This window comes from Haliotis rufescens, unplaced genomic scaffold (genome assembly GCF_023055435.1).
Source record: "Haliotis rufescens isolate VD_foot unplaced genomic scaffold, xgHalRufe1.0.p SCAF_131, whole genome shotgun sequence".
NCBI lineage: Eukaryota > Metazoa > Mollusca > Gastropoda > Lepetellida > Haliotidae > Haliotis > Haliotis rufescens.
The window spans coordinates 216,934-285,093 of NW_025963815.1; the positions used below are offsets into that span (position 1 = coordinate 216,934).

At 40.8% G+C, this 68,160-nt stretch overlaps 5 protein-coding genes across 10 annotated transcripts in view; 4 read left to right on the top strand and 1 right to left on the bottom strand.

The window, feature by feature from the left end:
* LOC124143204 (fibrillin-1-like) overlaps positions 1-11,870 on the top strand; it is an 18,344-nt gene extending 6,474 nt beyond the window's left edge. Inside the window, exons 14-30 of the mRNA XM_048394910.1 lie at positions 9-134; positions 509-634; positions 1,009-1,134; positions 1,509-1,634; positions 2,009-2,134; positions 2,505-2,630; positions 3,005-3,130; positions 3,506-3,631; positions 4,006-4,131; positions 4,502-4,627; positions 5,002-5,127; positions 5,503-5,628; positions 6,003-6,128; positions 6,499-6,624; positions 6,995-7,120; positions 7,491-7,616; positions 11,759-11,870. Coding sequence (XP_048250867.1) covers positions 9-134; positions 509-634; positions 1,009-1,134; positions 1,509-1,634; positions 2,009-2,134; positions 2,505-2,630; positions 3,005-3,130; positions 3,506-3,631; positions 4,006-4,131; positions 4,502-4,627; positions 5,002-5,127; positions 5,503-5,628; positions 6,003-6,128; positions 6,499-6,624; positions 6,995-7,120; positions 7,491-7,616; positions 11,759-11,772 — 2,030 coding nt within the window. The 3' untranslated portion in view covers positions 11,773-11,870. The remainder of the gene's footprint in view (positions 1-8; positions 135-508; positions 635-1,008; positions 1,135-1,508; positions 1,635-2,008; positions 2,135-2,504; positions 2,631-3,004; positions 3,131-3,505; positions 3,632-4,005; positions 4,132-4,501; positions 4,628-5,001; positions 5,128-5,502; positions 5,629-6,002; positions 6,129-6,498; positions 6,625-6,994; positions 7,121-7,490; positions 7,617-11,758) is intronic.
* Positions 11,871-27,262: 15,392 nt separating this feature from the next.
* On the bottom strand, positions 27,263-39,526 carry LOC124143145. 3 transcript variants are annotated; one of them, XM_048394892.1, is made up of 5 exons: positions 39,255-39,526; positions 33,623-33,901; positions 32,555-32,739; positions 31,440-31,607; positions 27,263-28,046 (listed from the first exon to the last, which is right to left on the bottom strand). In XM_048394892.1, the coding sequence occupies exons 1-5, from the start codon at positions 39,259-39,261 to the stop codon at positions 27,885-27,887; spliced, it is 801 nt and encodes a 266-aa protein (XP_048250849.1). In that variant the 5' UTR covers positions 39,262-39,526; the 3' UTR covers positions 27,263-27,884. The 3 variants fall into 3 exon arrangements, with proteins under 3 accessions (XP_048250849.1, XP_046367931.1, XP_046367930.1); XM_046511975.1 differs by lacking the exon at positions 27,263-28,046 and adding an exon at positions 30,632-31,106 and having other exon boundaries at positions 31,262-31,607; XM_046511974.1 differs by lacking the exon at positions 27,263-28,046 and having other exon boundaries at positions 30,632-31,607.
* A 2,251-nt stretch (positions 39,527-41,777) lies between these two features.
* On the top strand, positions 41,778-48,210 carry LOC124143146 (ankyrin-3-like). Of its 4 annotated transcripts, none has more exons than XM_046511977.2 (3): positions 41,795-41,843; positions 45,190-45,313; positions 46,400-48,210. In XM_046511977.2, exon 3 carries the CDS (start codon positions 46,568-46,570, stop codon positions 47,738-47,740), a length of 1,173 nt encoding a protein of 390 aa, XP_046367933.2. In that variant the 5' UTR covers positions 41,795-41,843; positions 45,190-45,313; positions 46,400-46,567; the 3' UTR covers positions 47,741-48,210. The 4 variants fall into 4 exon arrangements, with proteins under 4 accessions (XP_046367932.2, XP_048250850.1, XP_046367933.2 ...); XM_048394894.1 differs by having other exon boundaries at positions 45,190-45,270; XM_046511976.2 differs by lacking the exon at positions 45,190-45,313 and having other exon boundaries at positions 41,778-41,843.
* LOC125378943 (extensin-like) lies at positions 43,778-44,959 on the top strand. Its single transcript, XM_048394911.1, has one exon. It carries the CDS (start codon positions 43,778-43,780, stop codon positions 44,957-44,959), a length of 1,182 nt encoding a protein of 393 aa, XP_048250868.1.
* A 16,294-nt stretch (positions 48,211-64,504) lies between the features above and the next one.
* LOC124143205 (proline-rich extensin-like protein EPR1) lies at positions 64,505-66,703 on the top strand. Its single transcript, XM_046512088.2, has one exon. It carries the CDS (start codon positions 64,505-64,507, stop codon positions 66,701-66,703), a length of 2,199 nt encoding a protein of 732 aa, XP_046368044.2.
* The last annotated feature ends 1,457 nt before the right edge of the window (positions 66,704-68,160 follow it).

A 68,160-nucleotide genomic window follows, 5' to 3' on the forward strand; every position in this document is an offset into this window, starting at 1 on the left:
CATTTCAGATATTGATGAATGCACCGCAATGTCTGATAACTGTGATCCAAATGCCACATGTACGAACACACCAGCCGGGTCTTTTACTTGCTCGTGTAATTCTGGATTTGAAGGAGATGGCACCAGCTGCACGGGTAAGTGGAACCAATGAAATCATCCTTTGAAAGGCTCTTCTTTTATTATCAATGACGACATTTGAAATTACTTTCAGGGAATAAATTATTCACTTGATAAAGTATATTTTATCAACAGCAAAATCGCCAAACATACAGATACTATTCCAAAGTAATAGTTCATGCATGACCAGCCTACAGCATTGTAAAATTGTTAACACATTTCTGCATAGTTTGAATGCTCCTTTCAATTTTGGTTGCTTAACTATTGTCTTTTCTATAAGGTGAAGGTTTTCATTAAGTGTTAAGAGCTTTTGAATACCTTGCACAATGGAATATTAATTAAGGGATCATTTATTTGCAATGTAAGCAAATACCGATGGATGTCATTTCAGATATTGATGAATGCACCGTAATGTCTGATAACTGTGATCCAAATGCCACATGTACGAACTCACCAGCCGGGTCTTTTACTTGCACGTGTAATTCTGGATTTGAAGGAGATGGCACCAGCTGCACGGGTAAGTGGAACCAATGAAATCATCCTTTGAAAGGCTCTTCTTTTATTATCAATGACGACATTTGAAATTACTTTCAGGGAATAAATAATTCACTTGATAAAGTATATTTTATCAACAGCAAAATCGCCAAACATACAGATACTATTCCAAAGTAATAGTTCATGCATGACCAGCCTACAGCATTGTAAAATTGTTAACACATTTCTGCATAGTTTGAATGCTCCTTTCAATTTTGGTTGCTTAACTATTGTCTTTTCTATAAGGTGAAGGTTTTCATTAAGTGTTAAGAGCTTTTGAATACCTTGCACAATGGAATATTAATTAAGGGATCATTTATTTGCAATGTAAGCAAATACCGATGGATGTCATTTCAGATATTGATGAATGCACCGTAATGTCTGATAACTGTGATCCAAATGCCACATGTACGAACTCACCAGCCGGGTCTTTTACTTGCACGTGTAATTCTGGATTTGAAGGAGATGGCACCAGCTGCACGGGTAAGTGGAACCAATGAAATCATCCTTTGAAAGGCTCTTCTTTTATTATCAATGAGTACATTTGAAATTACTTTCAGGGAATAAATAATTCACTTGATAAAGTATATTTTATCAACAGCAAAATCGCCAAACATACAGATACTATTCCAAAGTAATAGTTCATGCATAACCAGTTTGCAGCCTTGTAAAATTGTTAACACATTTCTGCATAGTTTGAATGCTCCTTTCAATTTTGGTTGCATAACTATTGTCTTTTCTATAAGGTAAAGGTTTTCATTAAGTGTTAAGAGCTTTTGAATACCTTGCACAATGGAATATTAATTATGGGATCATTTATTTGCAATGTAAGCCAATACCGATGGATGTCATTTCAGATATTGATGAATGCACCGTAATGTCTGATAACTGTGATCCAAATGCCACATGTACGAACACACCAGCCGGGTCTTTTACTTGCTCGTGTAATTCTGGATTCGAAGGAGATGGCACCAGCTGCACGGGTAAGTGGAACCAATGAAATAATTCTTTGAAAGTCTCTTCTTTTATTATCAATGACGACATTTGAAATTACTTTCAGGGAATAAATAATTCACTTGATAAAGTATATTTTATCAACAGCAAAATCGCCAAACATACAGATACTATTCTAAAGTAATAGTTCATGCATGACCAGCCTACAGCATTGTAAAATTGTTAACACATTTCTGCATAGTTTGAATGCTCCTTTCAATTTTGGTTGCTTAACAATTGTCTTTTCTATAAGGTAAAGGTTTTCATTAAGTGTTAAGAGCTTTTGAATACCTTGCACAATGGAATATTAATTATGGGATCACTTATTTGCAATGTAAGCCAATACCGATGGATGTCATTTCAGATATTGATGAATGCACCGTAATGTCTGATAACTGTGATCCAAATGCCACATGTACGAACACACCAGCCGGGTCTTTTACTTGCACGTGTAATTCTGGATTTGAAGGAGATGGCACCAGCTGCACGGGTAAGTGGAACCAATGAAATCATCCTTTGAAAGGCTCTTCTTTTATTATCAATGACGACATTTGAAATTACATTCAGGGAATATATAATTCACTTGATAAAGTATATTTCATCAACAGCAAAATCGCCAAACATACAGATACTATTCATAATAGTTCATGCATGACCAGTTTGCAGCAGTGTAAAATTGTTAACACATTTCTGCATAGTTTGAATGCTCCTTTCAATTTTGGTTGCATAACTATTGTCTTTTCTATAAGGTAAAGGTTTTCATTAAGTGTTAAGAGCTTTTGAATACCTTGCACAATGGAATATTAATTATGGGATCATTTATTTGCGATGTAAGCCAATACCGATGGATGTCATTTCAGATATTGATGAATGCACCGTAATGTCTGATAACTGTGATCCAAATGCCACATGTACGAACACACCAGCCGGGTCTTTTACTTGCACGTGTAATTCTGGATTCGAAGGAGATGGCACCAGCTGCACGGGTAAGTGGAACCAATGAAATAATTCTTTGAAAGTCTCTTCTTTTATTATCAATGACGACATTTGAAATTACTTTCAGGGAATAAATAATTCACTTGATAAAGTATATTTTATCAACAGCAAAATCGCCAAACATACAGATACTATTCTAAAGTAATAGTTCATGCATGACCAGCCTACAGCATTGTAAAATTGTTAACACATTTCTGCATAGTTTGAATGCTCCTTTCAATTTTGGCTGCTTAACTGTTGTCTTTTCTATAAGGTGAAGGTTTTCATTAAGTGTTAAGAGCTTTTGAATACCTTGCACAATGGAATATTAATTATGGGATCATTTATTTGCAATGTAAGCCAATACCGATGGATGTCATTTCAGATATTGATGAATGCACCGTAATGTCTGATAACTGTGATCCAAGTGCCACATGTACGAACACACCAGCCGGGTCTTTTACTTGCACATGTAATTCTGGATTTGAAGGAGATGGCACCAGCTGCACGGGTAAGTGGAACCAATGAAATCATCCTTTGAAAGGCTCTTCTTTTATTATCAATGTCGACATTTGAAATTACTTTCAGGGAATAAATAATTCACTTGATAAAGTATATTTTATCAACAGCAAAATCGCCAAACATACAGATACTATTCCAAAGTAATAGATCATGCATGACCAGTTTGCAGCATTGTAAAATTGTTTCACACATTTCTGCATAGTTTGAATGCTCCTTTCAATTTTGGTTGCATAACTATTGTCTTTTCTATAAGGTAAAGGTTTTCATTAAGTGTTAAGAGCTTTTGAATACCTTGCACAATGGAATATTAATTATGGGATCATTTATTTGCAATGTAAGCCAATACCGATGGATGTCATTTCAGATATTGATGAATGCACCGTAATGTCTGATAACTGTGATCCAAATGCCACATGTACGAACACACCAGCCGGGTCTTTTACTTGCACGTGTAATTCTGGATTCGAAGGAGATGGCACCAGCTGCACGGGTAAGTGGAACCAATGAAATCATCCTTTGAAAGGGTCTTCTTTTATTATCAATGACGACATTTGAAATTACTTTCAGGGAATAAATAATTCACTTGATAAAGTATATTTTATCAACAGCAAAATCGCCAAACATACAGATACTATTCTAAAGTAATAGTTCATGCATGACCAGCCTACAGCATTGTAAAATTGTTAACACATTTCTGCATAGTTTGAATGCTCCTTTCAATTTTGGTTGCTTAACTATTGTCTTTTCTATAAGGTAAAGGTTTTCATTAAGTGTTAAGAGCTTTTGAATACCTTGCACAATGGAATATTAATTATGGGATCATTTATTTGCAATGTAAGCCAATACTGATGGATGTCATTTCAGATATTGATGAATGCACCGTAATGTCTGATAACTGTGATCCAAATGCCACATGTACGAACACACCAGCCGGGTCTTTTACTTGCACGTGTAATTCTGGATTCGAAGGAGATGGCACCAGCTGCACGGGTAAGTGGAACCAATGAAATCATCCTTTGAAAGGCTCTTCTTTTATTATCAATGACGACATTTGAAATTACATTCAGGGAATATATAATTCACTTGATAAAGTATATTTCATCAACAGCAAAATCGCCAAACATACAGATACTATTCATAATAGTTCATGCATGACCAGTTTGCAGCATTGTAAAATTGTTAACACATTTCCTCATATTTTGAATGCTCCTTTCAATTTTGGTTGCATAACTATTGTCTTTTCTATAAGGTAAAGGTTTTCATTAAGTGTTAAGAGCTTTTGAATACCTTGCACAATGGAATATTAATTATGGGATCATTTATTTGCGATGTAAGCCAATACCGATGGATGTCATTTCAGATATTGATGAATGCACCGTAATGTCTGATAACTGTGATCCAAATGCCACATGTACGAACACACCAGCCGGGTCTTTTACTTGCACGTGTAATTCTGGATTTGAAGGAGATGGCACCAGCTGCACGGGTAAGTGGAACCAATGAAATCATCCTTTGAAAGGCTCTTCTTTTATTATCAATGACGACATTTGAAATTACTTTCAGGGAATAAATAATTCACTTGATAAAGTATATTTTATCAACAGCAAAATCGCCAAACATACAGATACTATTGTAAAGTAATAGTTCATGCATGACCAGCCTACAGCATTGTAAAATTGTTAACACATTTCTGCATAGTTTGAATGCTCCTTTCAATTTTGGCTGCTTAACTGTTGTCTTTTCTATAAGGTGAAGGTTTTCATTAAGTGTTAAGAGCTTTTGAATACCTTGCACAATGGAATATTAATTATGGGATCATTTATTTGCAATGTAAGCCAATACCGATGGATGTCATTTCAGATATTGATGAATGCACCGTAATGTCTGATAACTGTGATCCAAGTGCCACATGTACGAACACACCAGCCGGGTCTTTTACTTGCACATGTAATTCTGGATTTGAAGGAGATGGCACCAGCTGCACGGGTAAGTGGAACCAATGAAATCATCCTTTGAAAGGCTCTTCTTTTATTATCAATGACGACATTTGAAATTACTTTCAGGGAATAAATAATTCACTTGATAAAGTATATTTTATCAACAGCAAAATCGCCAAACATACAGATACTATTCCAAAGTAATAGATCATGCATGACCAGTTTGCAGCATTGTAAAATTGTTTCACACATTTCTGCATAGTTTGAATGCTCCTTTCAATTTTGGTTGCATAACTATTGTCTTTTCTATAAGGTAAAGGTTTTCATTAAGTGTTAAGAGCTTTTGAATACCTTGCACAATGGAATATTAATTATGGGATCATTTATTTGCAATGTAAGCCAATACCGATGGATGTCATTTCAGATATTGATGAATGCACCGTAATGTCTGATAACTGTGATCCAAATGCCACATGTACGAACACACCAGCCGGGTCTTTTACTTGCACGTGTAATTCTGGATTCGAAGGAGATGGCACCAGCTGCACGGGTAAGTGGAACCAATGAAATCATCCTTTGAAAGGCTCTTCTTTTATTATCAATGACGACATTTGAAATTACTTTCAGGGAATAAATAATTCACTTGATAAAGTATATTTTATCAACAGCAAAATCGCCAAACATACAGATACTATTCTAAAGTAATAGTTCATGCATGACCAGCCTACAGCATTGTAAAATTGTTAACACATTTCTGCATAGTTTGAATGCTCCTTTCAATTTTGGTTGCTTAACTATTGTCTTTTCTATAAGGTAAAGGTTTTCATTAAGTGTTAAGAGCTTTTGAATACCTTGCACAATGGAATATTAATTATGGGATCATTTATTTGCAATGTAAGCCAATACCGATGGATGTCATTTCAGATATTGATGAATGCACCGTAATGTCTGATAACTGTGATCCAAATGCCACATGTACGAACACACCAGCCGGGTCTTTTACTTGCACGTGTAATTCTGGATTCGAAGGAGATGGCACCAGCTGCACGGGTAAGTGGAACCAATGAAATCATCCTTTGAAAGTCTCTTCTTTTATTATCAATGACGACATTTGAAATTACATTCAGGGAATATATAATTCACTTGATAAAGTATATTTCATCAACAGCAAAATCGCCAAACATACAGATACTATTCATAATAGTTCATGCATGACCAGTTTGCAGCATTGTAAAATTGTTAACACATTTCCTCATATTTTGAATGCTCCTTTCAATTTTGGTTGCATAACTATTGTCTTTTCTATAAGGTAAAGGTTTTCATTAAGTGTTAAGAGCTTTTGAATACCTTGCACAATGGAATATTAATTATGGGATCATTTATTTGCAATGTAAGCCAATACCGATGGATGTCATTTCAGATATTGATGAATGCACCGTAATGTCTGATAACTGTGATCCAAATGCCACATGTACGAACACACCAGCCGGGTCTTTTACTTGCACGTGTAATTCTGGATTCGAAGGAGATGGCACCAGCTGCACGGGTAAGTGGAACCAATGAAATCATCCTTTGAAAGGCTCTTCTTTTATTATCAATGACGACATTTGAAATTACATTCAGGGAATATATAATTCACTTGATAAAGTATATTTCATCAACAGCAAAATCGCCAAACATACAGATACTATTCATAATAGTTCATGCATGACCAGTTTGCAGCATTGTAAAATTGTTAACACATTTCCTCATATTTTGAATGCTCCTTTCAATTTTGGTTGCATAACTATTGTCTTTTCTATAAGGTAAAGGTTTTCATTAAGTGTTAAGAGCTTTTGAATACCTTGCACAATGGAATATTAATTATGGGATCATTTATTTGCAATGTAAGCCAATACCGATGGATGTCATTTCAGATATTGATGAATGCACCGTAATGTCTGATAACTGTGATCCAAATGCCACATGTACGAACACACCAGCCGGGTCTTTTACTTGCACGTGTAATTCTGGATTCGAAGGAGATGGCACCAGCTGCACGGGTAAGTGGAACCAATGAAATCATCCTTTGAAAGGCTCTTCTTTTATTATCAATGACGACATTTGAAATTACATTCAGGGAATATATAATTCACTTGATAAAGTATATTTCATCAACAGCAAAATCGCCAAACATACAGATACTATTCATAATAGTTCATGCATGACCAGTTTGCAGCATTGTAAAATTGTTAACACATTTCCTCATATTTTGAATGCTCCTTTCAATTTTGGTTGCTTAACTATTGTCTTTTCTATAAGGTAAAGGTTTTCATTAAGTGTTAAGAGCTTTTGAATACCTTGCACAATGGAATATTAATTATGGGATCATTTATTTGCAATGTAAGCCAATACTGATGGATGTCATTTCAGATATTGATGAATGCACCGTAATGTCTGATAACTGTGATCCAAATGCCACATGTACGAACACACCAGCCGGGTCTTTTACTTGCACGTGTAATTCTGGATTCGAAGGAGATGGCACCAGCTGCACGGGTAAGTGGAACCAATGAAATCATCCTTTGAAAGGCTCTTCTTTTATTATCAATGACGACATTTGAAATTACTTTCAGGGAATAAATAATTCACTTGATAAAGTATATTTTATCAACAGCAAAATCGCCAAACATACAGATACTATTCTAAAGTAATAGTTCATGCATGACCAGCCTACAGCATTGTAAAATTGTTAACACATTTCTGCATAGTTTGAATGCTCCTTTCAATTTTGGTTGCATAACTATTGTCTTTTCTATAAGGTAAAGGTTTTCATTAAGTGTTAAGAGCTTTTGAATACCTTGCACAATGAAATATTAATTATGGGATCATTTATTTGCAATGTAAGCCAATACCGATAGATGTCATTTCAGATATTGATGAATGCACCGTAATGACTGATAACTGTGATCCAAATGCCACATGTACGAACACACCAGCCGGGTCTTTTACTTGCACGTGTAATTCTGGATTTGAAGGAGATGGCACCAGCTGTACGGGTAAGTGGAACCAATGAAATCATCCTTTGAAAGGCTCCTCTTTTATTATGAATGACGGCATTTGATTACGATGAAATTACTTTTAGGGAATATATAATTCACTTGATAATGTATATGTTATCGACAGCAAAATCGCCAAACAAACAGATACTATTCCAAAGTGATATTTCATACAAGACCTAATATCATCATTGTAAAATTGTTAACACATTTCTTCATATTTTGAATGCTCCTTTCAATTTTGGTTGCATGACTATTGTCTTGTCTATAAGGTAAAGGTTTTCATTAAGAGCTTTTGAATACCTTGCACAATGGAATATTAATTATGGGATCAATATTTTGCAATGTAAGGCAGTACCGATGGATGTCATTTCAGATATTGATGAATGCACCTTAATGACTGATAACTGTTATCCAAATGCTGCATGTGCATTTCTGCATATTTTGCCACAAGTCAAACTAGTGAAGGGCATCGGACAGATTTCGAAATGTCATCGTCATGTCAACTATAAAACTTTTTGAAAACTTTACTGAGGCCTTGCATGTTGTAAGCATCATCATATTCTGTAACTATTGATGAATTTTCATCTTTGGAGTCCACTGGCTCAGATATCGTATTTACACAATGCCCGTATGTCCAATTGTTAGCATTAATTTATACTGATAATTAAACACATGTGTTGTGTTATCGGAAACGTACCATCGACTACCCTTTTGGTAGAGATTTAGCAGAAGTTATAGAAAGGGTTTTGTCTATATTGTTTACAAATGACAATTCGATTTGAAACCACCCTACATTTCTGCATGTGTGTGTATTGTGCAGTGAACGGCGTAAGCAGTAGAATACTAGAAAACAGTTTAAAATCACCAACTGTTTATCATGAAGGTGTACATGTTAAATAATTTATTCTATGTTGCACATCATTTTGATCACTCGATTGACTTGATTATTTACACGCCCCCGTCATATTGCTGAGTGTCGTTTTAATCAATAATAAAATATACTCTCCAAAAACGTAGGTGACATTCAAAATAACAGACGATCACATAAATAAACTGACCATCATAAGATCTTATGATCGTCAGTTTACAAAGATATACTGAAAGATGCTATGGTTAGATAAAGAAATGGAAGGGCGAAGTGCCAAATGGCGTTCAACAGTTTTATTGTGAGGGTGCAAACAATCAAGAAAGACGACAGCGTGTAGTAAAAAGATTAACGGTTGAAATGTCCTGATCATTAACGGATCATGAACCCAGATACGCTTATATTGCGTGTCCGAATCAATGTCCCAATGATAATTTGAGGGAGTTGTGTCCACTCCTCTCCTACCACCAGGCCCAGTCAGGCTGACGTAGCGGGTGGCCCTTGACTTCGGCGTACACGTCTCCCGATTATGTCCTAGACGTGTTCTATGGGGGAAAGGTCAGGATTCGCGGCTTGCCATTGCCTTCTGGTGATGTTTTGCTGCTGGGTGTAGCCAGTTACAATATATTCACGGTGGGTACTATCGTTATCATCTTGAAAGACAAAACGTGGGCCAGCAAAGTGCGCAAACGACACAACTATTGTCGTCTTCGTCGTACTGTCCAGTGTCCAATATGCAGTGACGTTTTGCCAGTTATAGTGATCCCGACACGTATCATTACAGACCCACCCCGACATCTGTCATGTTGCCTTACGTTGTCGTTTGCATGACGTTCGTCAGGACGCCTCAAGACACGTCCACTCCTATACAGAAAGTCCAGAGTGAATCTGAAGTCATCTGAATGTATTAAACGCACCTTCAGTGACTCCCCCAGTGTCTACGCTCTGAACGCAATTGTCCGGCTAAAATGTGTCGCTTCGATAACGGTTGTTAAGAAAGCCACAAAACCTTTTCCATATTCATAAGAAATCTCTGCTAAACAATTCCGACTATATCATGAGCATGTGCTTTTTCGCGAACACCTGGTGTCATCGCTGTTGATGGGTGGCCACACCTGATACAGTCGGAATCGTGCAGTTCCTTTTGGCGGAGATTCCTTGTAGCTGTGGGAAGGGGTTTGTCGCTTTAATTATTATAAAGAACTATCAAATAGTGGTAAAACCTGGAAGCGTTTCCTTGTCGCCCATCATGTAGATCAGCGGCATTCAGGCAACTTCTAATAGTCTCCTCAGCACCTTGAACACCAGGGGCCTGGCACAGCGATTTGATTGGCTGTTTGAGGTCGACTTTCTGGTTTCTGATTAATTGATTCTGGGCCAACTTGCATTTAAACGATCTTAGCGCTGAGATGATCGTAACTACCATACCTTAACATATGCTTACGATAGACGCAGCTCTAAGTTGATCGTAACTGCCATACCTTTACATATGCTTACGATAGTCGTAGCTCTAAGTTGATCGTAACTACCATACCTTAACCTATGCTTACGATAGTCGTAGCTGTAAGATGGTCGTAACTACCATACCTTAACATATGCTTACGATAGTCGTAGCTCTAAGTTGATCGTAACTACCATACCTTAACATATGCTTACGATAGTCGTAGCTGTAAGATGGTCGTAACTACCATACCTTAACATATGCTAACGATAGTCGTAGCTCTAAGTTGATCGCAACTACCATACCTTAACCTATGCTTACGATTGTCGTAGCTCTAAGTTGATCGTAACTACCATACCTTAACATAAGCTTACGATAGTCGTAGCTCTAAGTTGATCGTAACTACCATACCTTAACATATGCTTACGATAGTCGTAGCTCTAAGTTGATCGTAACTACCATACCTTAACATATGCTTACGATAGTCGCAGCTCTAAGTTGATCGTAACTACCATACCTTAACATATGCTTACGATAGACGCAGCTCTAAGTTGATCGTAACTACCATACGTTAACAAAGGCCTATGATAGTCGTAGCACTGAGATCGCTTTGTGAAGAGGGCCCTGGACTGAGTTGTTGACCAAAGGCGCCCTGAGCTGTTCCGATCATTTGATGTCTGCATGAACCTGTTCCAAAGTCAAATATTCGCTACCACCAGTTTGAAGCATGCCCTCAGGCGTTCATCACGTTCTGGGGGACGCATTACCAATATGACCACAAATACTGCTTTTATCAAGAATAGAAAGGTTACGTATTACTGTGGATAATGAAACTCAACAATACAAATGGCTCACTGAAGTCTCAAAATCACTGATTACCCCCTATCCACGTATGTTGGGGCGTTGGTATTTGGTACCGAAACCATTCTCCTTCAGTCATTTTTCTAAACTGATCTTCCTTCTGACGACCGATCATAGTATTTCTAGTTCCAGATCCCCTACATTATGGAGAGTATAACCTTTATTCTGGCCTTTAATAATAAGTCTACAACTTTGCCTTCCTGAAACTAATCCTAACGGACGTACCATTTGACATTCTGGGGGGAAAGGGGGTTGGGTTTTTGTATGAAGACGAGGACTAGATCATTTTTCAGTTACAGACATCATTAATATAATTTATGAACCTAAATATTATTTTATAAACAAAACATATTGCATCAATGTATTATCTGTTGCTGTCCAGTTTCGGCGGGACCCAAACCTGGAGTAGATGAAGCGGTAAACAGACCTTTGGAATAAATCGCACTAATTGTGACATTTTCTTCCTTTTCAGTAAAGTGTCAGTAAACGTAGAGCCTGGACAGCACACTTTGCAACTTTTCTCATTACTGTCATATTCCTTATCCTTATCCTGGCACGAAATAAAACCGCTAATTCGTTCAAATAAACAAATTTTCTTTCATTTTGTTAGTGTTTATGTTATGCAGTGAGTGTTTAGTGAGCGAATGAGTTAGGGGTAAGCCTGACTACAAGAAGTAATTAGTACACAGTGCCAGATTCTATATACTCAGCCTAGCTGCAAGACGTATTTAGTACTCAGTGTCAGATTCTATATACCCAGCCTGACTACAAGACGTATTCAGTACACAATGCCGTATTCTGTATACCCAGCCTAACTACAAGAAGTTTTTAGTACACAGTGTCAGATTCTATATACCCAGCCTGACTATATATAAGAAGGTTTTTAGTACATAGTGGCAGATTCTATATACCCGGCCTAACTACAAGAAGTATTTAGTACACAATGCAGTATTCTATATACCCAGTCTACCTACAAGAAGTATTTAGTACAAAATGCAGTATTCTATATACCCAGGCTAACTACAAGTAGTATTTAGTACACAGCGCAGTATGCTATATACCCAGCCTAACTACAAGAAGTATTTAGTACACAATGCAGTATTTTATATACCAAGCCTACCTACAAGAAGTATTTAGTACAAAATGCAGTATTCTATATACCCAGGCTAACTACAAGAAGTATTTAGTACATAGTGGCAGATTCTATATACCCAGCCTAACCACAAAAAGTATTTAGTACACAATGCAGTTTTCTATATACCCAGCTTAAGCACAAGAAGTATTTAGTACACAGTGCAGTATTTTTTATACCCAGCCTAACTACAAGAAGTATTTAGTACGAAGTGCAGTATTCTATATACCCAGCCTAACTACAAGAAGTATGTAGTACACAATGCAGTATTCTGTATACCCAGCCTGACCACAAGAAGTATTTAGTACACAATGCAGTATTCTATTTGCCCAGCCTAACTACAAGAAGTATTTAGTACACAATCCTTTGTTCTATATACCCAGCCTAACCACAAGAAGTATTTGGAAGACAATGCAGTATTCTATATACCCAGCTTAACCAGAAGAAGTATTTAGTACACAATGCAGTATTCTATATACCCAGCTTAAGCACAAGAAGTATTTAGTACACAATGCAGTATTCTATATACCCAGCCTAATCACAAGAAGTATTTAGTACACATAGTAGTATTCTATATACCCAGCTTAAGCACAAGAAGTATTTAGTACACAATGCAGTATTCTATATACCCAGCCTAATCACAAGAAGTATTTAGTACACAGAGCAGTATTCTATATACCGAGCTTAACCACAAGAAGTATTTAGTACACAATGCAGTATTCTATATACCCAGCTTAACTACAAGACGTATTTAGTACACAATGCAGTATTCTATATACCCAGCCTAACCAAAAGAAGTATTTAGTACATAGTGGCATATTGTATATACCCAGGCTAACCACAAAAAGTATTTAGTACACAGTGCAGTATTCTTTATACCCAGCATAACTACAAGAAGTATTTAGTACACAATGCAGTATTCTATATACCCAGCCTAACTACGAGAAGTATTTAGTACACAATGCAGTATTCTATATACCCAGCCTAACCACAAGAAGTATTTAGTACATAGTGGCAGATTGTACATACCCAGGCTAACCAAATGAAGTATTTAGTACACAGTGTAGTATTCTATATACCCAGCCTAACTACAAGAAGTATTTGGAACACAATGCAGTATTCTATATACCCAGCCTAACTACAAGAAGTATTTGGAACACAATGCCGTATTCTATATACCAAGGCTAACTACAAGAAGTATTTAGTACACAGTGCCAGATTCTATATAACCAGTCTGACTACAAAAAGTATTTAGTACACAGTGTCAGATTCTATATACCCAGCCTAACTACAGGGGTATTTAGTACACAATGCGGTATTCTATATAACCAGCTTAACCACAAGAAGTATTTAGTACACAATGCAGTATTCTATATAACCAGTCTGACTATAAAAAGTATGTAGTACACAGTGTCAGATTCTATATACCCAGCCTAACTATAAGGCTAGAACAATCTTTCTCTTGCATTCAACAAACTATGTAATTACTTAGCATCATCAAACAATCTATTTAATTTAACTATTTGACGTTTGGGTCGTTTGGACAAAAACAAACTGATTTAGAGGGTGAACAAATGAAATATTGCAATATACGATTGAGCAAAAGATATAACTTGAGGAATGAATTTGAAAATTGAAGGAACTGTTGTTGAAGGAACATATGTCTCCTTGGTTACATATTGACGGCCCATAGCATCTATCTACGCAGCTGGGATACGATGACATGCATCAAACAAGTCAGCGAGCCTGATCACCCGATCCTGTTAATCGCCTCTTACAAGCATGGGTATCTGAAGACCAATTCTCTGCCGGACCTTCACGGGTCTCTCGACTTCTGTTTAAAGTTACCTAATCATCTTCATATACTGAACGTTGCTGAATGTTATCATCGCTTATATTGTTGATCAATTACTGCTATAAATATTGTGTGAATTACTGAAGTTATTGATCCATAGAGGGATTCAGACATATGACGGCGGGTTTATCAGTGATAGTGTTTGCGCATTGTGCCCATGTAAATTGAACTCAGAGGGACCCCTCGAGCAGCATGAATATCCAGTCAGTTCATTTACATGGTTCGGCAGCGCTTATTGATAACGTTAGTCATGGGGATGATGCGCATTTCTTTTCAATCCCAGCATCCGTTTTAATTCCCTCGACCCTTGAATTATTTTCAGATCGCCGTCAAATAGCTGTAATATTGTGTGCGGCGTTAAACACCAAACAAACATTAAAACAACATATGCCTAACATTTACTGCAAGCCTCAGTCAGTACTTCCCCAATTACATGTACTGGATAAACTTCCGGATTGCTCGTGAAATAATCTGAAATTCCAAACAAAATTGTAAGGTTTACAATTGTGGTTCTTGGTCATGCTGACATTCTACATTTAGCTCAGACAGTCCACAACAAAGAAAGAGCTGTCCAAGTTTGGAAAAGATCATGAAAGAAATGACTGATTTGGATTTCGGTTATATCCCGGTGTGTATGGTGCTGACAAACCAAGAGTCATAATAAGAACTTATGGGATTCGAACCCACTATCATAGCTTTATGGCACGCCTAACGGGGTGCAACTCTACACAGCCTTAGACGACTGGGTCACCAGTGGCCACATCTCTTGAAATGAAGCCACTCAAATCTCGAACAATTTTAGTCGGACAGTATTCCTGAGATATTAACGCCAAGAATGAGAGTTTTTGTTTTGTTTTGTTTGTTGTTCAACGCCCTACTCAGCAATATACAAGCTATATGATGGCGGCCTGTAAATAATCGAGTCTGGAAGAGACAATCCAGTGATTGACATCATTAGAATCGATCCACATAATTGCGATACGATGACATGCATCAACCAAGTCAGCGAGCCTGACCACCCGACCCCATTAGTTGCTTCTTACGACAAACAAAGTCGCCATTTAAAGCAAGCATGAAGACCTATGCTACCCCGGATCTTTACGGGTTGAGGTTATATCCCAGGCCACTCCATGCTCTTCCCATTCTTGAAAGTAAGCTTCCTACTATCTATGTATCCACGTCTGTGCAGCTTACCAACACTGTACGTCATTCAGTCGGCTGTGTTGATTGCAGTGATTGTGTAGCCTACTACCGGTAGTAAGGATCTGCCGTGGTTGTGTAGCCTACTACCGGTAGTAAGGATCTGCCGTGATTGTGAAGCCTACTACCGGTAGTAAGGATCTGCCGTGATTGTGTAGCCTACTTCCGGAAGTAAGGATCTGCCGTGGTTGTGTAGCCTACTACCGGTAGTAAGGATCTGCCGTGATTGTGTAGCCTACTACCGGTAGTAAGGATCTGCCGTGATTGTGTAGCCTACTACCGGAAGTAAGGATCTGCCGTGGTTGTGTAGCCTACTACCGGTAGTAAGGATCTGCCGTGATTGTGTAGCCTACTACCGGTAGTAAGGATCTGCCGTGATTGTGTAGCCTACTACCGGTAGTTAGGATCTGCCGTGATTGTGTAGCCTACTACCGGTAGTAAGGATCTGCCGTGATTGTGTAGCCTACTACCGGTAGTAAGGATCTGCCGTGATTGTGTAGCCTACTACCGGTAGTAAGGATCTGCCGCGATTGTGTAGCCTACTACCGGTAGTAAGGATCAGATCCGGGGGATGCATGCCGTAAAAGGCGACAATGATTGTCGTAAGAGACGGGATCAGGTGGTCAGACCCGCTGACTTGGTTGATGCATGTCATCGTATCCCAATTGATGTTTGTTTGTTGTTTAACGCCGCACTCCCTAATATTCCAGCCATATAACGGCGGTTTGTAAATAATCGAGCCTGGACTAGACAATGTAGAGTGCAGCGTCAAACAAAAAACAAACGAACGAAGCAAACACTCCTTACACAGATCATATGATTATTTGTTACGAGTGCCTAGACCTGCGTGTATCTGTTCCTTCGTGCGTTCTCATTGAGACACTGCCGTGCATTATTATTATATTAAACTTATTGTTAAAAATTATCGATTCAAAGTCGGATTTAGTTCAAGGTCGGCTTACAGGTTGAAACATAATTGAATTAAAACATGTCCCTATACAATGTGGTGTGTTATTTTGTTCTGTAAGGCTTCAAGAAGGTGAACTGACGCCCCTGTGTCTGAGGTTCAGTGCATGGAATGTGCAATTCAATGAAGATGATTGGAAAAGGGTTAGTACCTTCCCGCGGGTATCTCTGGCGGTACTCCCGCTATCCCGAGTACCCCATTCATCACATGCATCAAAGTCGAACACGGACACTGCAATAGCAAAAAAATCACAAAATGAGTCATTCACCTTGACAACATGACAGAGTGATACAACATTGCCTCATAACATGGCAACAAATCACCATGACCCATTTGGGTAACATGGAACAGTTACAGTGCATTATAGAAGCATATCATGGCAACATTAAGTGACAGTGCAATATGGTAACACAACAGTGTCATATGGTAACACAGCATGACAATGCAAAATGGTAACGTATTGTGACAGAGCAATATGGTAACATGACGTGACAGAGCAATATGGTAATATTACTTGACAGTGCAATATGGTAACATTGTGTGACAGTGCAATATAGTAACATGACGTGAAAGTGCAATGTGGTGACATGGCGCGAAAGTGCAAAATGGTAACATTACATGACAGTGCAATATGGTAACATTAAGTGATAGTGCAATATGGTGACACAGCAGTGTCATTTGGTAACATGACATTACAGTGCAATATTGTAAAATTGTGTGACAGTGCATTATAGTAACATGACGTGAAAGTGAAATATGGCAACATGACATGCAATATGGTAACAATACAGTGCGATTTGGTTAGACAGCATGACAATGCAATATGGTAACATCTTGTGACAATGCAATATGGTAACATGACGTGACAGTGCAATATGGTAACATAGTGTGACAGTGCAATATGGTAACATGACGTGACAATGCAATATATTAACATGACGTGACAGTGCAATATGCATGGTAACATGGCATGATAGTGCAATATGGTAACATGACAGTGCAATATGGTAATATGACGTCACAGTGCAAGATGTGAACATGACGTTACAGTGCAATATGGTAGCATGACGTGACAGAGCAATATGGTAGCATGACGTGACAGTGCAATATGGTAAGGTGACAGGGAAATGCAATATGGTAACATGGCGTCAGTGTAAGATGGTAATGTGACGTGACAGTGCAATATGGTAATATGACGTGACAATGCAATATGGTAATATGACATGGTAGTGCAATATGGTAACATGAAAGTGCAATATGGTAATATGACGTCACAGTGCAAGATGTTAACATGACGTTACAGTGCAATATGGTAGCATGACATGACAGTACAATATGGCAACGTGACAAGTCAAGATGGTAACATGACGTGACAGTGCAATATGGTAACATGACAGTGCAATATGGTAATATGACGTCACTGTGCAAGATGTTAACATGACGTCACAGTGCAATATGGTAGCATGACGTAACAGAGCAATATGGTAGCATGACGTAACAGAGCAATATGGTAGCATGACGTGACAGTGCAATATGGTAAGGTGACAGGGAAATGCAATATGGTAACATGGCGTCAGTGTAAGATGGTAATGTGACGTGACAGTGCAATATGGTAATATGACGTGACAATGCAATATGGTAATATGACATGATAGTGCAATATGGTAACATAGCGTGACAGTGCAATATATTAACATGACGTGACAGTACAATATGGCACCGTGACAAGTTAAGATGGTAACATGAAGTGACAGTGCAATATGGTAACATGACAGTGCAATATTGTAATATTACGTCACAGTGCAAGATGTTAACATGGCGTTACAGTGTAATATGGTAGCATGACGTGACAGTGCAATATGGTATCATAGCGAGACAGTGCAATATGGCAATATGACGTCACAGTGCAATATATTAACATGACGTGACAGTGCAATATGGTAAGGTGACAGGGAAATGCAATATGGTAACAAGGCGTCAGTGTAAGATGGTTATGTGACGTTACAATGCAATATGGTAACATGACATGACAGTGCAATATGGTAACACAACAGTGTAAGATGGTAACACAGCATGACAATGCAAAATGGTAACATATTGTGACAGTGCAATATGGTAACATGACAGTGTAAGATGGGAACATGATAGTGCAATATGGTAACATGACGTGATAGTGCAAAATGGTAACATGACGTGACAGTGCAATATCGTAAAATAACAGTGCAAGATGGTAATATGACGTGACAGTGCAATATGGTGACATAACAGTGCAATATGGTAATATGACGTGACAATGCAATATGGTAACACAACAGTGTAAGATGGTAACACAGCATGACAATGCAAAATGGTAACATATTGTGACAGTGCAATATGGTAACACAACAGTGTAAGATGGTAACACAGCATGACAATGCAAAATGGTTACATATTGTGACAGTGCAATATGGTAACATGACAGTGTAAGATGGGAACATGATAGTGCAATATGGTAACATGACGTGACAGTGCAAAATGGTAACATGACGTGACAGTGCAATATGGTGACATAACAGTGCAATATGGTAACACAACAGTGTAAGATGGTAACACAGCATGACAATGCAAAATGGAAACATATTGTGACAGTGCAATATGGTAACATGACAGTGTAAGATGGGAATATGATAGTGCAATATGGTAACATGACGTGACAGTGCAAAATGGTAACATGACATGATACTGCAATATGGTAACCTGACGTGACAGTGCAAAATGGTAACATGACGTGACAGTGCAATATCGTAAAATAACAGTGCAATATGGTAATATGACGTGACAGTGCAATATGGTGACATAACAGTGCAATATGGTAATATGACGTGACAATGCAATATGGTAACATAACGTGACAGTGCAAGATGGTAACATGACAGTGAAAGATGGTAACATTATAGTGCAATATGGTAACATGACATGATAGTGCAAGATGGGAACATGATCTGACAGTGCAATATGGCAACATGACAGTGCGATATGGTAACATGACGTGACAGTGTAATATGGTAACACAACAGTACAAGATGGTAATCTGATGTGACAGTGCAGTATGGTAACATGACGTGACAGAGCAATATGGTAACATCACATGAAAGAGCAATATGGTAACATGACGTGACAAAGAAATATGGTAACATGACATGACAGTGCAATATGGTAACATAACAGTGCAATCTGGTCACTTAACCAAATAGTTCACACACAAATTACACCTTGTTTGAAGAAATGATGGTATCCATGTATTGTTATTGTGACTGCTATTATCAGACACGAATCAGAACTACACCCCTTCATTCATCAACCTCCCTGGCAACCAACTGAACATTTGGATAGCGGACGTACGATGGGTTTGTTTGATATCTAATAAAAGCCAGGGAAACCTATTGTGGTAAGGAAGAGGTTTCAAGTTTCAGGACCGCCTCCGTGGTCTAGTGGATACGAAAAGTCGATGGTTCGATCCCTGGCCGCGACATAAGAAGGCGGTACTTGTTGTTACCCTGCCTGATGTTCGACATTAAGGGGATAAAACAAAGACTGGCCGGCTCGGAGTCAGTATACTGTGTCTGAGTAGGGTATACATGTTAAACTGCGGCATGGTATCTCAGTTGGGTAGCACTAAAATTCCGGACTATTACCTGCAGAGACATTCTCGCACGCGCGCACACACACACACACGAACGCACGCACGAGCATTCTCTTCGCTATACAAGTTTAATAATCGTGAACGCGACGGTAAACCTTAAATCACCACCATCATCATCATTTTTCTGAAGCGCAATAGTACAGTTACATTGGTTTGAACCGTTGCAACAGGGATGCCAATGTATCATATATACCTTAACTAAATATATAGATTTTCAAAGAATTCATCAACGTTTTGTTTTGTTGCAATAGTAGTGCAATAGGAATGATGGCACCAATAGTCACAAAACATTGCAGGACCTACTTGGTGCTATGACGAGGATAAACAACCCCCTCATCCTTTTTGAGAATGATTAGTTTGTTTCTGGACGGAGCTCTCTATCCAGTTTTATATATAGGCTGGGTTAACGAGTTGCCTTTAGCTTCATCCCTGACATTCACATTCACAAATATTGGCCGTTGTCATGGAGATGAGAATTATTTTACGGGTGGCAGTTCCCTGTCGGTGTTTTAACGCTGTTATTGACAATGACATGCTGGCAATCGATGCTTCAAGTAACATTCAAGTGGACAAGGACGGAGTGATATTAGCAAGAGAAGGATGAAATAGACACTGTCCCATGCATAATGTCCGTCATTACATCAGAACAATCTGTATTCCATATTTGCATGTCGAGCAGTGTTCCAGCAGCTCGGGCCTTCGATGTCTACATTTCACAACCTTTGAGGTACAATCGAGCATGCTCTTTCCACGACAATTTCAAAGAGCGTCATACGACTCTTGTTCAAAACTTGTTTGATCAAGGTTACAAGAGTCAAGGCCTCAGTAAAGCTTTCGAAGTGTTGGGGTAGACATCTGGAGGCCATTTCAAAATGTGACAAAATAAAAGTCCGATGCAATTACCTATTTTGATTTGTAACAACTGGTATCAGCACTATTTGACTCATAAACACATGCTCGTGATATAACTGGTATCAGCACTATTGGACTCATAAACACATGCTCGTGATATAACTGGTATCATCACTATTGGACTCATAAACACATGCTCGTGATATAACTGGTATCAGCACTATTGGACTCATAAACACATGCTCGTGATATAACTGGTATCAGCACTATTGGACTCATAAACACATGCTCGTGATATAACTGGTATCAGCACTATTGGACTCATAAACACATGCTCGTGATATAACTGGTATCAGCACTATTTGATTCAAAAACACATGCTCGTGATATAGTCGGCGGGAACTATATGTGATTATGGAAATAGTTTTGTCGCTTTTATTCAAATTTCACAGAAAAAAATAGTTTTAAGCTTTTTAATCAAAGGCCTGTCACTCAGAGGAACTTACTAGCTATGACACCGCTTTTTAACATGCGACGATCTGATGCTATGACCTTTGAAGGGAGTTTAATACCTCCTTTCACACCAGGGTATACACTCATTGCCCAGGGACCTTTACTTTCGAAAAAAACAACTTTATCGAATCATAAAATACGAAATCATGTTGATTTAATAGTTTGACGGGAACCGTTCTTAATGGCGACGACATTTAGTTTCGAGTTCATATTGAAGTAGTTTGTTTTGTATGTTCATGTTGTAATGGTCACATAACGGCTGTCAAGTGGTGGCGAAATCACAGCGATAACATGTCCCATTAGCACTTCAAGGTGCGTAGTTCTCATCTGTTGTGAACGTGTTACCATGGAAACGCGGCATGTGTAAATACACGAATCCAGGGAAACTTTAATGTGTAATGTGATCCACGCGTGCGGGTGAATATATTAGTTAAAAATCGCGATTTGTCTTCTTATTATTACCATGGTTGTGTTTCCAAATATTATGGTTAATAATTAGGGACTTGATAATTGATTTATTAACACAGTTTATGATCTATAACGATTTCTTATGATAATGGGAATGTTTTGGCGCTTTTATTGATTGGAGTTTGTACCGGTTTAGCAATCTTTGAACATATTTGGCGTATGGTTGTTGAAAGAATATCTTATTACTCCCACGTCTTTGAACGTCTTGATTTATTAAATATTATACGTGCTTTGCAAATGATTTTATTTCAACTTTCCGACAGCAATGGTAAACATACTTCTCTTCCAGGGAAAAAACCTTATATGAAATGTGAACGAGTTTTGTATTTTGTTTTTTACAATGATGACTCTCGATAAAACATCAATAAACCTTGAGGGGTGCCAATGGCCCAGTGGTCTGAGGCGCCGCAAGTCGCGTCCCTAACGTGCGGCAGAAGCCTATGATTGCGGGTTTATGTATCAGATTCGCCCTAATGATGTTTCTAGGATTGTAAGAAAAAGTGACAACACCTACATCATCCCGGACTTTCCTCTAAAATCAAGCATACATGCCGTGATATAACTGAATACTGTTGAAATCGGCGTTAAACCCAACTCTGCCAATAGCATCGCGACGTTACTATGTGTTCAAATGTGGTCGAGGGAACAGTTGGCCCAGTCGTCTAAGGCACCGCAATTCGCAGTGCAGTGTAACATCCCTTGGGCACGCCAGAAACCTATGATAGTGGGTTCGAATCCTGATTCGCCCCGATTATGTTTCTAGGTTTGTCAGCACCATACCTTTGCTCGTGGGTTTCACAAGTGGTAAACGTTTGAGACCTGCATCAATTTTGGCTTCATCCCACATTAGTGAGTGAGTGAGTGAGTTGGGTTTAACGCCGCTTTTAACAGTATTCCAGTTACGATATCACAGCGTGTCAGCTTAAAGTGGGAGGAAAGCCCCAAGTGATGCAGGTCTCTGACGTTAACCACTTCGGTGAAACCCACGAGCACGGGTATGGTGCTGACAAACCTAGAAACATAACCGGGATTCGAACCGACAATCATAGGTTTCTGGCTTGCCCAAGGGACGCAACTCTGCACAGCGAATCGCGGCGCCTTAGACGACTGGGCCACCCGTGCCCCACTCATCCCACATTAGGCTGACACGCCGCGACACAACTGGAATACTGTTCAAAGCGGGGTTAAACCCAACTCACTCACTTTCTTACTTACTCATTTAATCAAATGTGGTCCTCGTCACTGTGCGCAGTTGTGCTGACGTCACTATTGTGTGTTCAGTTCGCACGCCTGTTTGAACATGTCTTAACAACCAGGTGAGTGAGTGAGTGAGTGAGTGAGTGAGTGAGTGAGTGATGAGTGAGTGAGTGAGTGAGTGAGTGAGTGAGTGAGTGAGTGGTGAGTGAGTGAGTGAGTGAGTGAGTGCGTGAGTGCGTTCGTGAGTCAGTCAGTCAGTCAGTCAGTCAGTCAGTCAGTCAGTCAGTCAGTCAGTACAGTCAGTACAGTCAGTACAGTCAGTCAGTCAGTCAGTACAGTCAGTCAGTCAGTCAGTCAGTACAGTCAGTACAGTCAGTCAGTCAGTCAGTCAGTACAGTCAGTCAGTCAGTCAGTACAGTCAGTCAGTCAGTCAGTACAGTCAGTCAGTCAGTCAGTCAGTCAGTCAGTCAGTACAGTCAGTACAGTCAGTACAGTCAGTCAGTCAGTCAGTGAGTGTGTGATTGAGCGAGCTTTCAGCAATATCACAGCAATATCACAGCGGGGGACACCAGAAATGGGCTTCACACATATTGTACCATGTCGGGAATCGAACCCGGGTCTTTGGCGTGACGAGCGAACGCTTTAACCACTAGGCTACCCGACTGCCCCCATAACAACCAGGTAACAGGAAAGTAAGTATTAAAAGGAAATTGAGAATTAAGTGGATGGTTTTATCTCTTTATATGACTGATTTCATCGATGTAGACTAACCTAAGGGGGAGTTCAAGCTAGGGTGCAGCTGACAAGCTCAAATATAAAGCGTGTAGCCAGCCACAGGGCCATAGCCTTGGTACACTGACGGGCAAAACATATATACACTTGAAAATTCTAAACTAAATACCTAACGACCACAATTATCGTGTTATTTCATTCCCTCCACAGTTCTTCCATCTGAAACAACTGTTCCTGTATGCACCGACTTTAACTATATATGCGCCATGTTCCCAAACCTGACAGATTCTCCGTGATGTTCTTGCATTCTGTCCTCGCCGACGCCGAGTACAACCTGCTTCGTTCCTACGTTCTGTAAAGCATGGAAGCTGGTGAGTTAACTAACATTTAACGAAGGTTTCAAAAGTATTCAAAACACATCACAGCGACCACCTTGAAATGGTTGAAAGAGCCTTTACATTGTCTATGGTCGTAAACTTGATGTGATCAGGGATACTATTGACATTTTACGGGGTCCTTTTTCCCCCCGCCCGCTCTATTGTCTCACTGGGGAGTTCCGTCCCTTGATGGTGTCATGATCCGCTCAAGGTTGTTCGAATCTCAAATTCACCCTGATATGATCATCAGTCTTTCTTCTCCGTACCATGTGTATTATTGCGTCCCTTAGTCGTGCCAGGATCCGATGCTTGTGGGTTTAACACAGATTCGCCTTGATTATAAGACTTATATGTCAGCACCTTATGAATTTCACCAAAGTGACAAGGCGACATTGTGACAGCGTGACATTTGACCATTTGTCGCATTGATTTTTACCATAGGACGACAATGCAAAATAGTTCAAGGTAAGAAAATATGACGTTGTCCCATTTTGCTCTTTGATAATTTTGACACTTTTGCTTGTCTTTGTAAAGGCGAAAACGCGACAACGTCCCTTCCAAGGTTCCATACTTATTAATTATAATGGTAAACAAAATATAGACGATAAATTCAAGAGCCGTACACTCACGAGGACAAATAATTAGCATCATGCGACCACAGTGACACAAAACTAAATTAGTTCATTAGAAGTTGATGAAAACGTTTGTCTGAATCATAACAGAATATAGACGTTATCCATAAGTAGCTTGCGTTTACTGTTACTTACAATTTTTTAAAAATGCCAATCAAACAGACAAGGTCACTTTAAGGTTTCTTGTGCAATGCAGTTCCATTTCTATTTGTATTGTTTGTCTGCACAATACCAGGAGTAAAGCAGACATCGATTACCTTAGTATTAAATTACTAATCAACTAGAATATCAGATGGGGGATGAGCGAACAATATGCTCAACACAAGTGCATGGAAAATAAATTAAATGGACGTTCAGTCTTATTGATTCTGTTGTTTAAATCAAACCGCGATCAATCATTCGTGTGTGCAACCCTTTGCACAAATCAGAAGCACCTGCAAGTTTCATATTTGGCTATTGTCCTCAAATCAATCGTGCTCCGAAGTATATATGAAGAGTCGGCTGATGATGGGGCGTCATAATTCCAGTAACTATACCTAACGCACACAGACGAGGGACCCTTGACGATCCGTGTAGAGAATAGGTCTTCAGCAACCAGGCTTGTATCCTAGGTAGACGTTGGTGCTCTACCGGATATTTCTCTTATGACAACACACAAGTCCGTCTGTGGGTCCACAACGTTTATTCGTGATCTTAATATGTCTATATAACTACATAGTAGTATGGCCAAGCAGGATCTCTGAGGCGTAAGAGGGCCAACCTGCCTAGCCGCTGTCCGAGGGTCACGTCCCGACTAACAGAAAGCGTACTATCTTTAACCCTCACTGTCAGACTGCAATGTATCGTGTTACATTACATACATGGACAGCCTGCAGTATCCCGCACCTCATCCACAAAGTTAAGCTTCAGTGGCCAACCGGCCATTCTCTGGCATTAACTACAACCCGCTGACCCGCACATGACTCTGTGCTGCTGGCCATGGTAATACCCCAGCTGCTGTTATAATTTGTATTGGCAGCACTCTGTTTATTTAAAAAGATATAATCAACTTACTTAATTAAGGGAATATATAAAACGTATATACACTCCCTGTTAAAACATATAGACTCCCTGTTAAAACCTATATACCCTGCCAAACTGCCTATGATACTTGCCGTAAGAGGCGACTCTGCTTGTCCTAAGAGGAGAATAACGGGATCGGGTAGTCAAGCTCGCTGACTTGCATGATGCATATCATCGTATCCCAATTGCGTAGATCGCGTCTCCTGATGTCAATCACTGGATTGTCTGGTCCAGACCGCCGTCATATAGCTGGAATATTGCTGAGTGCGGTGTACAACAACAAACAAAACAGAAGGTGGCTGTACTTCAATCAAGCGGCAACGGAGGAGGCACTGTGAGGTCAGATATTATTCATCGACGAAGACCGACTAATGATTCATTGAAGTCACTCCAAGTGGGGAAGAAAGAAATATTACAGTAAAATATACAATAACATGAAATAATAAAAAATATACACACGCCAATTCAAAATGGAAGATCCGGGGTAGACTAGGTCTTCGGCAACCCATGCTTGTCGTAAAAGGCGACTAACGGGTCGGGTGGTCAGGCTCGCTGACTTGGATGATGCACATCATCGTATCCCAATTGCGTGGATCGAGGCGCATGATGTCAATCACTGGATTGTCTGGTCCAGACTCGATCATTTACAGACCGCCGTCATATAGCTGGGATATTGTTGAGTGCGGCGTTAAACAAAAAACAAACGAACAAACATGATGGCATAGAGGCATATCCACGAAAAATGTGAGTCCACGAAGAAAATTGTTTCACCATCACAAGTCCGTGAAATAAGCAACGGTTTGTGACATTTGCAAAAAACTTGGGGAGCGTGCAGGGATCAAGTGCTTGCAGAACGTTGTTGGTAGAGGTGAACCCAAGCTTCATCTGTAGTCACACAGCGTTGCGAGATGCTTTCCGGGGCAGCTTCAGTAGACCATCCGGTTTTCAAAAAAAATCGGATAAAGTCAACCCCCAAATGACAAAAGGAATATTTTGAGTGTATTTCATATGTGGTTCTTTAGCTGTATCATAAACAAAGTTTTAAAAGTAAAAAGAAAAATAATGCTTCAAACATTATTTCATAAATATAATACCCGTTCAAGGAACGCGTTCACTTTAACATGACTGTGTTCGTGATTGCCTGCAAGGTGATATTGAGATATTGAGATATTGAGAAAGTACTGAACGTTGGCAAGAGATGAGACGTGGGGGATACGAAATTACAGTCGAATGAAGCATAGGTTCATGTTATATCAAGTCATGTTTTCAAGATTCAAGATTCAAGATTCAAGATTCTTTATTTCAGAAGTATTGGAGTTTTGCTTCGTATGAAGGCCACTGATGCTAAAAAGTGTAGATATAAATATTACCATGGTACATGAACGGTATCAAACATTATCTTGATTTTCAAATTAAGAAACAGTCATCGTAAATAATGCTTCACAACGCCATTTGATACAAAATAAAATCACTCCTTTTACAATAAATACAAAACAATCAAAACGTGATCGGAAATGGTGGTAATACAAGCTTGGAAAGGTTTCAATATAAGTCCGACAACAATGTGCTGTCTCCAGCTGTGACACATGCAACAGCATCATCCCTATACTGAGCTGACATCAACAGCATCATCCCTATACTGAGCTGACATCAACACCATCATCCCTATACTGAGATGACATCAACAGCATCATCCCTATACTGAGCTGACATCAACACCACCATCCCTATACTGAGCTGACATCAACAGCATCATCCCTATACTGAGCTGACATCAACAGCATCATCCCTATACTGAGCTGACATCAACAGCATCATCCCTTTACTGAGCTGACATCAACACCACCATCCCTATACTGAGCTGACATCAACAGCATCATCCCTATACTGAGCTGACATCAACAGCATCATCCCTATACTGAGCTGACATCAACAGCTATGGGTTGCACGTTCTTCCCTGTACTGAGCTATCATCTTCCTCACCATACACCCGACACCATATTTATCCGTGTTGTTGGTATAAAACTCCCCCGTCTCCAGCCATGGTGGCAGGTGGCTCCTGTCGGCTCCTTTCACAAGAACTGGGAAGATCTTTGAGTTGTCCACGCCATTTAGAAAGTTCTTGTTTGCTGCTGAATTTTTAAAGTCTTCAGAAAAACAAATTACACCAATTTTAGTTATTACATTTAACAAAATCTTTGAGAGTGGTAACTTTCCAGATGTGTGGGGGAAAAGTATCATCTGTCCTCTGTTCAAGTCTGGTGATATGAATGATGCCAACAATTATAGAGGTATATCACTCATTGATACCATATGCAAAGTATTTACATCTATTCTTAATGCTAGACTACAGAGGTTGTGTGATGATAACAATATCATTGACGAATCTCAAGCTGGATTTAGACCCAACTATTCCACGACAGATCATATATTTTCACTACAGGCAATTATCCAAAAGTATCGATGTAAAAAGAAAGGAAGGTTCTACTGCTTATTTGTAGATTTCTCAAAAGCTTTTGATAATGTTGATCACAATATGTTGTTACAGAGTTTGGCTGATATTGGTGTCTGCGGAAAGTTTTTGTCTATTATCACATCAATGTACGATAAACTGTGTGCCTGTGTTGGAACACCTACTGGGTTATCCAAATACTTTAAGTGTAATATAGGTACCCGTCAAGGATGCATCCTCAGCCCTCAGATGTTTTTAATATTCATAAATTAACTTGTAAATTTTATGGAAAATTATGGAGGACAAACTGTCTTTATTACTAAAGACTGCCCAGCAATATATGCACTTATGTTTGCTGATGACGTGTCATCTATTGCTGATACACCTTTAAATTTACAAAAGAAGATCAATGCCTTGGAACATTTTTGCAATACCACAGGCATGAAGGTAAACTTGAAGAAAACTAAAGTTATGGTATTCAGAAATGGCGGACCCCTTAGACATTATGAAAAATGGACATTTAATAGTGTATATATTGAAACCGTGTCGTTTATAGATATTTGGGTATTGTATTCACGCCCAAACTTGTTTGGACTAAGGCATTCAATACTCTTGCTGCACAGAGTAACAAGGCCATTATGACATTATAAAGATATCAAAAGAAAGTTGGTAATATACCCTGTCAAGATTTATTTAAGATATTTGATGCTATGATTGTGCCTATTGTCTGTCACGGCGCAGAAATATGGGGCATCTCATATTGTAAAATTATTGAAGATGTACAAAACAAAATGTGTAAATGGTTTCTAAATACAGGTAAAACAACAAACAATGCAATGGTTTTAGGAGAGTGCGGAAGAGTCCCTCTCCAACTTGTGTATACCACAAGGGCCATCAAGTATTGGTGCAGGCTACTGCGTTTGGACGAGCGCAGACTGCCTCGCCAATGTTATTTAATGCTCAAATCACTGGACCATTCTGGTCGCACAACATGGGCTACTCACATTAAGAATATTTTGTTTAAATTAGGTTTTGGATATGTACGGTTAACACAAGATGTTGGCAATGTGAAGGTATTTATTCATCTTTTTAAGCAAAGATTATTTGATAACCTTCAACAATCATGGTGTAGTTCTATCAATGGCATATCTGATACCTTTTATTATAAACATTTTAAATCCCTGTTAAATGTAGAAAAATATCTTACACTCCCCATACCAGTACATCTGAGAATATGTATGACTCGTTTCAGATGTAGCAAGTTTAAACTTGCAACTGACTTGGGGAGATACACAAATGTCCCATACACTGAACGATGTAAATATTGTATAGAAAATAGTATATCTTATATTGAAGATGAATTTCATGATACTTGTATGTGAGCGTTATTCAGCCCTAAGAAATATGTATCTTAAACAGTATATCAAGTTTCAAACTGTAACATCTTTTACTGAAATTATTTCATCAGAAAACTTTGATGTTGTGGTTTAAACATATTTTTATTCATTGAAATGAGTTGGATATTGGTGAACAAGCTTTACAGCTTATGTTAACACCGCTCCTATACAACATATGTGACATATTGAAATGAAGGATGTGACGTCATCGATATAGACATTGTTTAAATAATATGTTTGTACATATTAAATCAAATACAAATACAAAGTGAACATAAATAGAAAGTTACAGCTTGTGTGTGTCTAACAAGTCGTTTGTAACAAAAGTAATAGTCAATCATGAGGTTATTGTCCGGTTAATTTAATTATTAATTTGTGAAGAGCTGAAACGTGTTGTCTTGATGATGAAATCGTGGACGGATTCAACTAATTTCTGGTTTTCAGAGTGAGCAAGTACATTGTTTCCGTTCATAATAGTATCCAGGTTATAACCGGTAGTGTAAAAGTGCATATTAAGTCTTATCTGAGTAAAGTTACAGCAAGTAAAAAAATAATGTAGGGCGTTTTCACTCTGATATCCACAGGAGCAACACGGACTGTCAATTCAATGTCTGTTATAATACTTATCGGCGTTTAGGTCGCTACAACTTTGATGTTGTATATAACACATGTTTATATCTATATAAAGTCCAACGGCTAAGAGAAACTTAAATCGACTACTTCCTTGACAAGCTAGTTCATGCAATCAACCAGTGTCTGTATTATGGGCCTATGGCCTTCTTACTGAATAAACTGTCTGTCTGTTATATCAAGTCAAGTTTTCAAGATTCAAGATTCAAGATTCTTTATTTCAGTATTGGAGTTTTGCTTCGTATGAAGGCCACTGATGCTAAAAAGTGTAGATATAAATATTACCATGGTACATGAATGGTATCAAACATTATCTTGATTTTCAAATTAAAAACAGTCATCGTAAATAATGCTTCACAACGCCATTTGATACAAAATAAAATCACTCCTTTTACAAAAAATACAAAACAATCAAAACGTGATCGGAAATGGTGGTAATACAAGCTTGGAAAGGTTTCAATATAAGTTCGACAACAATGTGCTGTCTCCAGCTGTGACACATGCAACAGCATCATCCCTATACTGAGCTGACATCAACAGCATCATCCCTATACTGAGCTGACATCAACACCACCATCCCTATACTGAGCTGACATCAACACTTCCATCCCTATACTGAGCTGACATCAACAGCATCATCCCTATACTGAGCTGACATCAACAGCATCATCCCTATACTGAGCTGACATCAACAGCATCATCCCTATACTGAGCTGACATCAACAAAATCATCCCTATACTGAGCTGACATCAACACTACCATCCCTATACTGAGCTGACATCAACAGCATCATCCCTATACTGAGCTGACATCAACAGCATCATCCCTATACTGAGCTGACATCAGCAGCTATGGGTTGCACGTTCTTCCCTGTACTGAGCTATCATCTTCCTCACCATACACCCGACACCATATTTATCCGTGTTGTTGGTATAAAACTCCCCCGTCTCCAGCCATGGTGGCAGGTGGCTCCTGTCGGCTCCTTTCACAAGAACTGGGAAGATCTTTGAGTTGTCCACGCCATTGAGAAAGCTCTTGTTTAGCAACTGTATGTATCCAAAACGTACACCGAGATGTTCTGTGTCAGTCATGGAAGGTCCGTCCGTGTTCTGCACTTCCCTGTCAACCCCTCGCAAGAAGCTTGGTCCCACAAGGAGTATTGTGTAGTCAGTCTGCAAGGAAAACGCTAATTAAAGTATATTCAGTGATGACACCAAGTGTTCGACCAAAGGGAAAGCATGTCCTGCTCAACCGGTAGAACCTACCGCTCACACACATTCCATAAAGAAGTAAGTTTGGTTGGTTTGTTGTTTAACGCCTCACTCAGCAATATTCCAGCTACATGACGGCGGTCTGTAATTAATCGAGTCTGGACAAGACAATCCAGTGATTGACATCATGAGCATCGATCCACGAAATTTGGATACGATGACATGCATCAACCAAGTCAGCGAGCCTGACCACCCGATCCCGTTAGTCGCCTTTTACGACAAGCATGGGTTGCTGAAGACCTATTCTACCCCGGATCTTCACGGGTATGTCTAAAGCGTAAAATGGATCTTTGGTAGAGATTTCATTTGATCATGGAAATGAGTTTCGTTACTTTTATTGACTGTTGCCTAACGCTGCACCCAACAATACTCCTGTCATACGACGGCGGTATGTGAACACCACTCCAGTGAGCAGTATCACCATCCACGGCGCTGCGTACAGCATCATTGCCATGAGTTTCAGCCGATCATGGACTTTTTATTAGTTTCATTAGTTTTAACAATATCAGTAATGGTACCCTTGTGTCTGGATTTTCTGGTCCATCGATCACTTGATTGTGTGGTTTGTTTACAGGCTGACGTAGCATGGCAGGAGTAGTGCTGTGCTGAGTCAGACAATAAAAACTTACTTTTTTATTCAAATTGTATGAATGGGTGCTACCGGTACGGCAGGACATGCTTACCCTTTTCGCGAACACCTGGTGTCATCACTGATTTTCAGTGCTCCGCTGATATAATTTCACCAAATTTGATCAAGTGGAATCTGTTTCGGCAGAAATCTAGGCTGGTTATTCTCTTTCATTGACAATTTATGTTAAGATGAAACACCAAACTCTGTAACGTCCTACCGTTGTCATCGAGTCCAGGATGTACTCCGGGATACCAGACCGTATTCGCCGTGTCGGAGCCAGCTCTCCAAACGCAGGCTGAACGTGGATGCTGTCGTGACTGTGATCGGACACGGACTGTATGAATTCAGGAACAATGTCGTCGTCATCCGGGCTATTCATCATGAAGGTCTTGATCTGCAACTCTGAAAGAGACATACAGGACATATATAAACTGTCTATTTGGGTAATGTGAAGGCATCTTCTAATTCCAAAGCAAAATTCATTTGCTAACATTATTAAATAATGTCCTTCGAACCAAGGTGTTCAGCTGGAATATTGCTGAGTGTGGCGTTAAACGAGAAATAAACAGACAAACTTTGAAAAGGGGTGGCCCCTGCCTATGCTTACTCGCCCACTCATGTGGCACACAACAAAATACAAAACGCATATCCTATTTTGATACCTGACTTCAAATCTAAGTTTGCAGCTGAAGCATACTGCACAAATGACTGTCAAATCAAACTAAAAAAGTGTCCTGTCCCCTGTGGATTGGATAATCGGCACAAGAGAAAGTATTGACACGAATTAGCCAGCGGAGATCGAGCATTAACCGAAATGTTTGCAATTGTGTCTGCAAGCATTTCAAGTCTGAAAGTCACTCCATCCTTTGCATAAAAGTTAGGTTATTAAAAAAAATATACCATCCAACAAATTAGCCTTAAATGCAGTCTACTTTATAGAAAACCATTGAAAACCATTTGGAAGTTATCGCACAATAAAAGACGCTGGCAGTCTTTCTGACCGAAGAACTTCCAACGTTAAGGTGTTGTGTCTGGCATCCCAAAGACGCTGCTGCAGCCATGCTCAAATCACACATATCCACATAGGCTAAATAATACCCTTGATACGGAAGATTTGTTGTATACCACAAAAACTTTTGAAAACCTTACAGAGGCCTATTGTAGCATTGATCAAACAACTTTATTGTATTGCTCTATTTTGGTGTCTTCAACTTTAAAAACTTTAATGCAACATCATTCAAACAATAGAGTTGAATACACTTAATTATCAAAAGTGTCATTTAACCGGTTTTGGGCATGGTGTTATCAGGGTCACGTGTCGAAGATGCCATGGAGACCGGGGAACGCCTGTTACGATCGTAATGGAAGACGCCTGGTCGTAGAGTGGTGTTGCCTGCATCCCTCAATTCGTCAAGACTTCGGTGTGCACCAGGTAGACCCTGGTCTGGCGTAGCTAGGGGTGCGGGAGACTCCTCTAAGCTCTGATAGGGAGTGACGGCGGAGACTTGGCGAGGACCAGGGGATTCAGGGAGATGGACGTTCTCTAGTCCGTGTCGTATTTCGTCTAGAACCACCGTATAACCAGTTAAATACATGAATGTGAATAACAAATACTAATCTAAGAAAATAATAATTGTTAATGTCAAAAATATATTTACATTGTGATCATTATTTACTTCAAGTTTCGTTGGCACTCGAAATCAATTTTGTTTTAACAGATGTTCGTCATACCCTAAATGTAATGCCTTGCTTCCAACCTAATCCTATATCTTCTTTCTTGACAATTAACATCGGGGCGGTGGTATTACTGAAATATTGTTAAAAGTGGCGCACAACATAATCTCTCGCTTTACACGTTATTTGTTTACAAATATACCTTTGTCATTATGTAGATCACCGCATGTTAAACTTACAGATTAAAAGAAATAGTTGTGTTACATAACAAGGTTATATCAGATAGTTGTATTTCATAACCTAGTTTTACCAGATCGTTGTATTACATAACAAAGATAAATCGGATAGTTGTATTACATAACAAAGTTATATCAGATCGTTGTATAACATAAAGAAGTTATAACAGATAGTTGTATTTCATAACCTAGTCATGTTAGATAGTTGCATGAAATAACATAGTTATATCAAAAAGGTTGTATTACATAACAAAGATATATCGGATAGTTGTAATATACATAACACAAATATATCAGATAGTTGTATTACATAAAAAGGATATATCAGATAGTTCTATCAGATCGTTGGATTTCACAGCATAGTTCTTTCAGATATTTGTATTACATAACATAGTTATATCAGATAGTTGTATTACATAAAGACGTTATAACAGACAGTTGTATTACATAAACTAGTCATGTCAGATAGTGGCATGAAATAACATAGTTATATCAGATTGTTGTATTACATAAAGATAAATCGGATAGTTGTATTACATAGTATAGTTCTATCAGCTAGTTGTTTTACATAACATAGTTCTATCAGACAGTTGTATTACAAAACATAGTCATAGCAGATAGTTGTATTACATAACTACTGGGCAATAGAAAGTTTTCACCGACTTCACTTGACCAAACACCAAAAACAAAGGCATATGTGAGATTTATGATGATGAATTTATAAACAGAAATAATTTTCCATGAATTAGAATGAAAATGCATTGTAATGCCGATATTGCATTCTCCGCAATACACAAAGAAAGAGTCAAGGGGCCCAAATTAAAAATTACACAAATCAGAGTTCATTGAATAAGTGCATGAAGAGTCCATTAATGACACAGTAGTCAGGTAACATGTCATCAATAGCGAGTGTGACCACCCTGGGCATCCATGCACGCCAACACACGCCTGCTCATTGGCGTTGTCAGTCGGCGGATAACGTCAACAGGAATCCTGTTCCATAAGTTCAATAGAGTCTGTTCAAGTTCCTGTCGGTTCGCTGGAGGCGGTACATGTTGTCTCAGCTGACGACCAAGATGATCCCGGAGTGAGTATGTAAGTTACAATTTAACGTCACATCGGCAATATTACAGCCATATCCTGACGATGAGATGATCCCGGAGATGTTAAATGGGGTTCATGTCTGGAGAACAAGGTGGCCAGGGCAATACGTTGACGTTAACGTTGTTCAGGTAGTCTGGAACAATTCGGGTGGTGTGAGGCCTTGCGTTGTCTTGTTGCAAAATTAAAAAATGCCAAAATAAAAAAATGCCACCCCATACCATGAAGCCTCCACCTCCAAACGGGTGAACTTCTCTAATGCAGTTTGGCGCCAGTCGCTCTCCCCTTCGTCGAAAAACTCGAACTCTGCCATCGTTCCTGAACAGACAGAACCGACTCTCGCCCAGTCACGTCGCTGCCACTGACGTACAGTTCGTGCCCATTGCAGTCTGCGTTGACGGTGTAGACGGGTCAAGGCCATTCCACGGAAGGGTCGGTAGGCTCGTATACCAGCCGTACGAAGTCATCGAAGGACTGTTCGTCTGCTGATGGCATGCCCTAGTGCTGCTGTCGCCGTTGACGTCGCCGTCACACATCTGTTTCGGAGGTGAATCTGCCGGATGTAGCGGTCTTCGGCCGGTGTTGTCACTCTCGGTCTTCCCGATCTTGGCCGGTCTGTCCTGTCTGTTGGAAGCGGATTATCAACTTGCTGATGGTGGTCTGGGAGCAGTTGAAGGTTCTGGCTATCTGACGTTGAGTAGCCCCCATATTGGCCATACCGATCGCTCTGTCTCGTTGCGCTTGTGTAAGTCTGGGCATATTCTTGGTGGTTTTATGCTGACTGAATGCCTGCTCTGTCCAACGTCGGTATTTATGCCACAATCACGCACGTGCATTTGGACCAATGTCTCAAAATCACGTTTTGCACGTTTTCAACAATGCATGATTTGGAAAGCTGCGTTCGAAAATCTGCGTTGTGGTTGTGGTCATGTCGCATTTGGGCGAATGTTTTCAGCGGGGGTTCAAACCCGTACCAGCTTTTTTTGCTTTTTATACAACTATTTTTAAAGTGAAAACTTTCTTTTGCCCGGTAGTTTAGTGACATCACATAGTTGTATTACATTACCTAGTTCTATCATATAGTTGTATTACATAACAAAGTCATATCAGATGGTTGTATTACATAGCCTAGTTCTATCATGTAGTTGTATTACATAACAAAGTCATATCAGATGGTTGTATTACATAGCCTAGTTCTATCAGTTAGTTGTATTACATAAAGAGAGCCGTCACTGCATCTCAACAGCAGATGGCAGAGAGAGAGAGAGAGAGAGAGAGAGAGAGAGAGAGAGTCTGGCGACGCCGTGGGGAACGTTATTCGGATGCTTGTGTTGTTGAGAGAGACTCGTGGTATGGTCCGAGCATCTTGGTGTGGGGTGGAATTAGTCTTGCACAGAGGGTGGGTCCTGTGGTCTACCAGAACATCGGTGCAGGAAGAGGCAATGGTCTCACAGCAGCTCGGTACATTGATCAAGTCTTGAGACCACACGCCATACCTCATTTGGCACGTCGCCGCAACCTCGAGTTTCAGTATGATAACGCCCTTGCACAGACTGCGAGAGCAACAAGAGACTTCCTCCAGCAGAATGGCATCAGAACCATGCGGTGGCCTGCCCTCAGTCCCGATGTAACTCCCATTGAGCACCTGTGGGACGACATTTAAAGACGGCTAAATGACGTCCGACCAAGGCCGACAACTGCAGCTGAACTGCGTCAGGCGTTCCTCAGAGTGTGTACTCAAGTTGCCTATGGCCTTCATCAACCGCCTCATCCATTCCATGTTTCGACGTTGCACGGCAGTCATCAATGCACATGGCGGACACACGAGATACTGACTTGTGATGCCATTTTCTCAGAGACTCAGATGCATGTCATAGTATCCCAATTGCGTGGATCAAAGCACATGGTGTCAATCACTGGATTGTCTTGTCCAGACTCGGTGTGGCGTTAAACAACAAATAAACAAACAAAACATTACCTAGTTATATCAGATAGCTGCATAACATAAGCATTAGGAAGATATGTTTCTCTGTTCACGGTTCATGGTTGAACCAATGATATGAAGGCATGATCTTGGTTCTGGATGCATCAAGTGGGAAGCAGCCAAAGTCCTGTCCACCAACAACAGCAACAACAGGCACGTCATAGGATACTACAAGAAGCCATTGATATCAGGAGACACCAGTCAGCCATCACCTTGTATTACTCGCGGAGAATAAAACGGACCTCCAAATAATGCTAAGTCATGTTCACAAGTGGTGTGTCGATAACAAGATGTGTGTTAACAGAGAAAAGACTGGTATTGTACATTTTCGTAACCCATCGTGCAGCAGAACGAATTGTCTTGTTTTACTACGTCCCACTAAGGACAGTTTGATCACACAACTATCTCGGACTTTTAATTGATGAATTCCTGGATTTTAACACAACGGCAAAAACAGTTTCACAGTCAGAGAAGAGAGGTCTTATCATTGCTAAGAGTAAAGCACTGAGTGGTCTCCCCAATGATGCGTATACCAAACTATATGATGCAATTGTGCTACCTGTGATTGCGTATGGTGCATCGGTTTGGGGGAACTCGAGAATTTTCTACAATTACAAAGATTCAAAACAGAGCGCGAAGACATTTTCTTGGAGTCGGAACATATACTCCTAATGATGCAGTACAGGGGGAGATGGGATGGACTCCAATGTGTGTCGACCTGTGGAAAGCCGTGTTACGTCAGTGGAGAAGATTGGTGAACATGATTGTGGATAGATAGAACAGACGAATATTCATCTTACAAGACAATTCAGAGAATATCAAGATTTAAGATATGGAACTACAGGATTTACAAGTTCTTTCAAAACCAAGGGTCGAGTAATTCCTACAACGTTGAAACTTTTATATCCAAGAATGTGATCGATAGTGTTATTAATGCATATGAACTGAAAACATTGGAAGCATGGAGAGACAACCTTCGACAAAAATCAAAATGATAGAAAATTGAGAACTTATCGACTTTCCAAACAGAATTACTGCATGGAACCTTATACTCAATTTAACATGCCCAAAAACTTCAGGAGTGCATTAAGTAAATTTCGCTGTGGTGTCGCCCCCATACGTATTGAAACGAGCCGATATGAAGGCACCATTCGTGACCAACTCGTTTATTCCGGGACAAGCCGAATAGCCACCCGTGCCCCTCTCGTGGCCATCTTTGCAACTGGGTTCCGTCTAAGCGCAAAAGGGCATATCTAAAAGAATAGTCAACCTAATCATTCACGTTTTATCACCCCCATGTATCATATATATTTCAGATGCTATTGAAGACACATCGGGACTTACATTATTATACAGTATCGTTGAACACATTTAAATGTACCTTGGGTATATGTTTAAATGCAAGACATATGTAAAACCAAACATCATTCCTGAGGGATTCTTTGACGGAATTGATGACTGTTACATGATCAAGTGGAAATAATTTTCATTATTTAATCAACTTTGACAGCGATTTTGGTTGTTTGTGTTCAAACGATTACAAGGAGCATATGAGCGCAATAACGTTCGCGCAGTGGAAAATCCCAGTCTAAAAATAGCTACATCGTCATCATTTTCTGTAATCCCCGGATATAACTTTTCCTGCGTTTTATCAATTTTATCTGAAATACGGACATGAAAACGAAGTTTGTTACTTGATAATTAGGACGCAGAGCTATTCAAGGATTCTCAATACATTCAACTCGTTTTATACATTAATCGCAGCAAGGAATAACCTAATCCTGATTTTTACCTATTTCTAGGCACCCAAGTGCAATTTTACCAACAAACTACATGTATAATTTATGATTGTGTAAATTGGCTATAATATTCAAGCTTTTTTATGATGAGTGAAATATGATAAGACAGCTGATGACACTCACCTGCCATGCTTCCTGTCAAGACACGCTACCGTCTTCGTGAACAACCGCAAGCGCAAACGTGTGTCCCAAATAACATTTTCTTCGTGGGGAGGCCGCGAGGAAGGTGGATCTATTTATAGCCCATGTCCCAAGATCGATCCCAGGAAGGCGGGTGTTTTCAATGGCCGGTTTTTAGTTTTAAATTATGTTGTTGTAATGACGAATGTAGGTAATATACACTCAACAACAAAAGTTCCTGTGACACAAATATTTTAGTATTCGTGCGTGCGTGATTCCCGTGCACCCTTTTGAGTTGAGTTGATTGGTTCAACTCTGTCATATGGCCCTGTGACGCAGGGGTAGCATTATGCAGATGGCTGTTTCAATGAATGCTCGCTCCATCCGTGACGAACAGGTCTGGTTGTTGATGAAATATAGTGATAGCTAAATAGACAGATTTTTTTATTCATGCACCGACTGGCTTTAAATGTAATATCCAGTTATGTATGACTGTTTAATAATCTCATACCAACTTTGACTGGACTTGGTCCGATAGTTTTTCAGATATTGTAGTAAACGTCGGTACCTTAAATTACCTTCCAGACTATACCTGTGACGTTAGAGTGGGAGGCAACAAAAATGTCAGAAGAAAACAGATACGTCACCAACGAAAACATATACGTTACCAAAGGAAAGAGATACGTTACCAACGAAAACAGATACGTTACCAATGAAAACAGATATGTTACCAATGAAAACAGATACGTTACCAATAAACACAGATATGTTACCAATGAAAATAGATATGTTACCAATGAAAACAAATACGTTACCAATGAAAACAGATATGTTACCAATGAAAACAGATACGTTACCAATAAACACAGATATGTTAACAATGAAAACAGATGCGTTAACAACGAAAACAGATATGTTAACAACGAAAACAGATACGGTATCAATGAAAACAGATACGTTACCAATGAAAACAGATGCGTTTACAACGAAAACATATACGTTAACAACGAAAACATATACGTTGACAATGAAAACAGATACGTTACCAGTGACAACAGATACGTTAACAACGAAAACAGATACGGTATCAAGGAAAACAGATACGTTACCAATGAAAACAGATGCGTTTACAACAAAAAAATATACGTTAACAAAGAAAACATATACGTTGACAATGAAAACAGATACTTTACCAATGAAAACAGATACGGTATCAAGGAAAACAGATACGTTACCAATGAAAACAGAAGCGTTACCAACGAAAACAGATACGTTACCAGTGACAACAGATACGTTACCAATGAAAACAGATACGTTACCATGGAAAACAGATACGGTATCAAGGAAAACAGATACGTTACCAATGAAAACAGAAGCGTTAACAACGAAAACAGATACGTTAACATTGAAAACAGATACGTTACCAATGAAAACAGATACGTTACCAGTGACAACAGATACGTTACCAATGAAAACAGATACGTTACCATGGAAAACAGATACGGTATCAAGGAAAACAGATACGTTACCAATGAAAACAGAAGCGTTAACAACGAAAACAGATACGTTAACATTGAAAAGAGATACGTTACCAATGAAAACAGATACGTTACCAGTGACAACAGATACGTTACCAATGAAAACAGATACGTTACCATGGAAAACAGATAGGGTATCGAGGAAAACAGATACGTTACCAATGAAAACAGATGCGTTAACAACGAAAACAGATACGTTAACATTGAAAACAGATATGTTACCCATGGAAAACAGAAGCGTTAACAACGAAAACATATACGTTAACAACGAAAACAGATACGTTACCAATGAAAACAGATATGTTACCAATGAAAACAGATACGTTACCAATGATACAGATACGTTACCAATGAAAACAGATACGTACGTTACCAATGAAAACATTTACGTTAACAACGAAAACAGATAAGGTATCAATGAAAACAGATACGTTACCAATGAAAACAGATATGTTTTTGTAAGTAGGAAATAAAAAGTAATTTTAAAGTTATTTCATATATCTCCCATTTCTGTCGGCAGCCGACATCACAAGAATGTTTCTGCGGATAACAGACCGTTTCCGCGCCCAAGGAAAATATTTATACTACAACATTACATAATAAAGCATGTATGTTTAGCATATCCTACATGTATCGTGCTTATCGTTTTTAAAAGTAGAGATGCATCTTTCGCCCGAACATTTGTAGCCGTTTTCGCCAAATGAGGTGCCGTTCTTGCCCGAGAAATCGGTGACGTTTTGCTGAAGTGCCGTTTTAGCCTGCAGCCGTTCGCGACGAGTGCCAATTCTAAACCATTATCTAATCAAATAATATAATCTCTATAAAGTAAGGGGCGGTGCCAAAAGCCCTAATGTCTCCACGCGAAAAAGTTTTCTCATATGTTATATATTCTCAGATACGAACCCTGAATGCTGTGTCGGCGAAGCAAGCGAGTTTATGACCAATAACGTGCACGTGTCGTGAAATCAACAAGGTCAGAGTTACTTCCCCTGATGGTTGTCGGCTGATGAGTTGTCAATGGAGAAGCAGGCAGACATTCTTCCACGTGAAAATGGTAAATGATTGGTGAGACAGATAGGTGTATTGACTGGTGGATCATATTCTGTCACGTTTTCTATTTCCACGTCACATGTTGCGTACCAGTCACTGTTGAATAAGTCTATGAACACAAGTGACAAGACACTAGGCCAAGTGCTATCTATGCGAAATCGTAGCAATGTCGATCTACTGCAGGGGCCCAACTGAACTGTCTGAAGTGCAACTACCTCACATCTACTATAGTTGCTTATGCTTATGCTTACCTATCGTTCTACAGAAGTCAAATGCAGACAAGGGCGGATCCATCATTTAGAAAGGGAGGGGTCAAAAATATCAAAATCCTCTCTGTCAAGTTTACTGCCTACAACTGATACTGTCTTTGAAAACATTTAGAAGTGATACACATGAGGAAGAGAATTTATGGATGTCAACTTCTTTATTATGAGGAACACAACGTTTCGGAGTATATGCTTACTCCTTCATCAGGTGAATGACTTGATGAATTCACCTGATGAAGGAGTAAGCATATACTCCGAAACTTTGTGTTCCTCATAATAAAGAAGTTGACATCAATAAATTCTCTTCCTGTAAACCACAGGACCATGTCACAATAAAATAAAAAAGTCGCAAAAAAATCATAAATCATATGATTTTTTTGCGCCTTTTTTTATTTTTATTGTGACATGGTCCTGTGTGTAAACATACAACATTTGGTTTTCAAAAAGGGTCTGGGATCCGGACCTCCTCTGGAGCAGACTTTGCTGTTACAAGCACTGTCAGAGTGCACATTACCAATTACAGTCAAGTCCCGATAATCTGACATTGAGGGTTGGATACAATTATGTCAGATTAACGAGTATGTCCGATAAACAAAATTAAGTAGTATCAACGTTTGTGATTGAAAATCAGACAACTACACAATAGATAAAGATTCAAACACATAATAAAAAAATATAAAATAAATATTCATATTGTTGTTACATTGTAATGGAACGTCCTCGTTGATAGCGAGGACTTGTATCGGATTTTAATGAGATTGAGGTAATCTAAGTATGTGATTTATCCTGTTTTCTTTATTTAAAGCACAGGGTTAGAAATTGGCACTAGTCCTATAGTCCTTGCCAAACTGCCCAGGACTAATAGAAAATTGCCATTTATAAGGGTTTTGCTATATGTTATCATTATAAGGACTAGTGGACGAAAACTGTTAGTTTCTAAGGCTGAAGCATTAATTGTTTATTGTTAAGGAAGTTTAGCTCTGCAGCCGTTGTAATATGCAGCTACCAGCCGACTCGTCTCGCATCAAAACACGGGCTGTGAACTCGCGGGGCGGATGACCACGGAGTACGCTGATCACTGTGTCTGATTAACGAGACTGAATAATGAGTGATTTCGGTAATTCGTTACAAATTTGGTGTGTCAGATTGGGAGTACAAGACTGTCAGATTAAAGGGTCTAAATAGCACTGATGTAATCGGTTCCCCTCATTAGTGTCCAGATTAGTGAAAAAGCCAATTGTCGGATTAACGAGGCTTGACTATATTGTTGTATTGTATATATACAAGGTATTTGGGCAACGTTTGAATACAGCCAAACCCTTTGTAAATATCTTGGTATATGAGTCTGAAAACACGTTTCCAAGGGTTGAGTTCACAGTGTACATCCTAGGCTTCTTTCTAAAAATAGTAACAGCAGCCAATGCAAAAGACTTGAACCCTCCTTGTGTGAACATGTAAGCCCTGCATCAATCAGGCTTTCCTCCCCATCAAGCTGACACATCAGGATGACATGACCCGTAAGGTTGGTTTAATAGTTGACAACTGTAGCAATACCCTTGCAGTAGTGTGGAGTACGCAAAAGTGAAAATAGCCCCAATAGTCACCCTAATTAATATATTGCTATTCACCGTGTTCACTGTAGTAACTTTGGAAACTGCGTAAGAATAAAAGTATGAGTGAACCCTACCACCAACATCACCCTACCCTGCACACCCCAGACCCCTACACCCTACCTTGCACACCCCACCCCCTACCCCCTTCCTTGCACACCCCACCCCCTACCCCCTACCTTGCACACCCCACCCCCTACCCAGCACACCCTACCCCTTACCTCTCAAACCCCACCCCCTACCCCCTACCTTGCATACCCAACCACCTATCCCCAACCCCCTGCCTTGCATACCCCAACCTCTACCCCCTACTTTGCAACACACCCCCTACCCCCTACACCTTACCCCTTACCTTGCACACCCCACCCCCTACCCCCTTCCTTGCATACCCAACCCCTACCCCCTGCCTTGCACACCCCACCCCCTACCTTGCATACCACCACCCCCGCCTTGCACACCCCACCCCCTATCCCCTACCTTGCACACCCCACCCCCTACCTTGCACACCCCACCCCCTACCCAGCACACCCTATGCCCCTACCTTTCATACCCCACCCCCTACCTTGCATACCCCCACCCCCTGCCTTGCACACCCAACCCCCTACCTTGCATACCCCCACCCCCTGCCTTGCACACCCAACCCCCTACCTTGCATTCCCCCACCCCCTGACTTGCACCTCCCCACCCCCTACACCCTACCCTCACACCCCACCCCCTACCTTGCACACCCCACCCCCTATCTTGCACACCCCTACCCCTACCCGGCACACCCTATCCCCCTACCTTCCATACCCCACCCCCTACCTTGCATACCCCCGGCCCCTGCCTTGCACACCCCACCCCCTACCTTGCATACCCCCATCCCCTGCCTTGCACCCCCCACCCCCTACACGCTACCCTGCACACCCCAACCCCTACCCCCTACCTTGCACACCCCACCCCCTACCCAGCACACCCTATCCCCCCTACCTTTCATACCCCACCCCCTACCTTGCATACCCCCACCCTCTGCCTTGCACACCCCAACCCTCTGCCTTGCACACCCCACCCCTACCTTGCACACCCCATCCCCTATCCAGAACACCCTACCCCCTACCTCTCATACCCCACCCCCTACCCCCTACCCCCTACCCCCTACCTTGCATACCCAACCCCCTATCCGCCAGCCCCTGCTTTGCACACCCCCTACCCCCTACCTTGCATACCCCATCCCCTACCCCCTACTTTGCACTTTGGCAGCCTAGTATTAAGTAAGTTAAAAGTATTGTGATCTATGTTAACTAAATGAAGCAACACTCCATTTTGAAAGTATTGAAATATGGATGGCTTTTTCTTCGTGTTTCAAAATTTGCTTATTATGGACTGTAATTCTAACTGGTTTGACTTGTGTTCAACGTTGTTCTTGTTAGTTTGACGAGTCTCTGATGATAATTGGCATCTGGTGATGACACCATCTTTTAACGTCTTTTGGTAGGGATCAAACCCCTGAACTGGCACTGTCCGGGCAGACACTCTATCCACTGGACCACTGAGGCTTTCCTTTCCCCATCTGGTAGTAAGGTCATTAAATCAAAAGTGCATGTAAAGTTATTGTTAAGGTAACTGTAGGCATTTACTGTTTTAGAGTTGCCTTGCATTAGACATGTCATTTAGTTACTTTAATAGGGATGTCTTCAGGTTCCTCATGTTATCTGGAGGCAAGGTTCTTGGTTTGTTTGTTTGTTAGTTTGTTTGTTGTTTAAAACCGCACTCAGCAATATTCCAGCTATATGACCGCGGTCTGTAAATAATCAAGTATGGACCAGACAATCCAGTTATTGTTTTCATGAGCATCAATCTATGGGATTGGGATATGATGACATTTATTAACCAAGTCAGCGAGCCTGACCACCCGATCCCATTAATCGCCTCTTACGACAAGCACAGTCAACTTTAACAGCAAGCATGGGTTGCTGAAGACCTATTCTATCCCAGATCTTCACGGGTCAGCAAGGTACTTGAGTCTGGCAACAGGTTGTAGTTGACTGACTATAAAATTCCAATTTACACCCTTGCCAAACTAGGCTGGAATTATGGAGTTATGTATTAGCTGGACTGGCTTCATAGTCAAAACAAAATTGACATCCGGTTCGTAAAATACCGTGCAGATTTCGGTCGATTGCAGTGATTTGATGGACTTTGCGAAGTAAGACCCATTTTGTTATAATATAGGTCTTGGTTATGGATCAGATAATCTGGATTGGACACCACCAATTTGTTTGAAGCAAATGTAGGTGATATGAGAGGTGGAATCTGATTGGTCAATAGGAGGGACATAGAAGGGGCATAACTCGTAATAACCTCTGGTGGCGCTACGATCAAGCCCAGATGTTCTAGCCTAGTTCGGCAATGATGAAAACTGGGCTTTACAAGTCAGTTAACTCCCTTGCCTTGGGAAGATAACTTTCACTGAACCAAACCAAAGGTAATGGTATCGTACTGGAAAAGCATGGTGGTATGCAATAATTTCTGGGACCAACTAGAAAGGAGGAGGGAGAACTGCATTTGTTTTTGCTAGTACACTTTGCTAGTTGAATTAGCGTTTTTCAAAATACATGAATAATTAATTCATGGAAAAGAAATCTGACGTTTAACATGCGTGGAAATAAGTTTTCTTGTTTTATGTTTTTCATTGATATTTTCAGGCTGTCCAAACACCGTCCATCCAGCTAGCTCCAACCTTGTGGACATGAAAAAGTTACACATCCCGGAAATTTTGAGAAAAGGACAAGTAGTTGTGGAATTATATATTCTTCACCAACATAACCAAACACAAATATAGAGAAAAACACACAAAAAAAGACCCAACACTGATGGCATCCAGGAACGATGATCCTGAAATCAGTGTCCAGTATCTAAACATTGTGAACCTGAAGTATCTCATAAAAGCTGGTGATGTCGTTGCTGTTCAAAAGTTCATTCAGACCTCACAAATTAATCCCAGTCAAGAATGTGTAAAAGACATTCCCCCAGTGTTCACAGCAGCAAGATATGGTCAAGTTGATGTCATGCATCTTCTGATATCAATGGGCTTTGCTTGGAACGATTCACGCAGGTTTAATATTGGAAGGCGTGTGGATGTATATTCTTCAATACATTGCGCAGCTTATTACGGCCATGTGGATATTGTAAGGGCACTAGTCATGGAATATGGCGTCGATGCTCAGGTTTTGAACCTTGAGCAGTTTGAAATTGATGAGTGTCTAAGTCTTTATCCATTCCCCCGAGTTCCACTCTGGTTTGCTGTGCATGGCGGCAGACTGAATGTTGTGGAGTTCCTCTTTGAGTATGTAGACTCTCGCCACAAAGCCATTGAGTTCCCCGGCGACCACTCTCCACTAATGCTTGCTGCCATGGGAGAACATCAGGACATATGCAGATATCTTATTTCCAGAGTTGGTAACACAAAGGAGAGGAAGTCTTACCTATGCAATGAATTACTTCAAACCATTAGAACAAACCACATTGAGGCGGCACATGTATTGCTGGATTGTGAAGCTGATGTAAGAGAGGACACAGACAAGCAGCAGGATGGTTTTTTTGCACAAGCACTATTGATGGGCAGTTTAGAAATGATGAAGTTACTACACTCTTACGGCTATGATGCAGACGCTGTACCGGCCGATACATTTAGTCTTCATTCCCTGGATGTTGTTCGCTACCTCGCTGTGGATCTGAATGTCAGGATAGTACTCAGTGAATACTGGTTCAAGTCAATGCCTTCTGACATTATAACACTACTGATAAAAGCAGGTTGCCAATTTACTCGCAGAGATTATGACTGTTTAGAGGAGATGTTTGACATTCGAAGATTGTCGCACCCAACATTTATGAATTTTGTGAGACAAACTATCTCCATACCAAGGAGCCTACAGGACATTTGTTGTTTTAGAGTGCGGCAGCTTCTAGGACGTAACATTTCCTGTGTTGGTTCATTGCAAATTCCCCAAAAAGTAAAGGACTTCATCAGACTGAAACATGTCTGAAACTGCTTCAGTTAGTCTCTAAATTCAAATTCCCTTGCCTTGGGAAGATGAGAGAATGCTTGAAAAAAATAATGATGCTTCAGACATTTAAAATAAGTAAAATGTCTGTCACAAATTTAAAATTGTTGCAAGATGCTTTAAAATAAATGTTTAGGATCTTAATCCTAAATCCCAGACACTGACCCTATTCTTTCTCTTCTCCACCAATGAATGATGAGCTAACTCAATGGATGGGTAATCAGTCTGGGCGATTTGTCAGCCTACCCAGATGGACTGGATCTTTGTTCACAATATCAACCACTGGTTTACTTTACTTTACTTCCTGGCTGCAGTTGGAATGTTGCTGAGTGGAACATTAAAAAGACAAACAAAAGATACTATTATTCACTGGTTTGTCAGGCCTAGACTCAATTATTAACAGCCTGCAGTCATTTAGCTGGAATATTGTTCCCTTGGAGACTTAAAAAAATAAAGACTATTAATAAGAGTTTTTTCTGATGCAGACAAGATTATTTACTGGCTGCAGTTGTATAATTATCCCCCGCCCCAACGAAGTTGTCGGGGGATATAGAAATGGGTTCCGTCCGTGTGCGTGCGTGCGCGTGTGTGTGCGTCCCGAAATCGTTTCCGGAGCATAACCCAGAAACCGTTAAATATTGCTCTACGAAACTTTGCATGTCTATCAGACTCATGCTGTACTGGTGCCTTTTGCTATTTAGGAATTTTATAAATTTTTGTTTGTTACGTTTCCATGGCAACAAGTTGGACTTAGGTTCTATAAGGGTGGTGTTCGTTTCCGGAGCATAACTCAAAAACTGTTAAATACATTCTTACAAAACTTGGCATGTCTACTAGGCACATACTGAACTGGTGCCTTTTGCTATTTAGGAATTTAATAAATTTTTATTTTTTACGTTTCCATTGCAACAAGTTTGACTTAGGTTCTACAGGGCTGGTGTTCGTTTCCAGAGCGTAACTCAAAAACCGTTAAATACTTTCTTACAAAACTTTGCATGTCTACCACATACTTAACTGGTCCCTTTTGATATAAAGCACTTTTAGAAATTTTTATTGTTTATGTTTCCATGACAACAAGTTGGATTAAAGTTTTAATATAGGATTGGTTTACTTAAGGAGTATAACAAATAAACTGTTGAATATTTCCTTGCCAAACATTGCATGTCTGTATATAAAGCACATACTGAACTAGTGCCATTTGATATTAAGGAGTTTTAGAAATGTTTATTTTAGAATTTCCATTGCAGCTATTTTGACATGGGCTAAGAGAAATGTTGGGTCATTTACCTGGTTTGGGATCATAACGTGTTAAAATGGGCGGGGGATATAGATGACTTTGTCAACTATACGCTTGTTTTAATATTGCTGTGTTAACCAACAAACAAAATCACAAACCATGATCTCATGATCTCTTTTGGATGAGGTAACCCTAGACTTCCTCTGTTGAAGGTTTGTTTGTTTGTTGTTTATTGCCGCACATGGAAATATTCCAGCTATGTGACGGTGGTATGTAAATAATCGAGCTTTGACCAGACAATGCAATGATTGACATCAAGAGCATCGGTCTACACATTTGAGATACAATGACATGCATCATCCAAGTCAGTGATCACTTATCATCCTCACCACTTGAAATAGAATCACGAAACATCCCAATGATTAATTGATGAAGATAGCTGCATGTGCGCTTTTAACTAGAATGTGAAAACAAGCCATTCGGCACATAAGGAATATTACTTGCAGCAATGCCAAAAACTGTAAAGACCTATTTTACCCCGGATCTTCATGGTTAACATTGTATTGGTATAAATATCGTCTTTGATTTATCTTTGTTCGCGAAAAGGTGAGCTATCCTGCACCACAGGTGGCACCTGTCACAAACAAACATTGGTAACTTAGAGTAGATGCGACCACTTTTGACACCTTGACACCCGAGTGTCTTGCTTGGACCTCGGTCCTGGCCCACACTCGAGGACATAACACATGTCGAAATAGGCCTGTGTTCACCCAGGAGTGAGTGGGTAACCGGTAGACTGTTAACCTTCTAGCGGTTCAACTCCGATTTCTATACATTTGGATGGTTAGAATAACATGGGATGAAAGGATTATGATCTGCGGGAGTAACCCTCTTTCAAGTTAGGGGTACTTGGATGAAACTAGCCAAACTGAAATAGGTAAAGCATTGAATATTAATTTTTTTCATACGTTTCTTTATGTATCAATATTTGAATTAATTTAGATATCAATATATTTTTTCTCAAATAATAATACTATAAAAAAATGTGTTCGAACATCAACATATTTCATTATTAAGTTTATAAAACTGTGATGAAACAATAATATATTTTCATTATTTATAGTATATAGTACTTAGGATATGTCCATGGTTGTAGTAGCACTTATAAATAGAGAATACACATACAAATTAAACAATCAAGTCATAGTCCATCTGCAATTTGAATGGCCGACTTTCTCTCCTGTTGGAAGAGGCGTTTTTCACTGGTCCACGGATTCTTCGTGGGTGAGGTATTTCCTGTTTCTGGGGCAAACAGAAACTCCAGCATGTTATCAGAGTATTGTGGCTTCGCTGTATGCTTGTTGTCTTGAAGAAGTCTATTATCTTATAGAGAACACAGATGATGTGGTACGATTACTGCTGGTGGACAAATTGCTTTTGTCTCAGGAATGTGTATCAACATGAATTTCGGACGTGTACACAGAGTGAAGCTATGACATCATATAGCCACGACCAATAGTTGTCAATTTCAAGGATCATTGAGATAGTCATATTTTAAACGACCATGCATGTAAATGAACAGGTTCCTCCAGAAATATATGAACAAAAAAGAAAATTGATTGTAGTCATGAAGGCGGCTAGAAGTGATGGTAAGAGGTGTCGATTAGCAAACAGCCGTCCCTACATCGAAAATCAACAAACCTCCGACATAGGAACTCGATGGAAGTGGACTGAAAACTGTAAGTGGACCAAGAAACAGTCACGTGATTTTCTGTGAGATCTTAGACAATTACGATATTGTAGCCCTCAGAGACATGGACAGATAAACAGCAAGGAGGAAGTATATGCATAGACTTGCTAAAAATAAATTGTCTATGCACGACAGCCTATCTCTGAAGTGGTTCAAATTATGTGACGTGTTTATAAGGTATACCAAAATCAACAGATTTTCTGGTTCATCGATCACTTGATTGTCTGGTTTCTTTGCAAGCCGCCGTCGAGTGGCAGGACTACTGCTGTGCGGCGTCTGGCAGGAAATACTTACTTCTTTATGCGACCCTCGAAGATCCGGCGTAGAAATAGGTCTTCAGCAACCCATGCTTGCCGTAAAAGGCGACTATGCTTGTCGTATAAGGCGACTAACGGGATCGGGTGGTCAGGCTCGCTGACTTGTTTGATGCATTTCATCGATCCCAATTGCGTGGATCGATGTTCATGATGTAAATCACTGGATTGTCTGGTCCAGGCTCGATTATTTACAGACCGCCGTCATATAGCTGGAATATTGGTGGGTGCGGCGTTAAGCAACAAACAAACAAAACAACATAAACTTCTTTATGCAAGTTGTGTGAATGGCGTGTGCTTCCGGGAATGCTCACCCTTTTCAGTGGTCCATTCATATAATGTTCACCCTTTTTTGCCTTTTACGCCAAATTTATTATGTGTTTCAGCGGATAATCTAGACTGGTTATTCCCTAACATTGACAATTTATATTCAAAAACCGTTTTGTAGAAGTTTAACGAACCTACGTAAATGCTTCGAGTTATCCGAAGTTCGACACGACAAAAATGATGAATAAAGAAGGAATACGCAAGGACCATGATTTTACTTCGAGGCAACCGAAATGCCGACACATTAAAGTTCGATATAACGGTGTTTTTGACTATATTTGAACATTATTATGGCTTAAGCTTTAGAAGACCTTTTTCCCTTTTGATAAGGGTATGGTGTTGTGCATTGTGTATATATGGCCAGAAAATTCTATTATGTACAGTGTTCATAATGTTGATCTTATGGTACTATGATGGTATTGGTATGAAGAAAGTTTTTAACAGCGTAATATGTATTGGTGATTGTCATGCCTGTGTGGGCGGTAAATCTAATTATGTTGAACATGATTATTACTCCCGGTACACACATGACGATGGGATAGCTGTCTTCCAAGAACCTCCCTGGAGAATACAGATGGCAGGGTCAGCACACGGCTGTTAGATCTTGTACTACCGGTTTACCAAATGGAAGGTGTGAACGTGATATACCCGGGAGACACACGTATCAAAATGTTTGGAGTAACAGAATTATGGACTCGTATGTAAATGACATTGATATCATTATCTTCTTGACACGTGACAATTCAACGTGAAGTGCAGGTCACCCACAAGTGGTACGACTCAGTGTCGCCTTGAAGATGTTAACCATATTATTGACTGTTGTAGTGAAACTACTTTGACCGAATTCAAGAAACAAGTGATATTCTTCTCATCACCGCTAAACCCTACACCGAGCGGAAATTAAATGGATTGCATATGATTGACAAACACAGTTCAGTGATGCGTACGTAAAATCACCTGAGCGATTCGCCAAAGACTGTGTTAAGCTAAACAGTGTTTGCCTTACTTCATTAGAGGCATTCCTGAAAGATAGCATGTCAAATTACAACAGAGTGAAAATACAAGCTGGCAAGAAAATATTTAAGAGACTTGTGAAAAGAAATAAAAGAGCTTACTGTGACGTTAAAACAAAGAAATTGGAACTGCTGTGTTCACAAGGCCCAAAGAATTCTGGAAACATTTTAAGCGCAAAAACACCATTTAATTTATACGGATATATATGCATCTGACTTTGCAAATTATTTTGAAAATATTTCTACAGAATCATTTATGAATCCTGGTGTGGAAGAGACACTCGCCACTATCAAAGTACAGAACTACCCGTGCTATGAAGAACTTGAATGTGAAACTAACTTACAAAATATTAAATCAATAGCATTTGGTGGAATAATGAACGCATTGTTTAATGCGGCAATGAAATTCTTGTGGCTCCTATAACTACACTATTTAATAAGATAAATCCCTCTTGATTGTTTTGCTCCAAAACCTTACACGTATATGGGTATCATCATACCGATTCACAAGAAAGGAAGTAGCAGTGACGTGGGCAGTTATAGAGGATAACCAGAAACAGCTGTTTGTCAATGTTGAGTGAGTGAGTATGGTTTTACGTTGCTTTTAGCAATATTCCAGCAATATCACGGCAGGGGACACTATACATGGGCTTCTCACAATGTCCAGATTTGAAATGAAAGTCGCAAGAAAACACCGATGCTGATTCGCTTACTGATATTGTTAACTTACTTATGATTCTCGTTGAGATAATACGGTGGTTTTTTTAGGAAGTATAGTGGCCTTTTATTCCTTAAATACAAAGAGATTGTAGATTGTGATTATTGTAAACAATCTAACATAAATGTTAAGAGTATGAGTATCATTTCTTACTAATATGTCCAAACTTTAACAATAATAGGATTATATATTACTGAATATAACTGGCAAAACCCAAGTGAAGATAAAACGAAACAGTTATTAAAATATAATAGTAAAACTCTTATCATCATGGACATCGCAAAATATATCAAATTCTGCTTGTATTAATTACTTTTGACTGCCCTGCCCTGCCCCTCCCCTCCCCTCCCCTCCCTGCCCTGCCCCTCCCCTCCCCTCCCCGCCCTGCCCCTCCCCTCCCTGCCCTGCCCTGCACTGACTGACATTGTGGTTTATAGCCAATGTTGGGAAACCGAGCGGGGAGGTCAACATTCGAGTGCTGAGAATGAAAATTGAGTACAGGCTGATCCGTTGACCGGGGTAGTAATGTTTATTTATCATTGCCTAACCCTATTGAGCAATTATAATTTGGTAAGTGATCTGTACAAATGCTTAACTTCATATAACAATTAGATTGATCAAAACTACGGATACGTCGATATGAGCTTTAACCTGATTCTTTTTAGATTGATTACAGACACACCTTCTCATTTCCGTGAACATGAAATGTCAATATATATTATTGGTTGTGTAAAACTGCAGATATTTGTTGCCTTTGACAGTATTTGTAAGCACTGTATTGTACTTGAAAATTGATAATAATAATAACAATGACAATAAATTAAATAAATAAATACGATGACACAGCAAACAGTGAGAAAAAATAACGTAACGATACAAATACAAAGTGACGCAACACCGTGACGGCGTGATATACTAACCTGGCGCCTGGACTCGCTTACACAAATACAGTCTTTTGTTCTTCTTTCTTCGTTAGCATGATTAGATGAAGTTGACTCCGTCTCCCATCACCTGATGCATCATTTGTTCAGGTGTAACTGTACGATGATGAAAGTGAATATAGATGACTTTGTTTTCTTTTGTCTATTTCACTTAACTTAAGGGATCAATTCCCAAATGAAACAGAAATAGACGAAAATGCTTTCACGACAGCAGTTTTATTGCAGTCAAACTTGCGAAGAAGCGTGTAATATTAATTATGAAACACAAGCTTAACTGTGAGAATTCCTGGTCAGAAAAGATTCCCCAGAACTTTATGCTTCTGTCACAAACTGGGGTTCTAACTTTACAATTTGCGTGTCATCGTAACGTGCTGCCGGAATCTTTGCATATGATCCACGCCATTGGTTTAAGTGGTCCAGACTCAAAGATCACAATGGTGCTGCTGGAATATTGCAGCGGAAAACATTCATTCACTCGATCTAACGGAGAGGAATGAACTCATATTTCCACCATCAGCAAAACACAATCACCATCAGTATAACATATCCACCATCAGTATAACACACCCAACATCGGTATAACACATCCACCATCAGTATAACACACTCACTATCAGTATAATACATCCACCATCAGTATAACACACCCAACATCGGTATAACACATCCACCATCAGTATAACACATCAACCATCAGTATAACACACTTACCATCAGTATATCACACTCACCATCGGTTTAACACATCAACCATCAGTATAACACACTCACCATCGGTATAAAACATCCACCATCAGTATAACACACTCACCATCGGTATAACACACTCACCATCGGTATAACACACTCACCATCGGTATAACACACTCACCATCGGTATAACACACTCACCATCGGTATAAAACATCCACCATCAGTATAACACACTCACCATCGGTATTACACACTCACCATCGGTATAACACATCCACCATCAGTATAACATATCCACCATCAGTATAACACACCCAACATCGGTATAACACATCCACCATCAGTATAACACACTCACTATCAGTATAACACATCCACCATCAGTATAAGACACCCAACATCGGTATAACACATCCACCATCAGTATAACACATCAACCATCAGTATAACACATCAACCATCAGTATAACACACTTACCATCAGTATATCACACTCACCATCGGTATAACACATCAACCATCAGTATAATACATTAACCATCAGTATAACACATTAACCATCAGTATAACACATCCACCATCAGTATAACACATCAACCATCCGTATAACACATCCACATCAGTATAACACACTTACCATCAGTATATCACACTCACCATCGGTATAACTCATCAACCATCAGTATAACACATTAACCATCAGTATAACACATTAACCATCAGTATAACACATCAACCATCAGTATCACACACTTACCATCGGTATAACACATCAACCATCAGTATAACACATCAACCATCAGTATAACACACTTACCATCAGTATAACACATCAACCATCAGTATAACACATCAACCATCAGTATAACACATCCACATCAGTATAACACATCCACATCAGTATAACACACTTACCATCAGTATAACACATCAACCATCAGTATAACACATCAACCATCAGTATAACACATCCACATCAGTATAACACATCCACATCAGTATAACACACTCACCATCGGTATATCACACTGACCATCGGTATAACACATCAACCATCAGTATAACACATCCACATCAGTATAACACATCCACATCAGTATAACACACTTACCATCAGTATATCACACTCACCATCGGTATAACACATCAACCATCAGTATAACACATTAACCATCAGTATAACACATTAACCATCAGTATAACACATCAACCATCAGTATAACACACTCACCATCGGTATAACACACTCACCATCGGTATAAAACATCCACCATCGGTATAACACACTCACCATCGGTATAACACACTCACCATCGGTATAACACACTCACCATCGGTATAAAACATCCACCATCAGTATAACACATCAACCATCAGTATAAGACACTCACCATCGGTATAACACACTCACCATCGGTATAACACACTCACTACGGTATAACACACTCACCATCGGTATAACACACTCACCATCGGTATAAAACATCCACCATCAGTATAACACACTCACCATCGGTATAACACACTCACCATCGGTATAACACACTCACCATCGGTATAACACACTCACCATCGGTATAAAACATCCACCATCAGTATAACACACTCACCATCCGTATAACACACTCACCATCGGTATGAAACATCCACCATCGGTATAACACACTCACCATCGGTATAACACACTCACCATCGGTATAACACACTCACCATCGGTATAAAACATCCACCATCGGTATAACACACTCACCATCGGTATAACACACTCACCATCGGTATAAAACATCCACCATCAGTATAACACACTCACCATCGGTATAACACACTCACCATCGGTATAACACACTCACCATCGGTATAACACACTCACCATCAGTATAACACACTCACCATCGGTATAACACACTCACCATCGGTATAAAACATCCACCATCGGTATAACACACTCACCATCAGTATAACACACTCACCATCAGTATAACACACTCACCATCGGTATAACACACTCACCATCGGTATAACACATCCACCATCAGTATAACACACTTACCATCAGTATAACACATCAACCATCAGTATAACACATCCACCATCAGTATAACACATCCACCATCGGTATAACACATTAACCATCAGTATAACACATCAATCATCAGTATAACACACTCAACATCGGTATAACACATCAACCATCAGTATAACACATCCACCATCAGTATAACACACTTACCATCAGTATAACACATCCACCATCAGTATAACACATCAACCATCAGTATAACACACTCAACATCAGTATAACACGCTCACCATCAGTATAACACATCCACCATCAGTATAACACATCAACCATCAGTATAACACACTCACCATCAGTATAACACACTCACCATCGGTATAACACACTCACCATCAGTATAACACACTCACCATCAGTATAACACATCCACCATCAGTATAACACATCAACCATCAGTATAACACACTCACCATCGGTATAAAACATCCACCATCGGTATAACACACTCACCATCAGTATAACACACTCACCATCGGTATAACACACTCACCATCAGTATAACACATGAACCATCAGTATAACACATGAACCATCAGTATAACACATCCACCATCAGTATAACACACTCAACATCGGTATAACACATCAACCATCAGTATAACACATCCACCATCAGTATAACACATCAACCATCAGTATAACACACTCAACATCAGTATAACACGCTCACTATCAGTATAACACATCCACCATCAGTATAACACATCAACCATCAGTATAAGACATCCAGCATCGGTATAACACATCCACCATCAGTATAACACACTCACCATCAGTATAACACACTCACCATCAGTATAACACATCCAACATCAGTAAAACACACTCACCATCAGTATAACACATCCACCATCAGTATAACACACTCACCATCAGTATAACACATCCACCATCAGTATAACACGCTCACCATGAGTATAACACACTCACCATCAGTATAACACATCAACCATCAGTATAACACGCTCACCATCAGTATAACACACTCTACATCGGTATAACACTCTCACCATCAGTATAACACATCCACCATCAGTATAACACATCAACCATCAGTATAACACACTCACCATCAGTATAACACACTCACCATCAGTTTAACATATCCACCATCAGTATAACACATCCACCATCAGTATAACACATCCACCATCAGTATAACACACTCACCATCAGTATAACACGCTCACCATCAGTATAACACATCCACCATCAGTATAACACACTCATCATCAGTATAACACATCCACCATCAGTATCACACACTCACCATCAGTATAACACGCTCACCATCAGTATAACACATCCACCATCAGTATAACACACTCACCATCAGTATAACACACTCACCATCAGTATAACACACTCACCATCAGTTTAACACACTCACCATCAGTATAACACGCTCACCATCAGTATAACACATCCACCATCAGTATAACATACTCACCATCAGTATAACACACTCACCATCGGTATAACACATCCACCATCAGTATAACACACTCACCATCAGTATAACACACTCACCATCAGTATAACACACTCACCATCAGTTTAACACATCCACCATCAGTATAACACATCCACCATCAGTATAACACATCCACCATCAGTATAACACACTCACCATCAGTATAACACACTCACCATCAGTATAACACACTCACCATCAGTATAACACATCCACTATCAGTATAACACATCCACCATCAGTATAACACGCTCACCATCAGTATAACACACTCACCATCAGTATAACACACTCACCATCAGTATAACACACTCACCATCAGTACAACACACCCACCATCAGTATAACACACTCACCATCAGTATAACACATCCACCATCAGTATAACACATCCACCATCAGTATAACACATCCACCATCAGTATAACACATCCACCATCAGTATAACACATCCACCATCGGTATATCACACTCACCATCAGTATAACACATTCACCATCAGTATAACACACTCACCATCAGTATAACACACTCACCATCAGTTTAACACATCCACCATCAGTATAACACATCCACCATCAGTATAACACGCTCACCATCAGTATAACACACTCACCATCAGTATAACACACTCACCATCAGTATAACACACTCACCATCAGTACAACACACCCACCATCAGTATAACACACTCACCATCAGTATAACACATCCACCATCAGTATAACACATCCACCATCAGTATAACACATCCACCATCAGTATAACACATCCACCATCAGTATAACACATCCACCATCGGTATATCACACTCACCATCAGTATAACACATTCACCATCAGTATAACACGCTCACCATCAGTATAACACATCCACCATCAGTATAACACACCCACCATCAGTATAACACACTCACCATCAGTATAACACACTTACCATCAGTATAACACATCCACCATCAGTATAACACGCTCACCATCAGTATAACACACTCACCATCAGTATAACACACTCACCATCAGTATAACACATTCACCATCAGTATAACACGCTCACCATCAGTATAACACATCCACCATCAGTATAACACACTCACCATCAGTATAACACACTCACCATCAGTATAACACACTCACCATCAGTACAACACACCCACCATCAGTATAACACATTCAACAACAGTATAACACATCCACCATCGGTATAACACATCCACCATCAGTATAACATATTCACCATCAGTATAACACATCCACCATCAGTACAACACACCCACCATCAGTATAACACACTCACCATCAGTACAACACATCCACCATCAGTATAACACATCCACCATCAGTACAACACATCCACCATCAGTATAACACACTCACCATCAGTATAACACACCCACCATCAGTACAACACATCCACCATCAGTATAACACACCCACCATCAGTATAACACATCCACCATCAGTACAACACATCCAACATCAGTAAAACACACTCACCATCAGTACAACACATCCAACATCAGTATAACACACTCAACAACAGTATAACACGCTCACCATCAGTATAACACATCCACCATCAGTACAACACATCCAACATCAGTAAAACACACTCACCATCAGTATAACACATCCACCATCAGTATAACACGCTCACCATCAGTATAACACATCCACCATCAGTATAACACACTCACCATCAGTATAACACATCCACCATCAGTATAACACACTCACCATCAGTATAACACACTCACCATCAGTATAACACATCCACCATCAGTATAACACACTCACCATCAGTATAACACATCCACCATCAGTAAAACACACCCACGATCAGTAAAACACATCCACCATCAGTATAACACACTCACCATCAGTATAACACATCCACCATCAGTATAACACGCTCACCACCAGTATAACACATCCACCATCAGTATAACACATCCACCATCAGTATAACACACCCACCATCAGTATAACACACCCACCATCAGTATAACACATCCACCATCAGTATAACACACTCACCATCAGTATAACACATCCACCATCAGTATAACACGCTCACCACCAGTATAACACATCCACCATCAGTATAACACGCTCACCACCAGTATAACACACTCACCATCAGTATAACACATCCACGATCAGTACAACACATCCACCATCAGTATAACACGCTCACCACCAGTATAACACGCTCACCATCAGTACAACACATCCACCATCAGTATAACACGCTCACCACCAGTATAACACACTCACCATCAGTATAACACACTCACCATCAGTACAACACATCCAACATCAGTAAAACACACCCACCATCAGTATAACACACTCACCATCAGTATAACACACTCACCATCAGTATAACACATACACCATCAGTATAACACGCTCACCACCAGTATAACACACTCACCATCAGTATAACACACTCACCATCGGTATAACACACCCACCGTCAGTATAACACATCCACCATCAGTATAACACACTCACCATCAGTATAACACATCCACCATCAGTATAACACGCTCACCACCAGTATAACACACTCACCATCAGTATAACACACTCACCATCGGTATAACACACTCACCATCAGTATAACACACTCACCATCAGTATAACACACTCACCATCAGTATAACACGCTCACCATCGGTATAACACACTCACCATCAGTATAACACACTCACCATCAGTATAACACATCCACCATCAGCATTACACACCCTACATCAGTAGAACACACTCAACAGCAGTAGACCGCCTCCGTGGTCTAGTGGTAGAGCGTCCGCCCGGAGAGCGGAAGGTCCGGGGTTCGACATTCCTTGGTTTTAAAACTACATTGCTACATTTGAATGTAATAACGTTAGATTGTCATTGGAAACAGGAGGCGTAATAAAACGGCCTACTTTGATGGACTATGGTAATAATGGCATACACGAAGATGACGTGTAACATGTACTTATGTAATTAAATGATAACTTAAGTATAAGGGAAGTATGTCTCCCTCTGCATTTTTTGTTTTCTAAAAAAGTGTTACAATTACTACAGTCATCTTCCGGAGGCAAGCCAGTGAAGTTCCCACCCTTGGGAATTTCGTGGCTCAATTCGTGGTTCGATCGTAGCTCCACCAGCGGCTCTTACGAGTTATTTCCCCTTCTAAGTCCCTACAGGTGATCGATCCGCTACCACCTGTCATATCACTTACATTTGCTTGAAATACATTGACGGCGCCCAGTCAAGACGATCTGATCAATAATCAACATCTATACTGCTCACAGTTTGCTAAGGATCAAGTTTTGAGGATATTGATAAGTAGTCCAACAAATAAAGATTGAAATATCCCGGTACACAATGACTGGGTATCCCTTGCAGGACCTCAATTTCATGAAGAACGGACAGAGGCGTGCAGTCATGGGCACGATGTGCACAAGGTGTTCGGATGTATCGTGAAAGAACAGTTGCACATCATTATCAGAGAACTCGACAGTTGCTTCTGAGGATTGTAACAACTGAATGCACATATGACGCTGCATTCTTGGCGATCGAAGAATTTGGGATAGGCATGCATGAAACTGGGTCAACACGTCACGTTGCAAACGTCTTTGGTGCCAGGCAAAGTGTGATCAGCAGTGCATAGAATCGATACCAGACGTTTGGATCGGCTATCCAGCGATATGCAGGTGGGCGATAGCGTTTCACCACACAGCAGGGAGACAGGTTTCACCTCATTGCAGCATGACGTCATCACTTCGTGACTACCACCACACTCAGCAATGACCTGCGGAACGCCAGTGGCTTTTACGTTTCTTCTCAGACAGTGCGTGACCGTCTTCGTGTGTCTGATCTCCGGTCACAGGCAAGCACGATTGGATTGGGCTGAAGATCTCGTCAATTCGACAGACCTGGGCTGAGCTCCAGTACTTTTCACTGGTGAATCGAGATTTCAGGATTCCAACGTAGCCGAACATGATTTGGAGTGGGATCAGTAGAGCTGGAAGAACCAATCTCCATGTCCTTCAGCGTGGCACGATGACAGGTGTGGTCTTCAGGGATGGCGTGCCAGGGATGATGCCTGTCAAGAGGAGGAGACCATTGTCCACATTGAGTGGGCAACCCGATCACCAGACCTCAACCTTATCAAATATGTGTGGAACGCCCTGTCCTTCTGGCGAATCTACAGAAAGTGGCTTTACCTAGCAAACATTAAGTAGTATATTTTGTAATAAAACGGGTCTTACCTTGCGAAGAGTTTGAGCAAGGTGAATAAAACATGTAAAGATTTGAAAAAAAATCCATCGAAGCCCAGTTGACTTTACACATGCTTTTCAAATCCAGATTCCATATTGCGATTTTGATTGGACTCGTGAGGTCAGCCAAAATATTACTCAGACATTCCAGCCTAATTCAGCAAAGGTGGAAACAGGACTTTCACAGTTAAATAATTCCCTTGCCTCAGGAAGATAAACAACAGTAGGGAAAACTCATTGTTGTTTTAACTGAGTGTAGAATTTCTGGTGTGTTAAAGTTTTATAGATAACCTAAAAAGAAGTTTCAAGCGTCATCGCCTGCATTAACAGCATTTACGATCAGCAAATCGGGTGTGTACAATAAGACCCCTTTAATTATATATACATGTACTTAAGCAGACTTCACACTCGTGTTCACAAGAACAGGTTTTATTGTATGAAACTTGTGACGATTTGCCACGTCGATGGTTATCTAACGTTTTGCAAGTCGTTACATTTTAATGAGATACTCTGAAACAAACTATCATATACCAGAGGTTTCAAGCTCCAACACGTGATATAAATCAAATATTTCAAATCTCAAGTGTGGTGTTCAACACAAAAGGAATCCAGACTATCCTGGAAACCAACAGAATAAATCAATACTGTGTTGAACGATGATATGTTTAGCTCCTGTACTCCCTGGAACCACCCTGGCAAGTTGCCAGGTGGTCGTGTTGACAGAAAGTAGAGCGTCAACGCGGAATGCGAAAGGTCCGGGGTTTGATCCCCGGCTGCGTCATACCAAAAGACGTTAATATGGTACTTGTTATTACCGTGCCTAGAGCTCGGCAATTAGGGACTAAAACAATGAGTGGTCTGCTCGGGCTCAGTATACTGTGTCTGTACATGTACATGCATTTATATCATTGAATTTTCTGTCCCTTTTGACACTAATGTGATTGGCAAGACGGAGGAAAAACATTGGAAATATGGGGACCTCGCTTTCAAAATGTCACGCTTGCATCCCAAGCACCAAGTTGTCCGACTCCCCATTGTTCTTGGCGCCTTAGGTTTGGTACCTTCCAATCTGTTGACTGACATTGGGAGAGTCATAATTTTGTGCACTTTTGCACACATTTATTTGTCTGATGATCATCTTCTGAAGCATGTCAAGACTCATGATGAAAACAAGGCATTCCACAGTTTTCTAAAACGAGCCAAAGATGTGGGACATAATCTCAATGTCGGTGTTGGTTTTCGTGATGGTTCTGTACTGATGGATGGTACAGAAATGAATGTCAATGAATGTGAATATGCACGTCGCTATATAAGTGCAATAATCTTGGTGTGTACACATTGTGTCCTCACTGCGACACCCGTGCTCCCTATACACATTAAGACAAATAATACATTCGGCCATATATGTCAGAAAATAACAGTAACAATAAGGACATCACAAATGCTTTTATTGCAGTCTTTCACAAAGACTTGTAATGTAATATATTCATGACGGAATGAGAGCGAATTGTGTAGGTTTTCCGTGTGAAAACGGGCCCATCTGCTGCATATGTATCGATTTACAAAATATTTGAACATCTGAAGAACATTTTTTATAACAGATCTCACGCGACTTTTCCAGGACTGAAAATGTGTCAGAAACAGATGTTGAGAAAAAATTACGTGTCCATTACATCAATACAAGATTTGTGAAATTTATTCGCATATGTAATTTATGGTCAATATGTTTGAAATCTTAAGTTGTTTAGATGATTGGGAGTACATTGTTAGGATAATACACGTTGATATTCACTTAACGTAAACATTTTATGTTTAGATGGTGTGTTTGGGTGATGTTTAGGCTGAGGGACGATAGCTCATTAAACGTCATTAGTTGTAACACACAGATGTGTATTACGTTTAGAATTTAAAACATTGGTAAACATGTTTATATCTAAATATGTCTTGTGTGCCCCTAACCTCCTCACTCTCCCTACCCGCCCCTTCTCACACCCACACTCCGCCCCTTCTCACACCCCCAGTCCACTCACACCCACACCACACTCCGCCCCTTCTCACACTCCCAGTCCACTCACACCCACACCACACTCCGCCCCTTCTCACACCCCCAGTCCACTCACACCCACACCACGCTCCGCCCCTTCTCACACCCCCAGCCCACTCACACCCACACTCCGCCCCTTCTCACACCCCCAGCCCACTCACACCCACACTCCGCCCCTTCTCACACCCCCAGCCCACTCACACCCACACTCCGCCCCTTCTCACACCCCCAGCCCACTCACACCCACACTCCGCCCCTTCTCACACCCCCAGCCCACTCACACCCACACTCCGCCCCTTCTCACACTCCCAGAGCACTCACACCCACACTCCGCCCCTTCTCACACCCCCAGCCCACTCACACCCACACCACGCTCCGCCCCTTCTCACACTCCCAGAGCACTCACACCCACACTCCGCCCCTTCTCACACCCCCAGAGCACTCACACCCACACCACGCTCCGCCCCTTCTCACACTCCCAGAGCACTCACACCCACACTCCGCCCCTTCTCACACCCCCAGCCCACTCACACCCACACCACGCTCCGCCCCTTCTCACACTCCCAGAGCACTCACACCCACACTCCGCCCCTTCTCACACCCCCAGAGCACTCACACCCACACCACGCTCCGCCCCTTCTCACACTCCCAGTCCACTCACACCCACACTCCGCCCCTTCTCACACCCCCAGTCCACTCACACCCACACCACGCTCCGCCCCTTCTCACACTCCCAGTCCACTCACACCCACACTCCGCCCCTTCTCACACCCCCAGAGCACTCACACCCACACCACACTCCGCCCCTTCTCACACTCCCAGTCCACTCACACCCACACTCCGCCCCTTCTCACACCCCCAGCCCACTCACACCCACACCACACTCCGCCCCTTCTCACACCCCCAGTCCACTCACACCCACACCACACTCCGCCCCTTCTCACACCCCCAGCCCACTCACACCCACACCACACTCCGCCCCTTCTCACACCCCCAGTCCACTCACACCCACACCACGCTCCGCCCCTTCTCACACCCCCAGTCCACTCACACCCACACTCCGCCCCTTCTCACACCCCCAGAGCACTCACACCCACACCACGCTCCGCCTCCTCTCACACTCCCAGTCCACTCACACCCACACTCCGCCCCTTCTCACACCCCCAGTCCACTCACACCCACACCACGCTCCGCCCCTTCTCACACCCCCAGCCCACTCACAACCACACCACGCTCCGCCCCTTCTCACACTCCCAGTCCACTCACACCCACACTCCGCCCCTTCTCACACCCCCAGCCCACTCACAACCACACCACGCTCCGCCCCTTCTCACACTGCCAAACCGCCCCATCCCAAACCAACACCACGCTCCGCCCCTTCTCACACTCCCAGTCCACTCACACCCACACTCCGCCCCTTCTCACACCCCCAGAGCACTCACACCCACACCACGCTCCGCCCCTTCTCACACTTCCAGTCCACTCACACCCACACTCCGCCCCTTCTCACACCCCCAGAGCACTCACACCCACACCACGCTCCGCCTCCTCTCACACTCCCAGTCCACTCACACCCACACTCCGCCCCTTCTCACACCCCAGTCCACTCACACCCACACCACGCTCCGCCTCCTCTCACACTCCCAGTCCACTCACACCCACACTCCGCCCCTTCTCACACCCCCAGTCCACTCACACCCACACTCCGCCTCCTCTCACACCCCCAGTCCACTCACACCCACACCACGCTCCGCCTCCTCTCACACTCCCAGTCCACTCACACCCACACTCCGCCCCTTCTCACACCCCAGTCCACTCACACCCACACCACGCTCCGCCTCCTCTCACACTCCCAAACCGCCCCATCCAAAACCCACACTCCGCCCCTTCTCACACTCCCAACCCTCCCCACTCCACGCTCCGCCCCTTCTCACACTCCTGCCCTTCCCGATCTCAAACCTACACTCCGCCCCTTCTCACGCTCCCAACCGCCCCATCCCACACCACACTCCGCCCCTTCTCACGTTCCTAACCCGCCCCATCCCAAACCCACACTCCGCCCCTTCTCACGTTCCTAACCCGCCCCATCCCAAACCCACACTCCGCCCCTTCTCACGCTCCCAACCCGCCCCATGCTAAACCCACACCACATTCCGCCCCTTCTCACGCTCCCAACCCGCCCCATGCTAAACCCACACCACATTCCGCCCCTTCTCACGCTCCCAACCCGCCCCATGCTAAACCCACACCACATTCCGCCCACACTCCGCCCCATCCCAAACCACGCTCCGCCCCTTCTCACGCTCCCAACCGCCCCATCCCAAACCACGTTCCGCCCCTTCTCACACTCCTACCCCGCCCCATCCCAATCCCACGCTCCGCCCCTTCTCACACTCCCACCCTCCGCAAATCTCACTAGCATAGGCGATTAAATGTTTTTTGTCTGATTTTCAATTACTGCAAGCCCTGAATTATTAACTTGGTTCTGCAATTTGTCCCTGCAATGTGTCCACGGATGACTGTACACACTATCCAATGTCTACAAACAGTTGATGCAATATGACGCAAGCCTGACACCAATCTCCACATCTGTTTTTACCTGGAGGCAAGGCAAGGCCACACAAACACTTCAGGTGATATGTGCTTGCTTGTATACACAATGAAGTATGGCTGATACTATGGAATCCTAGAAGGATCCTGAGCAGTTGCTAAAATTTGCTAATCAAAATATAGCACTGCTTAGCAAAATATAGCATGAGCTTAATCGTTTGTGCGCATCATCATTTTTGCATAAAAAATTCCCTCTGTAGTAGCAGTATAGGTATATAAATCTGGCTCCTGTGGAGTTGCGGCCGAATCCCCATCATCTATACTACTCCATCCCGAAAAATACTGTTATTTTCCTTATTTTCACTGCCACCCTCTGGGTCCGCACATGGACTATAATGTAAACTGTAATCGAAATATATTGATTTGCATGAAATCAAATAACCTGTCTCTATTGGCGACTGGGAAATAACAGTGGTCAGTCCTTGGTCATCCTGTTTCAAATGAAAGCAACTTTTCACTGTTAATTAATCAGTTAATAAACAAGTCTGATGTCGGTTTCTAGCCTTACATATTCAGGCCCCGGCGTTGTAGACACATACCTACCATGAATACTACGCTAATTAATGGTTTCACATGTTTTCTGAATGCACACGCCGTTCACAGGCGGTGGTCAAGCTTTGTCCAAGACGGATAAGCTCGTTAACGCCACACACGAACTATCCCGGGCATGATAATTACGTCTGATGTGTAACGAGCTCACATATTAGTCGCATTGCCATGATAATACTGATTGTTTCCACATATCATGTGATTCTTGGCCTACCTGTTATGGTGACGGGTATGGCCTTCTATGCGACACAGGATGAAATTATAGAGACCGTACATGTTTAACAATAATCTTCCATTACATGCTGACTGATTTAAAAGCTTATGTATTTAAGAGAATGGTATTCCGACTTGATATTTACCCTGTCAGATCATTTTA

What these genes read in the sequence shown, in the direction of transcription:
- LOC124143145 (XM_048394892.1), bottom strand. An exon ending in TAACACCATGCCCAAAACCG is followed by an intron (nt 32,740 to 33,622) that starts GTTAAATGACAC and finishes TGTCTCTTTCAG; the next exon opens with AGTTGCAGATCAAGACCTTC. An exon ending in ATGGCGTGGACAACTCAAAG is followed by an intron (nt 28,047 to 31,439) that starts ATCTTCCCAGTT and finishes GACAACTCAAAG; the next exon opens with ATCTTCCCAGTTCTTGTGAA.
- LOC125378943 (XM_048394911.1), top strand. Translation starts at nt 43,778, where the DNA reads ATGAGTGAACCCTACCACCAACATCACCCTACCCTGCACACCCCAGAC.
- LOC124143146 (XM_046511976.2), top strand. Translation starts at nt 46,568, where the DNA reads ATGGCATCCAGGAACGATGATCCTGAAATCAGTGTCCAGTATCTAAAC.
- LOC124143205 (XM_046512088.2), top strand. Translation starts at nt 64,505, where the DNA reads ATGTTTATATCTAAATATGTCTTGTGTGCCCCTAACCTCCTCACTCTC.